The sequence below is a fragment of the Megalobrama amblycephala genome, unplaced genomic scaffold (assembly GCF_018812025.1).
Source record: "Megalobrama amblycephala isolate DHTTF-2021 unplaced genomic scaffold, ASM1881202v1 scaffold467, whole genome shotgun sequence".
NCBI lineage: Eukaryota > Metazoa > Chordata > Actinopteri > Cypriniformes > Xenocyprididae > Megalobrama > Megalobrama amblycephala.
The window spans coordinates 75,803-140,530 of record NW_025953395.1 but is presented as its reverse complement, the minus strand read 5'-3'; the positions used below and the strand labels follow the sequence as shown (position 1 = coordinate 140,530).

Sequence of the window (64,728 nt, the reverse complement as noted above, 5' to 3'; positions counted from 1 at the left end):
ATGTAACGGATGCCAGCTAGTGCAAGCCAGCTACTGTAGGTCGCTGTGCAAGTAATCCTCACTGCCTGACCTGACCTATGACTAGTTAGATGTGCTCTAGGTGCGCAACTGACCCTAGGGGTTGCAGCCTTTAGCCTCCTTGTTAGAACGTTTCCGACTCCCATGTGGACGGGCCCGGGTCGAGTCCCACTTGGAGCGGGCAGGTGCAAACTGGAGGGGCTAAATCGGTGCCGTGACCCTGATCGGAGTGAGGTTTAGGGGGGTGAGTGTAATGGAGGCCTACTAGTAGGCGCTGTGTGAGTAAACCTCACTCCTCTGATCTCAAGAGATGCTCTAGCGACTGACGTTAGGGTTAGCAGCCTTTAGCCTCATTAGGATGTTTGAGTCCCGCTTGGAGCAGGCAGGTGCGAACTAGAGAGGCTACGTTGGTGCCGTGACCTGGATGGAAGTGAGGTTTAGGGGGGTGACTGTAACGGAGGCCTACTAGTAGGCGCTGTGCGAGTAAACCTCACTCCACTGATCTCAAGAGATGCTCTAGCGACTGACGCTAGGGGTAGCAGCCTTTAGCCTCCTTGTTAGGATGTCGACTCCCATGCAGATGGACCTGGGTTCGAGTCCCACTTGGAGCGGGCAGGTGTGAACTGGAGGGGCTAAATTGGTGCCGTGACCCGGATGGGAGAGAGGTTTAGGGGGGTGAGTGTAACGGAGGCCAGCTAGTAGTTGCTGTGTGAGTAAACTTCACTCCTCTGATCTCAAGAGATGCTCTAGCGACTGACGCTAGAGGTTGCAGCCTTTAGCCTCCTTGTTAGAGCATCCAACTCCCATGCTGGAGACCCAGGTTTGAAGCCCGCACAGAGCGGGATGAGTAGGACCTGGGTAGGAGTTACACTCACGTCAATGCCGTTTATGTTCGGGTCCAATTTTATTCGGATTTTTCTTTTTAAAAAATTTATTTATGTCAGGTTTAGGAAAGAAGGGATCCGGGTCGATTCGGATCGGGTACAGATTATAGGAGCCAAGAGCCTCTAGTTCCAACCCTGCTTAAACGCAAATACCTGAAGTTTTCAAATAAGTCTGAAGGACTTGATTAGTTGGATCAGGTGTGTTTAATTAGGACTGAAGCTAAACTCTTCAAGGCTGTGGCCCTCCAGGAACTGAGTTTGACACCCCTGAAATAAAACATCTGAACAGGGCCTCAGACTGCTACAAAATGGTTGCATTTTGAAACCTTTTTTCCTGCCGGTGCAACTAAATTTTGTTCACCAGGTTGCACTGCTGCAACTACCACAATGCTCAACTGATCAGAAAGGACATTTCTGTTGCATTTGAGAAACATCAAACAAAACCGTGCTTTAGAGCAGTGCAGACTGTTTATTAGCTTGGACCATTAATAGACAGCAGAGCGCGAGCCCAGAACAGGTTTACTCAAAGGATGAACAAAATCAAACCGTACCGTTCTCCACTTACAGTTCATCATGCACTTGCACCGCGGTTCAACTTAAATCTGACGACACATTTATTTTTCAAGGGCTTTTAAGTGCTTTAGACTTTTTTCAGCTCTTCAAAACTCTAAAAAAAAATCCAATTTAAATGTTATTTTTATTATCAACAATAATAATAATGTATTAATGAACAAAATCATTATTTGTTCATCCTTCAAAGATTGTCCCCATTTGTAAAACTAAACAGGTTATTTAAAAAATAAAGATATGAAATTACTGCTATAACCAGTAGATGGCTTATTAAAATATCAAATCATCAAGAAATTATTTTTTGTCAAAGTTTGACGTCTTTGTGACTTCCTACTTAATATTTCAGTGCAAAAAGTCTCATGGAAAACAAAAACTTAAAATTGCGAAGAATTACAGAGAAAGCAAGTAAAGAGCGCTCCTTCAGTGCAGTATGATACTGTAGAAGAATAGTACATTTAATAAGAGAAGAATACATTTTTCCCCATAAAAATTAGATTGCTGTTAAATGTTTAATTTTTTGCATCTCAACTAAAGCATTTCCAAGAAATAAACATATTATTAGCAACTGCTTGCGATGGAGATTATGGTTAAATAACTAGTTCTTCCAATGTTTCATCATCAGACTCATGCTCAGATTTATATGGTAAAATCAATGCTATAGTTACTGTCTTTACTGTGTGTACAATCGCTGAGGATTGGAAATTTGGATATAATAATAGCCGTTTCATTTCTGACATGCATTGCAAGCAGTCAACTGATCACAACAGACTGAACCATCTGACCAATCAGAGCAATCTGTATTATTTTCTGTATGATTGTATTTCTCTATTTACTTTTTTTTTTTGTAGAGCTGGACATTTTATTAAAGATCAAATAAGCAAGTTCAGCTTTGATAATGAAACCAACCTGTTTTTTCCTCCGTATCTTCATATTTTACTCTGAATGTTTCTTCAATCTTAATGTCTTCAATCTCCTCTTTAATAAATGACATCTTCATATCTTCACTCTCCTCTTTAATAAACGCCATCTTTATGATAGTGACACATGGATATCTGTCGCTTCATCAAGATTTTTTCTTTGTGTTTGGTCCCTCTGTCCTGTTTAAGATGAAAATAATTAACAAAAAGAAAAGATAAATCCAAACAATCTTTGGGTGCATCTCAATCATCTTTAGTTCAGTAGTTTAGCACACTGGTGAGAGAGTCAGTCAGAGTTATAGTTATTAGCCTTAAATTATCCCAAAACACTCAAAACTAATGCTGCAAATTAATAAAACCTGTCCCATGGTTTAGCCGTCATTACCAACACGCTCTGCATAAAGGCACTTTCCTACTTTTTTTTCATCAAAAGTTTATTTGGTAGCCATGGTAACCTAATTTCACAGTGGAGCACATGGATTTCAAGCTGCAAGACTGATGCCTTGATGTCCAGAAAAGTAAGTAAATCTACTCTTTATTCTTTGTGTTGGGCATGTACACTTATTATGCGTCATTACCATATGTGTTGTATTTCTGTATTTTTAAACATTTTTGGATTATTTTTTATCATTTTAATAGTTTAAATGGTGTACATTACATGTAGAAAGCTAGCTACACTTGCCAAGTCATCATCTTTGCCAGTAAGGCTAGTTTTTTTACAAAAGCCTTGGCAGGCCATGGAGGGTCAGGAGATACATTAAACATACCTTTAAAGAATTTATGTTGAATACGTTATCTTAAATGAATTAATATACATTTACCAATTAAAAGTCCTATATTTTAAATTAAGTAATGTATTTGTTTTTAGATACTAAATTAATTCATTATAATTGTTGAGCCCACATTCTCCCCACCCACGGGTATTACCCTGAAAGATGATCCGTAAGTAAGAGTAAGAGCCTCAGAGACATGAATTAAATCCATACTTTGTGGAAATCCAGTTGCTTTAAGGGTCCGTTCTTCTGTTACGGGTGCTGTTGCAGGAGAGATGAGGCGAGTACGGATATCCACAAATGATGGGTTTTATTAGCAATCCAGGAATAGAACATAATAGAACATAGGTGATGAGTGCTGATGGGGAGATGACGAGGGAAGTGAGTGCAGGTGTGGAGACAAGAGGATGATGGGAAATGGAGTCCGAGAGACACGGGAACTGTGACAGTAATGTTTTGTGGAAGATTTGGTATCAATGACATGTTTGTGGTGTTTCATTTTTTAAGCAATTGTTGAACAAAAAGTTTAAGTAAGACACAATTCAATAGTAAATAACTAACTTCACAACGCTAGTAAAAACTGCAACACATTGAACGGTTTATGTCGATTTACACAGATTAAAATCTTAAAACAAACCTTTCTTCAACCTAATCTCAATAGATGCAGGAGTGTGGCGCGGCCTTATGACGTCATGTCGCAATATCAAAACAAAAGTGCCATTCACAGGCTGCTGTCTGTATCTCAGAAGTGCATTAAAAAAGCACAGAAAGGCATAGAAATGTACCAGATAATTCCGTATGAAAAATTAAAATAGTGAAAAATGTGATATAAAAACAAAAATGTTAAAAAGAGTGTATGAGTTCAGAAATACATATAAGAGTCGTTTTTTTTTTAGTTGCTGCTGTCGTGTTATTAAACAAAAGAGATCAGGGCCATTGACTCGCTTGCCATTCTTTTATTCACTCAACTCTCTCACTCATACAGGTCTCCCCTGTTATCTCCTGACTCTTCCCAAGCTCTCTCTCTTAAAGAGGCCCATAATAAATAATAATGTGTGAAACTCACATTAGCTCTCCTGTGACTTATAAGCCTAGTCTCTTTGGTTGGATCACTCATCCTGATCGTGTTTTATATAACATGGCAGTTTTGCCTGTTTGGGCTGTTGAAGGTTCTGGGGAGTGCTTTCCTTCCTCTGTTTGATCAACAGTTTTTGGAAGAATTTCGGCACATGGTTTGTTCGGCATAGGAACAAAATAACATCTGTTCATTTTGATGGTGGCTTAAGGGCTTTCCACCAAGTATGAATGAGGTGGTCTATAGTGAACTTACTGTACAGAGTTGTCTGAAACACTGGCAGCGGGACATTAAAGGTGAAGTCCAAACTCACGTTTCGCAAGAGAACGCAAAGTTTTGCGGGGAACGCAAAATTTTGAAAATATTTTTTCCTCCCATTCCATATTTTTTCTGCCACCGTGTCCCTTTAGAGGCTCTGTACTACAATACACTCCTGACTAAAATAACTTTTTAACCTTTTGAATTTGAAGATCAAGGAATATTGTACTTAATTTGTCTTCTGGAAAACATTTAAGTGTCAAATAAATAAACAAAATAAGAAAAATTTGGACATCTTTATCCTGTTCAAAAGTTTTCACCCCTGACTCTTAATGCATCGTGTTTCCTTCTGGAGCATCAGTGAATCTTTGAAACTTTTTTAATAGTTGTGTTTGAATCCCTCAGTTGTCCTCAGTTTAAAAAGATGGATCTCAAAATCCTACAGCTAGAAATGGTTTAAAAGATTGTAAAAGGTAGCAAAAGATGCTGGAAATCTGAAGAATTTTCAGGACCTGGAGGATTTTTCTGAAGAACAGAGCTCCGTTTAACTGCTCAGAACAAACAAGAGATTCATGAACAGCCATCACAAAACAAAACAAAAAACAGTTGTAGATCATCCAGGTAACCACACACAGTATTAAGAATCAAGGGTTCACAAACTTTTGAGCTGGTCGTTTTTATAAATGCAGCTATTCTTTTGTGTTATGGACTGTATGTAAACATTTCTTATGTAAAATATCTTACTCAGGACAGTACTAAATAAAAAATAACATGCATATTGTATGATCCCTCGTATTTTGTTAAAATTATTCACTTTTCACAGATTCCGTAAGGGGTTCACAAACTTTCAAGCAGCACTGTAGGGTGCCACTTGGTAATGTTATAAGAAAACATGGAATTGGTTTCCACTGCTATGCTGATGATACTCAATTATATATCTCATCACAACCAGATTAAATCTCCAAATTATCCAATTATCCAAGAGTGTGATAAAGATATAAAACATTGGATGACCAGTAATTTTCTTCTATTAAATTCAGATAAGACTTAAGTATTACTTATTGGACCAAAAACCTGTACACAGAATCTCTTAGAATACAATTTGTATCTAGAAGGATGTACTGTTACTTCATTCTGTACAGTTAAAGAACTGGGGGTTATATTAGACAGCAAATGTGAATTGAACTCCATCTCTCCCACTTCGCTTCCTGTCTGAATACTGTCCTATTGCAATAAAGGCAAAAACACAAAAAAATAAATCTGTTTTAAAAACGAAGAAAAATAAGGAAACATTCTGAATGTGTTGAAATGCTTCGATCTAAAGGTGGGTCAGTGTCAAAAGTGAACAGTTCCTGTCATTGGCGCCGATCCCTTGGGTACTCGAGCTCCCGGAACGGTCAAGCACAGATGAAAAAATTAGGTATTCTCCATAAATTTTTTAACCAATAAAAAAATTGATTGCAGCATTCAGACATGACTTTCTTCTCACTTTTATAGTTCATTTAAAGTAGTTTCTATGGGGTTATTTTAATGACAAATGTGTAGAGCATATCCATGTATTGTGTGAGCAAGTGTCTTCTTCACTCTTGCACAAAACTCTCAAATATACAAAACCCATGTGCTCTCAAATATACAGTGGTCTCCTCCATCAGACCGAGTGTTCGTGTCCAATGCCTGTATATACATAAACCCTAACATACTCCCCAAAAACATGCTTCTTCGGCAAGCATCCATTATAAATCAATCGCAGGGCATTCATTTCATGACAACTATGTAAACATACTTAAATGTGCAAAAATACAAAACTTTACTAATGTGACAGTGGTTTGCTTTATTCAACAAAGAGACCTAGATCACATACGAAATGAATAAAAAAAAAATCAACAAGTCAAATTACCCTGTTTATGTGAAACGGCTCATCACTGGTGGAGTCTGTGACAGTTAGATGTGCTAACACTAAGGCATAACCTGATATTGCTGAGTTCAACATGTTCCTGGAACAACATTCAAATCAACCAATCAGATTTGAGGGACAAGTTTACAGATTATGTCAAGTTTAGGCTTAAAATCATGAATTGGTGCTTCTACATCAGTGTTATTCAGCTATCATTTCCCTCTGATTTTTGGGATAACTTATGGGTAGGGGTAGGTTTAGGGGTAGGAATAGGGTTAAGACTAAATTTTCAGACTAGAATGTTGTTCCAGGATCAAGAAAATATGTTGACCCAGGAACGCATCTAACTCAGCAATATCAGGACGTGCAACACTAAGCGGGCGTTTGATGAATAGTAATGGGGCTATTAGAGAACTGCAGAAGCTTGGGGCGTCAATTCGCCAGAGATTTTAACTATGCTAATCCCAGATCAGTGCTCCTTAAAATCATTCAGCATCTGGGCACAGGCCTACACAGTTTTATGTATTTTATTTGATACAGATTTATACTTTTGTTGACATGTAAAATTGTAAGTAGTTCATTCTTCATTTTAATAATCCATATATTGAATCTAATCATCTCATACTGAATACTCATGTGGTACTTAAAGCTATTTTTCCCCAATACTTTTTTCACACTGAGGGCATGGAGGGTTGCTCTCCAGAGTGAACTCTCATGTGGTTTTCATGTTGATAAAAACTCTTTCCACGCTGTTGCTCTAGTGTGAATTCTCATGTGGCAATTAAGGTTTCCTTTTCGGTTGAAACTTCTTCCACACTGTTGGCAGGTAAAAGGCATCTCTCCAGTGTGAACACTCATGTGGACTTTAAGGTTTCCAATTTGAGTGAAACTCTTTCCACACTGAGGGCATGTGTAAGGCTTCTCTCCAGTGTGAATTCTCGTGTGTCTGTTAAGGCTTACTTTTTCAGCAAAAGTCTTTCCACACTGAGGACATGTGTAAGGTTTCTCTCCTGTGTGAATTCTCAAGTGTCTGTTAAGGCTTTCTTTTAGAGTGAAACTTATTTCACACTGAGGACAGGTGTAAGGCTTCTCTCCAGTGTGAGTTCTCATGTGTTTTTTAAGGCTTCCTTTTATATTGAATGTGTTTCCACACTGTTGGCAGGTATAAGGGTTCTCTCCAGTATGAATTCTCATGTGGACTTTAAGGCTTCCTTTACTACTGAAACTCTTTCCACACTGAGGGCATGTGTAAGGCTTCTGTCCAGTGTGAATTCTCATGTGTCTTTTAAGGCTTACTTTTTCAGCAAAACACTTTCCACACTGTTGGCAGGTGTAAGGCTTCTCTCCTGTGTGAATTCTCATGTGTCTTTTAAGGCTTACTTTTTCAGCAAAAGTGTTCCCACACTGTTGGCAAGTGTAAGGCTTTTCTCCAGTGTGACCTCTCATGTGTCTTTTAAGGCTTACTTTTTCAGAAAAAGTCTTTTTACACTGAGGACATGTGTAAGGTTTCTCTCCTGTGTGAATTCTCATGTGGACTTTAAGATTTTCATGTTGGTTGAAACACTTTCCACACTGTTGGCAGGTGAAATTCCTTCTAGTTCCTGTCTTTTTAGCCCTTTTTCGTGAGGAAGTCTTTTCAGTTTGTGAGCAACTAAAAGTTTTTTCTCCAGTTGTGAAATCATGATGATTCTTGTATTGATCATGCTCTTCTACTTCACTCTCCTCTTTTAGCACCATCAGGCCTAAGGTGAAAAGAGACAAATGCAAATTAACACTATTTTATTGGCACAAAGCAACAGACAACAAAACAAAACAACAAAAAAGATCTTGATCTTGGAAAGCTGGACTGGATCACCCTGATCGAGATCAGATTACCAAATCCAGATTACCAGTGCTCTAAATGGAATCACATTCACAGTGTGAATTTTTATTTTTATTTTTTATTTGAAGAGACAGAAAACAGCACAATAAAACAATGCAAACACCCCCTTTTTATTTTCATTTTAACAGTCAGACTCATACAGAAACCCTAAAGCAGGGGTGTTAAACACACCTGATACAGCTAAACAAGTCCTTCAAGCTCATTTGAAAGGAACAGATATGTATGTTAACTGAAAATCTTTGCAATCAAATGCAAAGTTTCATGAAGGAAAGCAAAACATTTGCAAGAAAATGCAGAAGCATTAAGATAATTTTTCTTCCCATCTCAAATTCCCATCACCATGTCCCTTTAAGGGCCTTGTAGCTACACCTCTGACTCACAACAAAAAAAAAAAGATGCAGTTGTTAGAAACTACTCTTGACTGGTTCATCTCTGATAATTGCGTCACTTTAATTAAGATACAATAATAAAAAACAAACAAACAAAACAACAGTTAAAATGAAATATATAATTTTAGTTTAGGCCTCTAGACCATTTTTCCTGCCGGTGTGACCACAACATTGCACAACATTCAGATCGATAATAGAGAGAGCAGTGCCACAAGCTACTCACGAGTCGCAGGCCGATCTTGATCATGCGACACTCTGTTACTACACAATGATGGGAGATCCAGTGAAGAAATCCATTGAATTCCCCACAGAATTAACAACTAGTTAATAACTAATTAAGATCTAGTGAGAAGCATTCAGATTCAGCTCAGAGATCTCTGATATATACGACAGATATCAGAGAAAACAGCATTGACTTGGAAACCAACAAGACTACACAGTCTGCAAAAAAGGGAGATCAAAGTTAGGAGAATGTAAGAGTGGCCCGCCGCCACACAGGGCAGCCTTTAATTTGGTTAGAGCCTGTTGGCACAGCTCTGTCCACTGGACCGGATCTTGTGCTTCCTTTTTAGTGAGATCAGTCAACAGGCTGGTAAGACTCCCAAAATCCCCAATAATAGTGAAAAAGCTGGCCAATCTGTACCCAAAATTAGTGGATGCCTTAAATGGGAATTAACTGCCACTTTAACTCATATGATTTTTTTCCCTAAATTGAATACTGACTCGTACAAAATGATAATCCATCACATCCTCTTGCACACACCTCATCTTAACCTTGCGGCTCATATTCAATGCCCTTTGTTGCATAATGCTTTGATGAATTGAGGTTTGGTTACAGCCTGAATCCACCAAAGTGTAATATATACCCCCCTTAATACTCCCAGGTATTTGGTACTGCCCAACTTGATCAGGGGCAGCCCACAGGGAGTCAGGGGCAGCCCACAGGTAGTCAGGGACCGGATCAATGCTCCCACCTCCATCACTGGACACTGGTCCTGGAAATGACCTGGCTAACCGCATCTGCAGCCGAGGTCTTCCCGCCGCCCCAGCATCAGAAGGATGGCCAAGAGACTGGCGGAGAGAGGGAAGAGATGTGGAGCAGAGGGTCTGAAGCTTTCTGACATGCCTCCTCGTATCCCAGATCTAGCTCCCTGGGAAAACTCTGAGGCCAGACTGCTTCTTTTTCTCTGCTGTTGGGTTCAAGGGGGCACGTTGCTCCATGACCTGGGAAAAGGGAAAGGACGAGAGAAAGAGAGGGAGAGGAGCTGGAGAGAGAGAGATTAGGGAGGGTCTCACCGACCCCGGGGCACACCACCAGATGGTCTTCAGCCAGCTGGATGGCCTGATTTAGAGACGCCGGGCGGTGGCACTGGACGCGTTCAGCTGTTCTTCAAGGAAGCAGAATGATGAACTGCTCCAGTACCACCAAATCAATCACTTCCTTGACGTTGCATGTCTGGGCCATCAGCCACTTGCGGCAAGCGTCACAAAGCTGCCATCACAAAATGTTGACCGCCATCTCCCAGCTCCACTGGGGCCCGTTGAAGGATGCTTCAAACACTCCACTATCATTCCAGTCACCAAAAACCCCAAAACATTGGACTTAATAACTTCAGACCTATAGGTCTCATGTCTGTGATCTTGAAGTCATTTGAGAGACTGGTGTTAGCCTACCTGAAAACATCACTGGATCCTTGCTGGACCCTCTGCATTTTGCCTACAGAGCAAACAGGTCTGTGGATGATGGAGTCAACATGGGACTGCATTATATCCTGCAACATCTCAATAGACCTGGGACTTGCGCAACAATCTTATTTGTAGACTTCGCTTTGGCTTTCAATACCATTAGGCCAGAACTTGATCATACAAACTGATCAGGCTTTTTGTGCCCATCCCAATCTGTCGATGGATTACCAGCTTTCTGACATATAGGCAGCAGCTAGTGAGGCTGGGAAAATTCACATCCAGGACTCTGACTATCAGCACTGGCACTCCACATGGTTTCATCCTCTCCCCACTGCTCTTCTTACTGTACACAAATGACTGCACCTTCTAAAGATTCCTCTGTCAAGCTTTTGAAGTTTGCAGATGACACCACAGTCACTGGCCTCATCCAGGATGGTGACGAGTCTGCAAACCGACAAGAGGTTGAACAACTGGCTATCTGGTGCAGTCATAACGACCTGCAGCTGAAAACAGTGGAGATGATAGTGGACTTCAGGAGGAACATACCAGCACTCCCCCAACTCACCATCATGGACAGCACTGTAAAAGCAGTGGAGTCATTCAGGTTCCTGGGGACCACCATCTCGGACCTGAAGTTGGACTCCATTGTCATAAAGGCCCAGCTGAGGTTGTACTTTTTTCGCCAGCTAAGGAAGTTGAACCTGCCACAGGAGCTGCTGACACACAGCTGCTCAGCTGTCATTGAGTCTGTCCTGTGTTCATCTACAGCTGTCTGGTTTGATTCAGCCACCAAATCAGTCATCAGGAGACTACAACGGACAGTCCGGAATGCTTAGAGAATTATTGGTGCCCCCTGCCCACCCTACAGGACCTGTACTCTTCTAGAGTGAGGAAAAGGGCAGGTAAAATCATCACAGGCTCCACTCACCCCACAAACTAATTTAACTGTTGCCGTCCAGACAGGACCTCACTAGGCACTAGAACATCTATGCACAGAAACTGTTTTTTCCCACAGGCTACTTCTCTCTTGAACAGTTAAATGCCTTCCGAGAGCAATACTAATTTAATTTATTATTATTTATTCATACTATTCACAATACTGTAAATGTTCTTTATCTGTAAATGGTTATTCTGACTAAACTTTTCTGTCTTTACACTTTTTATATTTTTTTTCCTAAATGTTGTGTGTCTTGTTATATTTATGTGTGTGTACCGGAAGATTCAATACCAAGGTAAATTCCTCATGTGTGCACACTTGGCAATAAAGCTCTTTCTGATTGTAAGATATGTTCTTTGTGACCATAGAACCTAGCTGAGAAATGGCACAAGACAAAAACCCAGCTGAACTAAGCAAGGACCATTCTCCCCTGTTCTTTCACCTCAAGAGTTTTTGTTACCAAGGTCTCTTATTAACAAAACTAAACCAGCAACACCTCAGGCAGCTGTAAACATGCACAATGTTCACTTTAAGCCTAAAGAATATTTTGGCCATCCGCATCCCCACACCCTGCCTTTGGTGCAGCTAAATTTTTGTGACCGTGCAGATGGTGCACATACAACAACGCATGTGCAAGTGACTTTAGTGCTTGAAAACAAAGTCCACTAAATAGCGCATACATGGCAAAAGGAGTATACTCTAAGGGTGCGTTCACAATTGTAGTTCGGTGTGTTTGGTTCATTTGGTCCAGACCAAGGAAGAAAAAAAAAAAAACATTTAGTCCTGGTCCGATTAGCATTCAGATTGGCAATTTTATCACCGAACCAAAAGATACCGAACCTTCAGGCATAGGGATACATTCACAACGTGATTGGTCGGATTTTATGACGTATTGCCGATTTTGAGACAGAATTTACATAACATCCAAAACAATGCTGTTTGCTGAGGTAAATACGCTCGTTGTGTGTGCGTAGCGGTGCATAGCCTGCATGTAATGGTATTTTGGCCAGCTGGGAACTCGTGAAGAGCTTATAAAATGTGTAAAGTAGTCAAAACAGCGGAGGGAATCCATCCGTCACACACACAAACAAACAAACAAACAAACAATCTGCTGCGTGGAGATGCCCGTCTGATGCCTGTGATGGGCAAACTCGCGACTATGACAAGAAAAACCGACATGCGTGAGGATTCTGTCCTTTTTAGGGTCTCGTCTTCCTGTTTTTGGTTTGTTTACATGTCTTTGGTCTGTGTTGCGTTCATATATCATTCGAACCACACCAGAGTTCGTTTGGAAGTGGACCAAGACCCATCTTCAGCGGTTCGGTCCGCTTGTTTGGTGCGCACCAGGGTTCGGATGGCAGCGTTTACATATGTTCAAATGAACCGCACTAACCAAGCAATCACACCAGGGTTCGTTTTAATCGAACCAAACATGACAAGTGTGAACGCACCCAAAAAACTCCCTAAGAACACGCTCACTCTGTGAAAATCAAGGGGACGAGAGTCTGTCCATATAAACTTCCCTCGTCCACTTCATTAAGTGGAATGCAATTAAAGACGGTGGCAGTGATTCCCCCAAGGGGAAGTTTGCGAGTACGTGTCTAAAATTGGAGTGGAATGCAGCCCAGGAACTGAGTTTGACACTCCCGAAATAAAATATAAAACATGACTTTTTCATTGTTCTCTATTCAGAAGTAGATATTGGGATTCATGTTAAATAATTGTCTTGTTAAGGGTAATTCTGTATTATTCTCTATTTCTGTAGAGCTGGACATTTTAATGAGGATCAAATGACTGAGTTCAGCTTTGAGAATGAAACCAACCTGCTTGTTCCTCACTTTCTTCTTGTTTCACTCTGAATGTTTCTTCAATCTTTATGTCTTCACTCTCCTCTTTAATAAACACCATCTTTAAGTCTTCACGCTCCTCTTTAATAAACGGCATCTTTATAATAATGCGTCACGTGGATCTCAGTCGCTTCATCAAGAGTTTTTCTGTGTTTGGTCCCTCTGTCCTGTTTAAGATGAGAATCAATAACAGAGAAGAATGAATCCATACTAAATTTTTGGGTGCGTCTCAATCAGCTCTAGTTCAGCGCACAGGTAAGAGAGTCAGTCAGAGTGAGATTTAATGGATTTAAATTACCTGATTAGACAAAAAAAAAAAAAAAACAACTCAAAACTAACATTGCAAATTTATAAAAGAACACAAACATTTCATAATTAACCATTTGTGATTTATATTTAGTATATAGTTTATAAAACTGAAAACATTTTAGGTTTGAAAAAGTTTCCACTACACACGTTTGTGTTTGTTGTTCTCCTTAATAGTTTGACCAGCACGTCTCGTGATGCAAGCGATTCGAATCACTGAATCATTTTGCAAAGTATTTGATTCAATTGACTCGAAATTTAGAAAAGCTCAGTTTTTCCATCACTACTCGCCAGTGACCGAATTCGTGATAATTTATGATATTATCACGAATTTATGATAAACTGATTCACGATAAAGGGAGCGAAATGAGACGCAGGTTTACTGTTTCTTATGTGTGGATGTGCTTTACTCACACAAAACATCCTATTTTAAAGTTAGATAAAGCATTACAATGTTATATTCAATAGTAAATAAACCAATTTTACCTCGTTTGTAAAAACTATAAAACAATGAACGATGTCTATCAATTTAAACAGCTTCAATTCTTTAAACAAATCTTTCTTCAGCCGAATCACAACAGATGCAGGAGCGCGGCGCAGCATTATGACGTCATGTCGCCACGCTAAAATAAAAGTCCTGTTCACACTCTGCTGCCTAAAATCACAGAAGTGCAACCAGATAATCCCTTATTAAAGTATAAATAGTGACTAATGTGATAAAATGCTAAAAAAGAAGTTGAGTTTGTATGTGTTAATTGAAATACATATAAAAGGCAGTGTGTTTTTACCAATATTAAAAATGTGGACTTTCAAGTCTAAAAATAGGTATATATTTCACAATATTTTTAATGAAATTAATAGCAAGTCAAACAATGTCATTGAGACAATTTTTTTTTAAGTTTGTTTGAATTTGAAAATTTGTTTGAGTTGCTGCCCATGTAGTGATTCAAATCGCCCACTAATGAGTGAACACAGACTCAATTCACTCCTGCTCCACAGAAAACACTGCATTTTTAAAATCAGCCAGTTTAATAAATGTTCTGCTTAAAAATGATACACAAATAAAGAATTATTTCTTCATATTGTATTGTATTAATGTGTTTTCCTTAAAGTATTTTTAAGATTCACTTATAAAGTGGAAAACACACAAGAACAATTATTTGGAGAAACAGTGTTTGAGTTCATTTGACTCAGATAATCTACTGTGAGTGAATGTGTTTTATTCATGTTTTATTAGTCATTCTGTTTACTTTCATGGCTTTTTTTAACACATAGACTTGAGAATGGAAATGGTTGTAATTCCTGAATGTTTGAGTACACAGGTCTAGGTTTGGTCTCTGTTGAAGAAAACACTTAGCAGATTATTTATAATGTAATTATTGAAGTTTATTGTAATGAAAACATACTTAAAATATTAGAACACTACACTCAGAAATGCTGTGTAACAACATACAAGACTTCGCAATGAAGGAGTGAAATCACCGGGCTTATATAGGCAGAGCTAATCAGATGATGACACAGCTGAATGTAATCACATATAATGGGAACAGGCAGTGGATACTGGGAAATGGATGTCATGAGGAGATAGTGCAGGAGACGGAAGGAGGGCGATCATGAGCACTCCAGCTAGCGGATGTGACAGTAGCTCCAGACTCCAGTACAATTATAAGGTAATCATTCCCTCACCAATAAATGTCTCAGTGAGAAAAACTGGCTATAGAAATACTATGTCTATGCAACATTATAATATTATTTTCAAATAAATTTTTAAATTAGGCAATAATTATCTTAAGTTATTATTGTCCCTGGTTCAATAGGGTGCAAATTATAATTTCCTTTGTTTGAGGAATACCATAAATCTTACATGATAAATTGTTGGTAATGCATATACAGCTGTCCGTCATGTATTTATTTGCCAAACCACATTAATTTTCTTCAAATCTGCCAGTGACGGAGGGTTGCTGTAAGCGGATCCAGAACAGCTTTGCCATCTACTGTCTGTTGTTATGGATCATCATTCTCATTGGTAAGCTAGTAAGCTGGTTACTGCTAACTGTACCTCACCTCAAACTTGTGAATCTTATTTTCCATGGATGCCTGAACTCTACCTTTGATTATACCAGCTGGGTTCCTGCTTTCCTTATTTTTTTGTTGTTAGGCATGCAAAAAAAAAGATGATTCATTATGGGCTTCGATGCTTTATGAATCATTTGTTTTGAATCTGTTTCGAATCAGCAGTTTGGAGCGCCAAAGTCACGTGATTTCAGTAAACGAGGCATCATTATGTCATAAGTCTTTTGAAATTTTAGTGGTTCAGATGACTTTTGCAGTTTGATACACGCTCCGAACCGTTGATTCATCAAAGCATCAAAACTTTAAGAATCAGTGTTCTGAAATCGCCCATCACTAGATATTGCTGAAAAATTTTGTTTTGTTCTTGCACACAAATAGTATTCTCGTCGCTTTATTTTATTAAGGTGCCGAAGAACATGTTTTCAAAAAATGTAATATAAGTCTAAGGTGTCCCCTGAATGTGTCTGTTAAGTTTCAGCACAAAATACACCATAGTTTTTTTTTTTATAAATTTTTTTAACTGCCTATTTCGGGGCATCATTATAAACGCGCCGATTCAGGCTGCGGTCCCTTTAATTCCTCGCGCTCCCCGGCCCCGGAGCTCGCGCTTGCCTTGAACAGCATAAACAAAGTTCACACAGCTAATATAACCCTCAAAATGGATCTTTACAAAGTGTTTGTCATGCAAAATGTCTAATCGCGTAAGTATAGTATTTATTTGGATGTTTACATTTGATTCTGAATGAGTTTGATAGTGCTCCGTGGCTAAAGCTAACATTACACACTGTTGGAGAGATTTATAAAGAATGAAGTTGTGTTTATGAATTATACAGACTGCAAGTGTTTAATAATGAAAATAACGACAGTCTTGTCTCCGTGAATACAGTAAGAAACGATGGTAACTTTAACCACATTTAACAGTACATTAGCAACATGCTAACGAAACATTTAGAAAGACAATTTACAAATATCACTAAAAATATCATGTTATCATGGATCATGTCAGTTATTATTGCTCCATCTGCCATTTTTCGCTATTGTCCTTGCTTGCTTACCTAGTCTGATGATTCAGCTGTGCAGATCCAGACGTTAATACTGGCTGCCCTTGTGTAATGCCTCGATCATGGGCTGGCATATGCAAATATTGGGGCGTGCACCCCACTGTTACGTAACAGTCGGTGTTATGTTGAGATTCGCCTGTTCTTCGGAGATCTTTTAAACAAATGAGATTTATATAAGAAGGAGGAAACAATAGAGTTTGAGACTCACTGTATGTCATTTCCATGTACTGAACTCTTGTTCAACTATGCCGAGGTAAATTCAATTTTTGAATCTAGGGCACCTTTAAGTGTAACATGTTTGAAGAGATGAGGCAGAGAGAGAGAGAAATGCACACACAGTTTAATAACAAAAGGCAAAAAACAAAGACACTCCGAACCCGGAAACTGGCAAGTAGTCCACACTGTAGCAAATTAGCTCAAAATAAATATTAATAATTAATCATAACTAGTTATAATTAATTATTAATATTTGAATCAGTTAACCCTTTAAGACCTGAAGGCTTTTTAGAGTTTTTTTTTCTGAGCGACACACACAAAATTAAAGACTCATAACTCCAAAACTGTAGCAAGGAAAGTCAAAAGGTAGGTATCATTTGATAGAAAACATTTAAAAATTTTAAGAAAATATAAATTACATTACATTTGGACATTTTCTTGCTGAGAAACAGCTGATAAAAGACAAAAAATACATATAATTTTTTTTAAATAATTTTTCTTTTTTTTATTTGACATGGAATAACTCAGGAACGCAATAAGATCGCTAAAAAATTCTTTTTTGGTGATGCTCTCCTATATGTGATTTGCATTTATTTTAAATTTCGTGATGATAGCATAAAGAATAGTTTGAAAAAATGTTGTTCATTTTTTCCGCAGCCAGGTGGCGCCAACGGGCGGTAAACTCCGGTTTAGAGGTGCTTCTCAGCACTTGTTAGGAGTTTTTCAAAATGGTTAGATGCATTAAAAAGATGAGATTCTAAGCTTTAAAATGATATCTATTTTGTGTTATTCAACGTTGGAAAACGAACATGGATGGGTCCGGGAACATTGGATACACACTGCATCCCGGAGAGATGAGAGACATGTTTTTAGCCAAGTATGTTAAATCATTCCGTGAGTAATATCTTGTGATCAACGCAATATATTATATTGATTTTGGATTCATTTTAATCTTGAGAATCTGCTTTAAATATTGATGTGCCATTTTGTATGATCTGTGCATTTTTCATGAAGTTATGAGCACGTGAAATATACATACTTGTATTCAGTTAGCGGCTGGGCTGTTTTTGTTGTAAACACATATTTCTCAGACTCATTAGAGGGCGAAAACAACGCAACAGAAGCATGTTGGAGGCTTGATATGAAAGTTTAAAGTCTATGGATTTGTATGCAAAAAGAATTTTTGTGCTACCTATAGGGCTGGGTATCGTTCAAAAAATTTCGATACCGAGACGATACCGATACCTTGACTTCGATACCGATACCTGAACGATACCTTTTTCGATACCAATTTTATAAAATCTGTTTTAACAATATTACATTACCTCAAAAAAATCTTTGGTTTTATATTTTAACTTTGTTGACTTTTTTCAGACTCAAAGACTCATCTCCTGAGCCACTGCAGGGAATAAAAAAGCACAAATGAACAAAATTTACCCAACACAATAAATCAGTGCAAATAGTTTTAACAAAGTTTAGTTTTCAGTATGCGAGGCTCTTTTTAAATCACTCAGCAATTGTTGTTCTTCTTCAAAAAATGTATTATTATTAACAAGATCAAAGCGGAAGACGAGTGACGCACGTTCGTTGCGTCTTACCGTGAAATAAGAGTTCTGTGTCTTTATTAAAATAAACACATTAATGATTCATCTCTCATCCACCCGCCATTAATTGGAATGTTATTTTTTTATTACTTGGCCCGACCCACGGATTATCCGCAGTATGGCAGTATCAGGAGGATGCTGATACCCTTTTCCAGCAGAATTGTTCGCGTTCTGGAGCCAGAGCATGTGCTCGTGCAGGCGAACTAGAGGCCGTCGCGAACCGGTCGCGTGTTTCCATAGACTTAAGGAACGAACGCTGTAAAGCTGCTGTGTGTTGTACCTGTCCAGAACTAGTCTAAAAACATTGCGCGTTCCGCTGTTTCTGCAGGCAGCGCGACACTTCTGTTTTCTGTTCACAGTATCTGTAGTGAACCGGCTGCTCGCATAAACAGCCGTTTCTCACCCTTCCATTCGGAGATAAACTGAAAACGAAACCGTTGATTCACTCGCCCTCTCGCACATAGGGTCTCTCTCGGGCGCATAGTTATAGATATAAATATAAATAACAATGTAGCGCAACTTGCTCATCAACGAGACAGCGAAAGCATTTCTCCGCCCCCTCTCCCCGGCTCCATTCTGAGGTACCGAAATTTGGTACCGAATGACAAGACACTTTTCGATACTCGGTTGTATCGACGCAATTCGATCGGTACCTAAAAAGTATCGAGTTCGGTACCCAGCCCTAGCTACCTATATGGATTCAGTTTTTATTGGCTTTTAAAGAGAGACACGCAAATGGGAGCGCTGACGCTCCATCCGGTTTTAACGGGTTAATAAAATTAACTTAATGTAATAAAATTAATATTACGATCAATTAACCTGTTGTCCAGTGAACACACAGTGTTAATTGTTTATTAATTCTAAGAAATGTTCATTTCCAGGTTATGGGAAATAACAATCTTATTCTACTAAAAGTCTATAGTCAGGATCGACATGAATAGGGACTCCAGTATATGAGCATGTTTGTGTTCGTTTTGTGAGGAACACAGAAAATGGTGCAAGTGAAAAAAATCACATAGAACTAATTTATTAGCATATTAAACAATCTTTTTAGTAGGTGAAAACATACAAAGTTTGATGCGAGTAAAAATGAAGGACAGAAAGTCTTTATTGTCATTGTATTATGCAAAATACAATGAAATTTCGCTGCACACACGCCACCATATTTCTAATATGGTTATTGAATATAACTTCTGAAGAATGAAGGTCTGTTTGGGACAACATGAGGGTGAGTAATTAATGACTGAAATTTAGACTTTTTTTTCCAGGAGACTTGATTTAATGAATGAATTGAAATTATTAAAATCTTCCAATTAATACCAAGGTATAAAACCACCATCTTACGTTTTCCTGTTGTTATTTCTTTCGACATCCCTCCTCCTCCCCCTCTCCTCCTTTTTGTACAATTTTGCCTGTTATAGGGGGCCAATCTGCGCTTCGAGCTTCTCTCCGAGCCCCTCTATAGCAGACAACAAGCCAAATCTGTTTGGCTTGATTATATGGGCACATGAACTCTTGAAATGAGTGTTATTGGTAGAATCTCTCTACAGTCTGTTCTGATTCATCAACACAGTTTCACTGATGATCCATTTAAAACACTAAACCCAGGATAGAGCGGTTGAGTGAATGTGGTCTGGACTGTGTGGATGAGGCTCATTGTGTCTCCAGAGACGCTGTAGAAGGACAGAGTTCCTGCACTGTGATCCACATACACTCCTATTCTACTGCTGATGGACTTTACTGGGAGTTTAGTCACTTTGTTTTTGTGACTGAATAAGTAACTGGAGGAAGAGCAAGAAAAAGCTCCAGGACTGATCATTACCTCCAAACAAACACCCTACCCCTTCCTCTACCTTCCTGCTGATGCTCTTATATGACACTGATATATACACATATTCTCCACTCCACTCAATCTCCCAGTAACAGCGTCCACACACACTCTCTCTACACAACACCTGATACCAAAAATCAAATCTGTCTGGATGATCAGGATACAGCTGCTCTGTGTCAGTGAATGTAATCACTCTGTTCTTTTCAGACAGATGGAGATATTTATTCACTGTGTTCAGATCCAGATTGAGCTGATGGGAATCTGATGGAGAGAAAACACATCAGAATCAGGAATTATGAATCCGATGTTTTAATATATCTGAACACTGAACACATGTTCAATATATCATCAGTGTCTCAGTACAGTTTACTAGATATCCTGTGAAAATCATCATTAACATGATAAACTCATAAAACTCTTCTGTCATGTTTTCTTTCTCCTTCTACAGGAAGAACATGAACACACTCAGTGAGTTTTTCTGCTTGTTTTCTCAGTGACTTACATTGTAGGAAGTTGTTCCTGGTTCTGGGAACAATGTTGGTGACTGTGGAAATCAACAGACATGAAGAGTGTGATTATCATGTCAAGAGAAAATGATCCCTGCATCCGTTCCTAAGACATTTCTAATATGATCTTCTACATGATATGAGATGATGGAGGATCATTTCTGAGAGCAGATGAATCTCCAGGACTTTACCTCTGTCAGAGATCTTCTTCAGCTCCTCTTTGCAGAAATCCTCCAGTTTGTCTCTCAGCTGACGGACAGATTCTCTCACAACATCAAAAGAGGAGAGAGAACTGAAGGGATCGTCATTTACGTCTGTAGATTCAGGAGGAGCTGAGAGAGACTGGAAACTCTACAGAAAACAGAAATCAAAGCTCATCACCTCCACACTTCAGACAATAACCTGCTCTACTGTCAGATTTGAGCAGCTCTTGTTGATCTTTAGTAACTCTCCTCAATCCAACACTTTCACAGCATCAGCTTCATTCTTCTCATGTTCATTATATCATGTTAGAGCTGTAAGATCTAGAGTTTGACACTTACACTATATGAGAACTTTCTAGGAAAACACTTGGATGATCAAACATCTGCCAATAACATAAATGTAACAGATCAATTCAGGGCCTTTTCTAGACACAGGTAAACTAGCCATTGGTCTAGTGTCCCACCAGCTGGAGGGGGCGCCAGTGAGCACCTCAATGCTCAATGGTAACAAAATCACACAGCACTTTAGTAAACATAAGAAAAATATGATTATTTTAAATGTATTAAATTATTTAAATGATATATTTAAAAAAATGACAGCAGCAGTGAAATAATGCAATTTTTTAATAAAAAAACAAAAAACAAAAAAAAAACATTTGTCCAGAAAACATGAAAGTGATTCATTCACATATGGAAAAAAATCTAAAGGTCAGTAATATACCAACATCTCTTTCACATAATCATAAATAATCAATATCCTAATCAAATGCATCAATGGCCATCTTAACTGTATTATATTGTGTAAATTGGACTCTAAAAAGTTTAAAAACATACAGGGAATGTCATTAAAGCCTTTGTTTTAATCACAGAATTATAGAGCAAAGTTTGCTAAATTCAAATTTGTGGGATAAAAAGGCATTAATATGTGATAAATTTGTTTTCATTAATTTAATTTACTTAGAATGTGAAGTAGTATTACTAAATTTAATATATGCTTGGATTTTGGATAATTAAATTTTTAATAAAGTTTGATTGAAAAAAGAATAGGCTACTGTTGCATTATTGAAAAGGAAGAAACAATACTGTTGTATTATTAAAGGAAATAATATAACATTTTTATTCTAAGCTTTGTCCATTTATTTTTCATTTAATACATTGTGTGTCTAGAGATTGGAAAGATTAAAAGCACCCTGGAATAATTTTGACAAGGAGTGAATGCAGAGCGGGGGTTTTGTTATTGATCGAGCAGCGAGTGGTTGTGAGACGCTTGACCCCGGTCACATTGTAGGCTTGAGTAGATTTGCTCGGGAAAAGCAGTTCAAAAGTTACGAGCAGATGGACCATTTATAACTTTTTAGCAATTATAAGAGTTTTCTTAAGAGATTTCCAGAGCTGAACTGCATTTGTAAGTGCGTCTCCATCAAAAGAAGAAGATCAGATGAGAGTCTGACTGATGATTATATCAGGGGTGCAAACACATGTATGGTCAAAAAAGAGAGAGGTAATCGAAGCCCCCGCCCAGCGGAAAATATCCAGATACTTACATTGCCACCAACCCCTGCCATCCCCAGCCCACCCCATAGGCACAGACTAAAATGAAATTCTGAAAATCAAAATACACAGACGCTAATTTGTAATATTCAATTTCATTTTTTATTCCGAAACATAAACTCTCATTGAACTATCTTCTTGCTTTACTCCAACTTCCTCTTCTTCCTGGCCACCTCCTGCAACGTATCCAGGGCCTTGCGTCTGGCTGCATTAATTTTCTTATCAACATGTTTGAGACGTGTCTGCCTCTCTTCGGCCAGAGCAGTGGTCTTGGCCTTCTCTGCACTTTCACATGTAGCACTGCAGCCATACTCCACCTGCCTCTTCTGCTTTGCCTCCATCCTCTTCTCTCTGTCGGTCTTGTCCCTTCTCCCTGCAACCCTAATGTTCTGGCAGAGAGTTTTAACAACTGGCCCCAGTTTGATGTCATCTCTTTTGAACATGCCAATGCCAGTCTTGCCCCTTGACCTCAGCACATATTTGACAGTCTGCACTGCATCAAAGGTGGAGATCTTCATGCTAGATCTTTTAGCATCAATCACATCTCCCATGAGACTAAAGGAGGACTCTACCAGTGGTCCATGGAAGATGGAGAGGGCCCCTCTGATAACCTGGCTGAGAGCTGGATACTTCCCCAAACTCATGACATGGGCCCACCACTTCACAATGTCATCTCCATCTTCATACTTGGCCAGGTTGGGGTCCACATTGTACCTAATGATCTCCTGGGTGATGTCACTCTCTAGGGGCACTAAATGTTTCATGATCCTAGCCAACTCCTTCAGCTGAGTAACAGCCTGGGAATGGCCCCTCACCACAGGATCAATAGAGGACAAGGCCTGTAGGGTCTTACTTTTGAGAGGTAGTTTGTTCTGCATGTACTTGCCACAAGCTGTGTATGCCTTGGTCACCTTCCCAATAAAATCCATGATTATCTGCAACACACATACCATACAAAAAACATGTTTAAACTGAGTTCATACTCAGGTTTCATGGCTGCAGCACAATGGCAAGTCATATCAGCATATCAGATCATGTTCGATCATATTACTTAACTGTTTATGTAACATTTATGGTGACATCATGCAGGACTGTAAAATCAGAATAGGAAAATTTCCAAATCTTTACTTTTCTAAACAATTAATAAAAATACATTTTAAATTTACAAGATGTTAAACACTCTTACTGGTCTACATATAAATGTACAAATCAGTCAATCAAATGGAAAGAGTAATTACAATACATGTTCCATTTGTCCCATATACTGTACTTTCGTGATTATGCGGTTGCATTTTTTTAACCAGTAGGTGGCAGTATGACCTAAGGGATACTGCTTTTCTGAACCGCTAATGATAAAATGGAAAGAAAATTTAAAAAGTAGTTAACTTTATTTAAAATACTAACCGGATGCTTTGGATGGGCTGCAATCAGGTCTTCTGCGACTTTCCCAACGTAAATCTGGGAGTGAAGTGTGTTATTGGCCAAGTCCAATTCTAGCAATTTCTTTGGCGACATCTTCAGATGCTCAGGCTTGATGAAGCAGGCAAGAAAGTTGATGAACACTTCAAGTTGCTTGTCATGAAGCTTGTGAACCAAGGTTTTACTTCCCTTCAAAGAACATAAAAAATGCATTTTTAGAACTGACTGAACTTGCTGTTGTTTTTCAATAGACATCAGAATCATCTTACGTCTATGCTGAGTTGCATACACTGTATAGAAAAATACTCACTTGAAAGACCATCACGTATTCCTTCAAAATTGGGAGGACACCAAGGTACACACTAAGAATAAGGTTCACTTTTTGGTTTTCCACCCAAATCTTCTTTACAATTCGGGCCTTCCTTTTCTTCCCCAAATCAGTCATTCCTTCAAAAAAAAAGAAAGAAAAAAAGAAAGATAAAAAAAGATACAATATACATACCAGTGCATACAGATTTAAAGTTTGTGCAATACCAATGGTATACATAAAATGTTGCACAGATTGTAACAGTATGAGTACTCCTTAGGCTAATAAAATATAATAATAACAATTTACTTGGGACAAAAGTGTCTGCTAAATCATAACCATAACCATAAAACAGTAGGTATAGGTGTACAACACACATTTTATTCATCTCTCTCTCATATAGACAGACACATACAGCATGTTTACTACTGAATACTAAGATTCAATAGTAGGATTTTAGTTCCTTCTTGACCATAGAACAATCTGTTACAATATATACATACACATACATACCCTTCTTGCAGAGATCCTGGTGAATAAATTCAACCCTTCGTTGAGCCTTTTCACTCACACCAAGGTCTCTGTACAGGTCCTGTAATATTTCTTTATACAGTTCTTGGTCCTGCTTTCCCATAAATCCAAAGTAGAGCACTCTGAACACAGGTAACATTCTTTTAGTATTGATCCCTACGTCATAAGCTGACAACCAACGATGGGAGACAAATCGCTGGGGATTTGTGGCAGGTATGTCCAGGAACTCTGCTATTTCTTTCAGGTACCCCAACTGCAAGTGAAGATAACATATCTTACACTACTAGCAACACTCAAAACAGTTAATAAACAAGTTAGAAATAGATTTTTCATTAAAAATGAAATGCATGTTCAGATACCTGATCTGGTGCCCATTGATGGTCTGTGTGGATGTAGTAGTTTTCAAAAGGTTCAGCAAATCTCTTTGCAGAGTTGTGGATGTGATGGCAAGAGTCACCATCCACATTGAGCAGAGTGGAACAATGCCTCTCTCGTATCCTTGTCTCCAGCCCTGATTTGCTCCCGCGCATCACGTTGCATGAGTCTAGCATTATGCTAATTAGGTTCGACCAAGGAATGTTCTTTTTCTGAAAAAAGTCACACATCACCCTCTCCAAACTAGCTGAACTGACTTTCGCAACTTCAAGGGAGCCCAGGTGTTCAACCACAACATCATTGAGCTCTTTGTTGAAGTAGCTGACCAACATAGAAAGGACCTTCTTATTACTGCTGGAGGTACTCTCATCCACATTCAGAGAGAAGGTGTATTGTCGTAAGTTGGAGAAAGTTCTCTCCGCAAATGTATGGCCCATACCATACACCATTTTATAAGAAGCTGCAGTGCGGGAGAGTTTAATTTGGCTAAGGGCTGCCTTGTCTGCAGCTAGACACTGGCTTAACTCCACCAACACAGGTGCTATTGTCAGAGGTAGAGAGTGCTCAGCAATAACTGCCAGGACCATTGCCTAGTGAATAGAGAAAGAAAATACATAAATTACTCATTTAATGATTCATTTTAAACTAATTTAGTTCATCTCCATTTGCTTTGTCTTCATTATGTACTCATTTCCATAAAAAATATTTTGGTTTACTAGTCTTCAACACAACACACACACACACACACACACACACACACACACACACACACACGTAGTGTTTTCATGTTTTATGGGGACTTTCCATAGACATAATGATTTTTATACTGTACAAACTGTATATTCTATTCCCTTACACTAACCCTATCCCTAAACCTGCCCATCACAGAAAACTTTCTGCAATTTTACATTTTCAAAAAAACATCACTTTTTTGATTTATAAGCCGTTTTTTCCTCATGGGGACCAAAAAATGTCCCCACACGAACAAGGATTTCGGATATTGCCATCCTTATGGGGCCCCCATAACGTAGGGTTTACCAGGCCACACACACACACACACACACACACACACATACCTCTCCATTAGCAATGCGATTACACATAGGCACTGGAAGCTTAACACTTTCCCTGATCTTTTCTGCTGCTGAGGCCTGGTTCTGAGTAGCTGGTAAAGGATCTTCCTTACGGAAGGAGTTGTGCCACACTTTGAGTTGTTACGATTGAGGTCACTCTGTTTGTGTGTATGGATGTCTGACAGTGTGCATACAGGGCATGCACCCCTCTGCTACTGTAGTTAATTTCCTTCATGCAGAGAGTGCATTTAGCACAACCCTTTTTTTCAATTTTCTGAAAAAAGTCAGACAGTATGAATGTGTGTTTGACTGCATGGACCTTGATTGTAGTTTCAAGTTTCAGCCAAGACCAATTCCAACTGCATTTACAGCCTCTATCCATCTGTTGCACAAGAAGTGCCTCACTTTCCTCAATTTCCCTCATTCTGCAAATGAATACAGAGTTATTTTTGCAAAACTGTATCATAACGGAGTTCAAATAGTTCACTCTGCTCCTTTCCACAATGTCTTGTTTATATGCTGCAATATTTCTCGCCCACTCTGGGGTTGCCATAAAATGTAGAATGTTATGGGTCCATCTTCAGCAGTCTATTTGTGTCAATATTACCTGATAAAAAAGGACCTCCTTAAAAATAGCAAACCAGCTGGTGATCACCTAAGCCCACTCAACAGTTCCTTGAAATTGGAACTAGAATTAAATTGTATATAAACACTGATGCCTACAGAAGCAATCAAAATAGAGAAAAGCACCTTTTGAAAGTAACATGGAGCATGAAAGAACAATTATATCGATTGCATTGTTACACCGCTAGGTGGCGACAAGTGACTTAAATGTATTTGTTATTGAATCATTCAAGAGATTCGTTCAAAAAACAGTGATTCATCCATTAATGAAACAAGCAAAGTACCGGTATTTATTATATTAATATATTGCTATATAATACTAAATAAGATATACATATTTTCGGCTTTTCAATAGCAGCCGCAACAGGAAATCATTAAAACGAGGCAAAAAAAGTGCTGCGTTAAATGCGTTTTTTTTAACGCGTTAAACATTTCAAATTAATCGCAAAGATTAACGCGTTAATTCCCCCAGCCCTAATTAATATTAATAAAACATCCTAACTATCAGCATTGGCGTGTTCTACCTCTTTTACTGACGGCTTACAAAATGAAACAGGTAACGTTAGCACCACAACCATTATTTGCACTCGCACAAATTAGCAGTAACTTACTCCTGAATATATTTTTAGGATTACCGTATATATCGACGGATTACATTTTTCACGAGCACATGCGAGCAAAATGGTTGTAATTTCGAGCCTAACAACTTTTTCTATGTAGCTACAGTCATCCATAATTTGATCTGCTAGCTAGCACTAACGTTAGGTCTTTACATGTGAACTTGATGTAGCTAAATCGTACTGATAGCAGGTTACACACAGACACACAACATATTACCTCGGCCTAGTTAAAATGTTTAATAAATTACATGACTAGTAGATTACATAACATTATAAACCAAAAATATCCTTACCTCCAGTCATTGATGATCTCACCAGTTTCCAGTAAAACGGGAAGGCGCGGCGCCGAACTTCGGGTCTCAGGGAGAAATAATGCTGCAGTGGCAGATATACCGCAGCGAGAAGAAACATAGTGGTTCACACCAGCGCGCATACCGGTGCTGTTTTGGCGCGCAGTGTTCTGATTTGCTCATTTACTTTTTTGACTTAGGTAAAGTTGGTTTTATATTCGCACATTCGGACTTCTGATAAATTCAGACTTTCCAATAAATGTGCAATAAATTAATGTTTGCGAATTTTAAGCAGCGCATGATATTGACAACCAACAATTGCACTTACAACATTTTCCGTCGATCAAAATAGGCAAGTATTGTTTAATGGCATATTTACTTGTGAATGTCCACTGAATGTCCAATGTAGTGTGTTAACAAGGCTATTGAATACGGATGTGCGAATTGCGAATATAAAACCACTTTACCCAAGTACTTTTTTGGTGGAGGCAATCCTGAATTACTGATGGTGAAATTATAATCCGACACTCTCAGACTCTCAGACACCCCCCCCCCCCCTCCCCCCTTCGGATCAAAAAAACTCTTCGGATCTGCACGATTCACACAAGTCACCCAGACGGCCGTGAAAAAAGCGAGAGCCGCCGAAAAGCGCGCTGTTTGCACCCCTGTTATATAATAACCGAACACACAGATCAACACTTCAGTCACCGGCTCATTCTGCTCTCATGAAATGTTTCTCTGTGAGTCTCTTGCTCAAGTCCACTATGATCCTGTTCTTCTAGATCTCTGTTACCTGCAGGAAATGGATGTGATCCTGTGTGTGTGAAAGCTGCTCCAGCTCAGCGTCTCTCCTCCTCAGATCATTGATCTCCTGCTCCAGTCGCTCCAGTCGTCCTTCAGCTCGACTCACTGCAGTCTTTTCCTGATCTCTGATCCGCTGTGTGGCCTCAGAGCGGCTTCTCTCAATGGAGCGGATGAGCTCAGTGAAGATCCTCTCACTGTCCTCCACTGCTGTCTGTGCAGAGTGCTGTTAGGACACACATCACAATCACACAGTGGCTTCAGTTAGTCCTGACTGAGACTTCTCAAACTTCTCTTCTTCTCCAGACTCACCTTATGAGACTCCACAGCCTCTCTCAGCTGCTGAAGATCTTTCTCTCTCTGCTGGATCCTCTGCTGGAACCACCTCTGCGTCTCCTTCAGCTGCTTCTGAAGCACAAACAAAACCACTGGAAGGCAAGCCTGCAACCTCTGGCAGTACGCAGGGAATGAGACCAGAGGCCATTTTTTGAATGGATGTCAATGGATGAGAGGCTTCACTATGCTGATTAAACAGCTTTTGTGGGGAAATAGCTAATCATTTAATTAATTGACAGCCTGTTTGCTAATCTTCAGCATGTTTTACACTATACAATACTTTTGTTAGGAACTATATGTACATTTTAGTTTGATAAAAATGTAATTTTTTAAGAGAAGGCAGACTAGGGAATGTTGCAACAGGTAGGACTCGTTTACAGCATTACCAACAGCAAATGTGCCACATTAAGGCCCTGGTATATTTCGAATGAAATTGAAGAACGAACTGATGTGACATAATTTCGAACAAAATCAGGCCAAAACAAAGTTCGTTTTGTGTTCTTTTTGGAAGTTCGAAACGGCTTGCCAAAGCGAACTTTCAGGAAAAGTTTGCTTCAGCTGCAAAACACCTTCGTACTACCATTGGTCAGTGACGATAACGTAACAGGAGGTGTGTGCTGAGGCTCCGACTTCACTCGCATGGGACACGTCTTTGACTCATTTCATCTGTTGAGTCTGTCGAGGTAAGATCTCTGCGGGTGAAAACACACTGGACAGCCGCTTTATAGTACAAAATGAAGTTGTGCTTGTAAAAAAAATGAGGCACTAACACTGTTTTCATGTTTGATACTGTAAAGCTGCTTGATTTTAAGCAATCTATTGAATAAAGTGCTATATGAAGATGTGACGTGACTGGAGTGCTAATTTGCAGAGCTCTTGCTAACATTCCCAATTATGATCAGATGCTTTTCTTATGCTTTCTAAAATAAATGCTTGCTGTTTTCTCATTTTTGTTGTGTTTATTTTGTTACTGAGAAGAAAGTGCACGGCACATATTTACATATTCATCTAAATGCCACTCTCAGCAGTGTGGGCGGCGTCAGATGTTCGTTTACAGTATATCGCTGGTCACGCATTTCGAACTTCGTTTTACCCCTAAATGAAGAACGAAAAAGAACTTTGTTTGAAGTATACCAGGGCCTTTACTGTTTAACAAATAGAACAATAGATGTTGTGTTAAAGCCACTGGAAGGCAAGCCTGCAACCTTTAGCCAAAAATGTGCTAACGCTAAGGCTCCGGCTGTGGCGGTACGCAGGGAAGGATTTTTGAACGGCGGGCACTGACGTCACTGCCATTACACAATAGGCTGAGAGGTGCTGCACATGATTAAGTTAGCCGTTACACTTTCTCCAATGGTAAGAGATACAGACCCTCTCATCTCCCTATAATATACAATCTCTGGCACAAACCAATAACTAAGATTTCACATTATACTGCTGTCACTAAATTATTTTTGTGAAGGGTTGAATCCAATAACCTTAGAGTTAATAACCAATGGCTGTAGTTTCAAACTCTTAAAAGGATCATTGACCAGTTTCCACCATTGCACATGATTTTACATGAAGCATAAGACCTTTTTCACAATGCAAGTGTCAGTATCATTATAGCAGAAATGATCCACAAACTGACACAGATATAGAGTTTCGCACAGTCTTTCTAAAAACGAATAAAAAAAAACCGAATTATTATTTCTGTTAATAACTTTCAATTATAAAATGTTAATCGAGTTAAGTTCAACGTGGAGCACAGACAGGCACAGCAGTAAAAGTCCACTTGCAGCTCCTGTTCTTCTGCCACTTCTGATGTCACCTGATCAAATGGGTGCCAATATAGTGTCAGTAGTATTTCATCAGTGTCTAGATTAAAGTTCATACCTGTTTCTCTGTCCTCTGTGCTGCAGCTGATACAGTGTCGTGGTTTTTATGTTCATCCATCGTACACAGCACACATATACACTTCTGATCAGTGCGGCAGAAAACCTCAAGGAGTTTATCATGTGTTTGGCAGATCATCTCCTGCAGTCGTCCAGTGGCTTCAGTCAGATTGTGTCTCTTTCCTTTAAACAAACTCTCATGTTGTTCAAGGTGATTCTGACAGTAAGAGTTCAGACACACCAGACAGGACTTGACGGCTTTGTGTTTTCTTCCAGTACAGACGTCACACTGCACGTCTCCAGCTCCAGCGTAACAGTCAGCAGGAAGTTTAATCTTCTTCAGTTTCTCCACCATTTCAGCCAGAATGGTGTTTTTAGCTAAAGCAGGTCTTGGACTGAAGGTCTGTCTGCACTGAGGACAGCTGTAGACTCTCATCTGATCCTCCTGATCCCAGCAGTCTGTAATACAGCTCTTACAGTAACTGTGTCCACAGGGAATGGTCACTGGATCCTTCAGGAGATCCAGACACACTGAACACATGAACTCATCCTGAGATATTCTGGCTTCTGCCATTTTACAGCATGAACACAGAGACACAAACACACAACAGCTCAACTACACTTCAGTTTCTCTTTCCGTGAACTCATGTGATCCTGTGTCCTGGTTCTGTGTTTGAGTGACATGTACAAATGTCTGCAAGTCCATAAAGTCACAGATCGTAAAACATCCACTAGATGTCAGTCTCAGACAGACACTCAAAGAATATAAGTTATGGAGAATCAGAACACCACCATTGATCACATCTATGCAGTGTTGTATGTGGTTTAAATTATATAATGAGAGCCATTTGCTTTTTTTAAACAGCTCTTTACTAAATTTATCTACAGTATGTCATTGTAAGACTGTGTCTTCAGCTGAATATTACCTCGTGAACTGAATAATATCTATACAGAAGACAGTCATAGCTTCATCCTTAATTCATTGGATCTAGGCAAATTATGTGGCATAGACATTGTTTTAATTTTAACATTTTAGACTTCCCTTACATTTACTACTATTGACAGATAAAATTAATGGACTGAAATAGCCTACAGCTACACTAATTATACATGTATATATGCCAAGTTCTGTCACGAAACTCTAGATGGCACAGGCTGATGGGTCCTTACCTCAAACTGAAGATATTCACATTCTCACCTTATTGATGAATGTGAATTGTAGTCGGTTAGTAAATCTGCAAATTCCTTCCTGAACTTCAGCTGCCACCTTACAAACCTTCTGATATGTGCAGCATGATTAAGTGAAAATGCTTGTAAGAGGGCCGTGTGTCACCGCACCTCAAACAACTCAAAATATTTTTAAAAAAATGTGTTGCACTCGGCTTGTGTACTGCAAATACAGAAGAGTATAGTCCATTCTGTCACTTTGATGTCACATGCTTTGATTTATGATGGACAGCATACTCTGTAATCTTACAGTTTACTTTTAATCTTTTAAACACGCCTTTGAAGTTTGGACAAAAACACCTGGCAGCAATGTGTTTTCTTGTTTTTTTAATTCACAGCGCAGCATGTCATATGGTGATTGTGAAGCACAAAACACTTCACATGATTTTATGGTAAAATTTTTCCATGTTCAATTTTGTGTGGGGTGTGAATGCTCTAATCTGTTAACATGGGCGCTTGAAAAAATATGATCTGCTTACTCTCCATTTACATGTGCGATGTGAAACTGGCATTTTAGCTTCACCTGCCTGCTCTGCAAACTACTACAACCGGAAAGGTTTGGCTGTCCTACAAGGTGTGGTTGACCATCGACTTCAGTTCTGGGACATCAGTGTGAGTTAACCAGACAAGGTCCATGATGCCAGAGTCTGGAGTCAGAGACTGGCGAGTTTCTCAGCAAGAATGTGTACTGCAGAGTATTGAATGCCAAAGAAAAAAAAAAAAGAAAAAAAGTCTGGCTGTGGTATTAGGAGACTCGATGTGCTCATGAACAAACGTTTCTTCCCCACCGCAGAAACCACCACGAGACAGAAGATGGCAGTTCAGGTAGTTTATTGGACACAAGCAGAGGTAACAGTGACAACAGGTGAGTTTGCAAAGGTTGTAGAAGTGAATGATGAATGAATGAATGAATGGTAATACTGTCCTTTGTGGTTTGCAGGTTGGATGCTGGAGAATAGCGGTAGCAGAATAGAGGCAGGGATGGCAGAACACACTCACACTCACACACACACACACACACACACACACAGACTTGGAACACAGGAGGGAGCTCGGAGACACAGGAGACAGGTAAATAGCACCGGGAGTCCTTGAGGTAAGCATAGAGGTAAGTTCCTTGATGCAAACGAGACCAGACAATGTGATGGAGTGTGTGAGTGTCTTTTATGTGAGAGCTGATTGCCGTGGTGATGAGGTGCAGGTGTTGGTGATCAGTACTCCGGGGAAGGCGTGCGCTGTGATTGGTGGGTGCTGGAGCCTGGCGTGTTTGTGACAGTACAAAGCATAAGGAAAACTAGGATGCCGGGTATTTCAGAGCGTTGGTGCGTGGATTGGTGTGCTGTGATTGCTTGAGCGGATATATCACATTCTGCAGAGTCGTTTGTCGCGGTTTGGAAAAATAGGGAAAAAACTTGACAGAATAATACGGCGGATATTGCATTTTGAGTAAAATTAAAAATGGACTTTTCAGTACCAACCAGATACAATACTAATTTTGGCAATAACTCAATTTTTTTTTTAAATGTCGTTTATCGTGTTTTGGAACCAAACTCTTCATTTCTTCAAACACCTTAAACAGCTTGTTATTGCAGACCTTTCTTCTGTCCAGTCTTTCCACAATTTTTTTTCTCTTTTAGTATGTTCAGTAAGTAGTTTGTTTCCACCGTCAACCAGTTCTTTCCACCCGACGCCATCTTTACAACTAAAGACATGAGCGTGAACTTGCCCACTGCATAATGCATGTCAACACTGCACTGCGCATGTGCCCCAGAGATTTCTGATTACGACTGAGAAAGTAGTCGGATTCAAGCATTTACATGGTCATTTTTTGCTGTTGGATCGGATTAGAAAAGGAATAATCCACCCCTTCCAATCCAATCAGAATTTCATTTGGATCCATTAAGGTGTTTACATGATCGTTTTTCAATCCGATTGAGCCATCAATCCGATTACAAATGGATTATTTGGACGTGTAAACGTAGCCATTGATTGAATGGAGTTGTACCCATAATCTTAGGTTGAATGTCCTTAAAACAAAGGAAATGGTGTTTGATTTCTGATGGAGGAAAAATGCTGTTATGTCATTATCTGTTAATAGTGTAGACATTGAAAATGTACAGAGTTATAAGTTTCTTGGAACCACAATCTTTGCATTGTTGAAGTGGATGATAACGGGATGAAGCGGTGTGCCTCAAAAATTATGAGCTTCCCATCATTGATGACATTTATGTCTCATGTTTTCAGAAAAGTACTAATAATTCTGAAAGATCGCACACATCCAGCCGGACCCCTCTTGAACCCTCTACCTTCAGGCAGACAACTCAGAGCAATCAAAACTATATTCTAACATTTTAAAGTGAAGTTTAGGGAGGAGCGAGCCCATCTAATCTTCCAATCAACAGCCAGAGTATATAAGCAGCTGCTCACCTCTCTTCAGTCTCAGCTGTTTCAGCATCCCTCCACCTCCCTGAAGATGGTTCATCGAGCCCCTCCTCAGTGGACAGCAAGCCAAATTAGATAACCTAATACCCTAAAGATTATATGGGCAAACAAACTCGTTAAACAGCACTTATTATAGGATGATTCATTCTCTTAATTCCTTTGGGATTTATGCATCTGTATTTCATTCTATGTAACTGATGGAATAATGTATGTGTTGTTTTGTCACAGTGTATGTAATTATTGTTGATAAACTCACCAGAAAAAAAGAAGAATCATAAAACAAGGTTGTGATGGCCATAAATAAATTAATAAAAAACATAATTCACTTTTTCTTTAATTGAATATTTCCTTTTCTGACTGCTTACAATAAAATATAATTTTTCAATTCCCAGTACATTTAATGTCATTAGAAAAAAATGTCAGATTGTGGCTAATGGCTATTGCTGGTTATTGGTGTTGGTCACTGTTAAAAAAAATGTCAATAAGACCTTTTATTTCTTCATCCTAAGGAAATCTTTTAGCACATCATTGTCATATAAAAATACTGTTAGAATAATTTTTATTTATTAAAATCTTATTTATATACCTTTAATCACGAGAAAGCATTGTATCATCATCATCAGGCATATACAGCAGACATAAATCATTACAATTCAAGTCTAATTTATTTGTTGAAACTTGGAAGCCATAGAAATAACATATTTTATTATTATTTTAAAGATATTTTTGCTTTTTTTAAGGAGAATGCACTTCATTTAGAATAATATTCCCCAAGAGACTTGATGTAATGAAAGAATGAAAGTATTATGGGTAGATTCATCAACACAGTTTCATTGATGATCCAATATAAACACCAAACCCAGGATAGAGCGGTTGAGTTTCTTTAGGCTTCTCTATCACCTTCTAAAAGAGAAAGATTCTGAGAGATATTCTAGTTTCAGGTGTATACATTACTTTACACACAACTCAAGGGACTGCTAGATTAAAGTTCAATGTGGCACCAAAGCAGCAGTGTACGTGTGCTTCTTTCAGCGAAATGTTTAATCACTAGAGTATCACTTTTCACTGTTATCAGTCACAGGGAGCCATAAACATGAGTTATGTTATGCAGCTGAAATTCTTCACTGCATTCTTAATAAACATGACTTCAGTTTTTTGGTCAAAATTCAGTCTCCAATTGTTTCAGCCTCTTCAATTTTAAAACTGCAATTAGCAATTCTACTTTAAGAAATCTGCAGTTATGCTTTCTTTTTACTGGGATCATCCACATTTATACTGCATATCCTGTATGTCTATGAAAACAGTCTGTGTAACTTTAATGACTGAATTAACAAAGGAACAACCTTGTTTTATACAAGCTAGCCATATTATCTAGTTGAGCTACTGTTCATTGTAATCAGATGTACTAATATGGTCACAACTTAGTTTTTCTAACTTTAACAACAAATCTAATAACTAAAGATAAACATTGAATGGCAATTAAAATATGACAACTAGGGCCTGGTTATGGTATAACGCGGCTCTCCAAGTACGCGCTTTGGATGAGTAACACCAAATCCCTTTAAGACAAGGCATTTCATTCAGCGGCCATCTTTGAAACGCCTCTTGGGCATCCAGCTCCAATCTCTTTGAATGGGGAAACATCAAATTCTCCAAAGCTGTTTACCAAGCTTTCGATTAAATTTCATATTTGAAATCACCAATGAAATCTGACAACAACTATGTCATAAATTTTGTTTCCAAATGCTTGAATCATGACAAAAACGACATTGGATCAAGCTAATGTGCAGTCCTAAATGCGCGTCTCTTGTGTCTCATTTCAGAGGCGCATGTCTGACTGTTTCTATAGGAACCGGAGCTTCTAACGGCCACTGCAGTGACGCGATGACTGTACCAGTCAGTGATTGGCTCTCATTTAGAAGGCGGGACTTATTTAGCCATATTGCCCGTTGCATTTTCTCCCATTCACAACAGTATGAGTAACAGTACGTTCACTCTGTGAGCCTTCAGTTTTGCTCAGATCTGATTTTTTTGTATAGCTGTTCATGTTGTTTTAAATGTGGCCAATATCAGATTATGGATGTGAGCTGACCTGCATGCACAAAAAAATGATACAAACAGGGTTGCCAGGTTTTAACCACAAAATCCACTCAATTTCTTCTCATAACTACTCCAAAACTAGCCCAATCTGATTAAACACAATGTGTGTGGGAACAAACATGAAAACTAAAAACTTAGCAGCTCTTCAGGACCAGGAATGAGGAAGCTGCTTTACAGACACACCTGTTTTAAACACGTCACTAAAACACAGAACCAGGAAACAAGAATCACCTGAGTTCAGAGTGCACTCACCTGAGTGTAGTTGAGCTGTTGTGTGTTTGTGTCTCTGTGTTTATGCTGTAAAATGGCAGAAGCCAGAATTTCTCAGGATGAGTTCATGTGTTCAGTGTGTCTGGATCTCCTGAAGGATCCAGTGACCACTTCCTGTGGACACAGTTACTGTAAGATCTGTATTACAGGCTTCTGGGATCAGGAGGATCAGATGAGAGTCTACAGCTGCCCTCAGTGCAGACAGACCTTCAGTCCAAGACCTGCTTTAGCTAAAAACACCATTCTGGCTGAAATGGTGGAGAAACTGAAGAAGATTAAACTTCCTGCTGACTGTTACACTGGAGCTGGAAATGTGCAGTGTGACGTCTGTACTGGAAGAAAACACAATCTGACTGAAGCCACTGGACGACTGCAGGAGATGATCTGCGCGAAACACGACAAGATCCTTGAGGTTTTCTGCTGCACTGATCAGGAGTGTATATGTCTGCTGTGTACGATGGATGAACATAAAAACCACGACACTGTATCAGTTGCAGCACAGAGGACCGAGAAACAGGTATGAACTTAAGGAGGTCCTGTTATGTTCATTTACAGGTTCATAATTTTGTTCATGGGGTCTACTAGAATACATTTACATATTTAATGTCTGTTTTCACCCTCTCTGTCTGGTTTACTTTAAAACGCTTGTAATGATGATTGACAGGACTGAATGATTAGGCTCCTCCCAAACCTACATTTTTAACTTCATTTATAACATCTAAACTGGGGTGCGTTTCCCGAAAGCGTCGTTGGGGAACCATAGTCGTAAGTCCCATTGAACTCTATTGGTAACAACGGAACTTGCGACCGTAGTTCGCTTCGGGAAACGTACCCCTGCATGGTTCAGAAAGCAGTCTTTATAAAAATGATGAGAACACAATAAAAGATTGATGTTGTGAACTGTTGAGGAAAAGTGTTAAAAGTTCATTTTAACTATCAAGTTAATCTGCGTTAGGAAGGCCAGAAAGGGGAAGGAATATGTTCTAATTCACAGTAATCATAAAAAAGTAGGCAAAAAGTACCTGGATGACCAACTACTTCTGAGATTCTGAAGGGTGCAGTCGATGGACTTTATCCCATGAGGCCACTGGAGAGGATTTATGGCAGTGAAGCAATGCACCTGATGCTGGTAGATCATGTGATAATGACAACATGGTGAATGTGATTTGTCCAGATTACATTCATACTATATAGATCGTACTTTTTAGCAGTCGTAAAGTAATTACTTATTCAAATATAAGTACTTATTCAAAATAAGTGTTATGCAAGATAAAATCATGCAAGTTTGGAAAGACATGAGGATGAGTAAACAATGAAAGAATTTTAACCCTGAATCTCCGCACTTCACTGATACTGGATTCATATCTGTTTACTTGATGATTTATGTGATGTTTCTCCTGTCATTGGTTTGTCCTTTAGCACCAGCTGAAGGAGACGCAGAGGTGGTTCCAGCAAAGGATCCAGCAGAGAGAGAAAGATCTTCAGCAGCTGAGAGAGGCTGTGGAGTCTCATAAGGTGAGTCTGGAGAAGTAGAGAAGTTTGAGAAGTCTCAGTCAGGACTCACTGAAGCCACTGTGTGATTGTGATGTGTGTCCTAACAGCGCTCTGCACAGACAGCAGTGGAGGACAGTGAGAGGATCTTCACTGAGCTCATCCGCTCCATTGAGAGAAGCCGCTCTGAGGCCACACAGCGGATCAGAGATCAGGAAAAGACTGCAGTGAGTCGAGCTGAAGGACGACTGGAGCGACTGGAGCAGGAGATCAATGATCTGAGGAGGAGAGACGCTGAGCTGGAGCAGCTTTCACACACACAGGATCACATCCATTTCCTGCAGGTAACAGAGATCTAGAAGAACAGGATCATAGTGGACTTGAGCAAGAGACTCACAGAGAAACATTTCATGAGAGCAGAATGAGCCGTTGACTGAAGTGTTGATCTGTGTGTTCGTTTATTATATAATCATCAGTCAGACTCTCATCTGATCTTCTTCTTTTGAAAGAGACGCACTTACAAATGCAGTTCAGCTCTGGAAATCTCTTAGGAAACATTTTCCTGAAAGATATATTGAGATTCCAGACATCAACAGCTCAAAGCTTCACTAATATTTAAACAATTTTAGTTTAAGTTTCCACCCGCTAGATTTTTCCATCATCTCTTTACAATCTTTGACTTATATTACACATTTTGATTAATGTTTACCAAAGTCAGATAATCTTCAAACCTGCTGAAACCTTTTATAATAATTTTCATGAACACATTAATGAATTTGACAGTGAAGTCCTCAAACAGGAAGTGAGGCTGTATATTAGCAATGCTTCAGTGTATTTAAACCACAAAATCTGACCTTGGGATCGTGTCCTAAGAGTCCTTGTGAATTTCAGAGCCACATGTTCAAGCTACTCGTTGTCTTTGAACTGCTTTTCCTGATCAAATCTACTCAACCCTGTCATGTGACTCCATTGATGCTCTTGATCTGTTACATTTATGTTACTGCCAGATGTTTGATCATCAAGTGTTTTCCTAGAAAGTTCACATATAGTGTAAGTGTCAAACGCTATAACTTACAGCTCTAACATGTTATAATGAACATGAGAAGAATGAAGCTGATGCTGTGAAAGTGCTGGATTGAGGAGAGTTACTAAAGATCAACAAGAGCTGCTCAAATCTGACAGCAGTGCAGGTTATTGGCTGAAGTGTGGAGGTGATGAGCTTTGATTTCTGTTTTCTGTAGAGTTTCCAGTCTCTCTCAGCTCCTCCTGAATCTACAGATGTAAATGACGATCCCTTCAGTTCTCTCTCCTCTTTTGATGGCGTGAGAGAATCTGTCCGTCAGCTGAGAGACAAACTGGAGGATTTCTGCAAAGAGGAGCTGAAGAAGATCTCTGACAGAGGTAAAGTCCTGGAGATTCATCTGCTCTCAGAAATGATCCTCCATCATCTCATATCATGTAGAAGATCATATTAGAAATGTCTTAGGAACGGATGTAGGGATCATTTTCTCTTGACATGATAATCACACTCTTCATGTCTGTTGATTTCCACAGTCACTTTCACCAACATTGTTCCCAGAACCAGGAACGACTTCCTACAATGTAAGTCGCTAAGAAACAAGCAGAAAAACTCAAAGTGTGGTCATGTTCTTCGTGCAGAGAGGGTGGGGGGGTCGATGGAAGCAATATCTTCAATAGGGGGGTGTTGAGGTGTTCTTGGGTGGCATTTGTATATGCCAAATATTTACAAGATGAAACTTGTAATTACTTGCAAAAGAAAATGATCTGCAACATTATAACAACATTCTACTCAATGTGAACATTTCAAATGCATTTGTCCTGTTGTCAGTAGCACAAGTGCACGGATCGAGTCCATCAGAAATTGAACGAGAAACGCGAATCTGTGAAAACGGTGATGTCATGCACATGCGTACTGTGTGTTTAGTCTATCCACCTTAATTTTCAAAGCAGAAATAAGGTTTTTCTGTAAATTTGCGAGACTACTGATTTATTAGCTGCTATAGGGAAATAACGAGAGTAATATCAAAGTGCAGTAAACTGTAAAAAAATAAGGTGGATAGGCATGCATGTTTGGAGTGAGAGACTGTATAAAAATGTGTATACGCAGACAAGTAGGCTAATCTTTCTTTAAATAATTACATCAGCAACTACTTGTCTGGTATGCGTAATACAACATTTTTGGTCATTTTCGTGGATCCGTGTGAACAGCGTCATCTGTACAAAGAAAAAACGTTTCCGTATTTAGTACATCGTGAAAACGTACCATAAATGTCTTTACCATTTTTTTTGATTGTTTTAATTTATTTTTAATTGCACATTTTCCACATTTACAAAGTAGGACAGAGAGCATAACTATAGCTCTCGTGTTACTTCCAAGATGGCGCCAGTGCACTCGGCATGCCGTCTCTCTTGTGTGTTTCAGTCTGTAGTAACGTTACCTGTACTGTTTGTTCTTTGTGTGGTATTGCACTGGTATCATGTAGACTCAGTGCTGACCTATGATTGCCAAGCCCTATTTAACATCAAATGTTGTATGGAAGCTGGTTACCTGGAAAACTGCCCAGTTCTCTACTCTCGCTCTCAATCCTCTTCCAATCCACCTGCGCCAGAGTGCGTTTACCAGCTACCTTGCTGTGTTCATCCTCTGCGGAAACGCCGCAGAAAGAGAGGTTGTCGTGGCGGTGTTCAAGTGAGAATTAGACAGGCGATTGCTTCCACCTTAAAATTCTCAACGAGCTTTCCCTGGATACAACATATTTGGAGGGGCATAGTCTGGCGCGACGCTCTTGGGATTATTTATATGCTTTTCATCTTCCAGTTTTCGGTGATTCTTCTACCTCCGCTTTGCCGCGTTTACGACTTAGCCGGAGAGGAGTGGAACGTTTACATCTTCGCCAACTGGATTTTGTTCGACTGGATCGGAACCCGGAACCACAGTCTCATCTCAACATGGCCTTAGTCAATGCTAGGTTCGTGTGCAACAAGACTTATATTTTAAATGACTTTTATACTGGACGCAACTTGGATATCCTTTTCCTGACGGAGACATGGGCCTCTGCCGTGGAGTCGTCAGTTTTTGAAGAACTGTGTCTGCCGGGCTGTTGTTTTATTAGTACACCACGATGTACTGGCAAGGGCGGTGGGGTTGCCATGGTTTTTAAACAAACCCTTAACGTACGTCCTGTTTCTGTCAGGAGTTATGCATCATTTGAGTTACAATGTATTGTGCTTGAGTTTGATTCCACTGCAGTGTTCTGTGCGTTTATTTATAGGCCACCTAATGTTGACAGTGCTTTTATACGAGAGTTTTGTGAATTTGTAACTCATATCATGCCATCATATGATCAGCTGTTATTACTGGGTGATTTTAATATACATGTGTGCTGCCCAGGTCGACCCTTGGTCAGTGAATTTGGTAATATTTTGGAATCTTTTGGTTTTATGCAACATATAAATGGAGCAACTCATATCCATGGTCACACACTGGACCTTATTTTGTCAAATGGTGTTGGTGTAGAAGATGTAACCATAGAGATGTCTCCTTCTCTGATCATTGCCCTATTGTTTTTAATGTCCATGCTGAGAATTCTGCAGTTATGGAAAAACATCTGGGCCATTACTCTCGTTGTATAAATTCATCTATTCCTCCTCAGTTTAGTGAAATCTATCATGCTAACGCTGTTGAAGGATCTATTCTGAATGCTGTTGAGTCTTCCATTGGGCCTGATGAACTGACTTCTCTTCTCTATACATCTTGTTCTAATATTTTAGATGCTATTGCACCTTTTAAGTTAAAGTCACCCAGACAGAAATCGTATTACTGGCTCGACGATAATGCACGCTCTCTCAGGCGGGCATGTCGTCAAGCGGAGAGGAAATGGAAACAGGATTCGTTAACTGTGTCTCTTGAGTTTTTCAAAGAATGTTTGCTTAACTTTCAGAAAGCTGCAAAATCAGCTAGGTCTAAGTATTTTTCAGGTTTGATTTCTACACACTCTCATAGACCTAGAATTCTGTTTTCCACGATTAATTCAATAATTAATCCAGGTTGTCAGTTTCATGTGGAACCCTCAACTGAACTTTGTGAAAAATTTTTACATTTTTTTTTCAGATAAAGTGTTAGCTATTCGCTCCTCTTTTACCTTGCAGTCATCAGATCTGTCATTGTTCTCGCTGGCAAGTCCGGCTTCCTTTTCTTGTTTTCAAATTGTTTCTTTGAGGGAACTCTGTGATCTGGTCAATAAGATGAAGAAAACTGCCTCTTCACTTGATGTCATTCCATCTGAGATTATTAAGGCCTCTTTTTCTGAAATTGGTACTTCCATTCAGTCATTGATTAACTTGTCTCTTAGTGCTGGGGTTGTCCTGAAATGTTTCAAGCATGCTGTAGTTCAACCTTTGCTTAAGAAACAGGGTTTGGACGAAAATTGCCTTGATAATTATCGGCCTGTCTCTAAGCTTTCATTTTTATCAAAACTTTTAGAAAAAGTTGTATATTCACAATTGATTTCCTTTTTGAATACAGCTAAATTAACAGAACCTCTCCAATCTGGTTTCTCTGCTCATCATAGCACTGAGTCTGCTTTGCTTAAAGTATTCAATGACATTTTGCTTGCAGTGGATAGTGGTAAAAATTCAGTTCTGCTGCTTCTTGATCTTACAGCTGCTTTTGATACAGTTGATCATGATATTCTTCTCTGCCGATTAGAAAATCTGTTTGGTATTGGGGGTATTGCTTTGCAGTGGTTCAACTCATATCTTAGAGACAGGTCTTTTTCTGTTGAGTTAGGTAGGTTTTCTACATCTGTTGCTCCTATTACCTGTGGAGTGCCCCAAGGATCCATTTTGGGGCCACTTCTTTTTAATTTATATATGCGACCTTTGGGAGACATTATTAAGAGACACAATGTTTCATTTCATTTATATGCTGATGATACCCAGTTGTACATACCATTGAAAGCTGGCGATACTATTCAACCCTTATTGGCCTGCCTTGGGGACATCAAGAAATGGCTGTCCAATAGCTTTCTTCGACTAAATGAAAATAAAACGGAAGTAATCGTCTTTGGTCCCCCTAAGTTAAAAAATGGTCTTATAAATGAGCTTGGCAAGCATTTCCCCTCAGTCTCCTCCCAGGTTAGGAATCTTGGTGTCATTCTAGACTCTGAACTTTGCTTAACTAAGCAAATTAATACAGTTGTTAGGAACAGTTTTTATCAGTTACGGATCATCTCGAGACTGAAATCATTTTTAACTTTCAATGACCTGGAGAAAGTCATTCATGCTTTTATCACCTCCCGCCTTGACTATTGTAATTCATTATATCTGGGTCTTCCTCAGTCATCCATTGCACGCTTACAGATGGTACACAATGCAGCTGCGAGACTGTCGACCGGGGCAAAGAAAACAGAGCACATTACACCAATTTTAGCCTCTCTTCATTGGCTTCCTGTCTATTTTAGAATTCAATTTAAAATTTTGTTGTTTGTTTTTAAAGCTCTTAATGGTCAAGCCCCATCTTATCTCTCAGTTCATCTTATTCCTTCTTCATCCTCCAGATCTCTAAAAACGAAGGGTGATAGGGCTTTTTCTATTGCGGCCCCCCGTCTCTGGAACCAACTTCCACTGGACATTCGCCTTGCACCTTCCATTACAACTTTTAAAATGAAGTTGAAAACATATCTTTATTCCCAGGCATTTTAAATGGATTTTGTCTATGTTTTATTGTTTTATCTGTTTTGTTTATGTTTATGTTTGTTTATCTTTGACTTTGTTCAGCACTTTGGTCAGCTCTGCTGTGATAAATGTGTTATATAAATAAACTTTACTTACTTACTTACTCTCCTTGGATGGTAATTGTTTCTCAGGGGGACACAAGGTATGTTCACCATTTACAGGGGCTAGCCTGTGATTTAATTGCCATCCAAATCCAGAATGTCTGTGTTTTTCTCCGACCACCCCCGGCCTGTTACAGTTCACGTCTCCCCTGGTCTCCATTTCCCATCACCCTCCTGACCCGCCATGGCCGCCCAAGGCTCCTGACCCGCCATGGCTGCCCGAGGTCCTAGATCCGCCCTGGAGACCTCCGTACCTGCCTGCATCTCCCTCACCTACGTGTAGGTCTCCAGGGTGCCCACCCCCCTCCCCAGTTGTTCCATCCATGGCGCGAGGACGCACCTACCGGGAGGGGGAGGTAATGTTACAGTTCACGTCTCCCCTGGACTCCATTTCCCATCATCCTCCCTGTCTCACACCTGCACGCACTTCCGAATCAACTCCCTATCATCACGGATTCCCCGGACCTAGATCACATCGTTATCACTCTCTTTAAATGGACTCACTTCCCTGCACTCCTTGTCTGTTCTTATGTTTGCCTATGTGTACTTTGGTTTAGATGTTCTGTGTTCCTTTGCTAAATAAACCCACTTTTATTGATGTCCGATTCTGAAGTGTTCCTGCTGCAACTAGACCATATAACAGAAGAACAGACCACAATCGTGAGGACATGAGTAACAAGATAGGGATATTCCTCGTACCGATTCCTCCAGCAGTCAGCAGATCCACCAGCTCAGCTGTTGACCGACTATGGACCCTCAGACAGGACGGTTGCCCGCTGGAGAGGTACGTGGAGGAATTTCTGAGCTTTCTTGCCTGGTGAACTGGCCAGATGCTCCACTTAATGCCTGTTTTCTGAAGGGCCTAGGCGAGGATACGATCCGTTATATTGAACCTGCCTTTTCCTTCTCCCTAGTCGAGTCTATTAATCTGATTCTCTTTCTAAATGGTTATGATTTCGAAATTGAAGAGGTTCAAGAAAAATTGTATCTTCCTCGTCCAGTCCTCTCAGAGAAACACACGGCCTGGTCAGTTCACCAACCGCCAGTCTCCTCCATGTATCCCTCCAGTGGGTCTTCCCATGTTGTCCTGCCTGTCCCAAAGTCCAAACCGCCAAAGAAAAGGGCTGCCGCTGCATCGAAGGCCTACCATAAAATGGCCACCGCGAGGTCCAAGCCACCTAAGACAATGGCTTCCGCCGCATTGAAGGCCTGCCATGAAATGGCCGCCACGAGACCCAAGCCGCCAAATAAAATGGCCGCCGCCGCAGCAAAGGCCCGCCATGAAGTGGTCGCCACGAAGCATAAGTTGCCAAGAGAAATGGCCGCCGCGAAGCATATCCCGCCAAGAAAGATGGCCCCTGCCGCACCAGAGCCGCAGAACAAAATGGTCGCCGCCACACTTGAGCCCTTGCTCACAATGGCGCCCACACTAGTACCCCTGGGGCTATTAGTGGAATATGTCCTGGAGTCCTACTCCAGAACCCACTCCAATCTCCACGAGTCAGCTCCAGTTCTCCATGAGCCAGCTCCAGTTCTCCACAAGCCCGCTCCAGTCCTCCACGAGCCCTCTCCAGTCCAGTGGGTGGGGAACTTGTGGGTGGGGCTCCTGAACTGCCATGGCTGCCCGACGCTCCAGACCCGCCTTGGCGTCCCAAGGCTCCTGACCCGCCATGGCTGCCCGAGGTCCTAGATCCGCCCTGGAGACCTCCGTACCTGCCTGCACCTCCCTCACATATGTGTAGGTCTCCAGGGCGCCCACCCCCGTCCCTCGGGAGGGGGAGGTAATGTTACAGCTCACGTCTCCCCAGGACTCCATTTCCCATCATCCTCCCTGTCTCACACCTGCACGCACTTCCGAATCAACTCCCTATCATCATGGATTCCCCGCACCTAGATCACACCGTTATCACTCCCTTTAAATGGACTCACTTCCCTGCACTCCTTGTCTGTTCTTATGTTTGCCTATGTGTACTTTGGTTTAGTTGTTCTGTGTTCCTTTGCTAAATAAACCCGCTTGTATTGATGTCCGATTCTTAAGTGTTCAGGCTGCAATTAGACCACATTACACGGTTAAAATAACTACTATTTTTTGACAAACACCAAAATCATATGGTAATTTAATTGCCGTCCCAATCCACATCTCTGAGTTATTCTGGCAGCAACAGGTGTGCATTAGCCTAACATTTAAAATATGCAGATTATTATATTACATTAAAAATATAAACCAATCAGCTTCATGCTCACCTGTAAATGAGGCAGAATTAACTTATTCCCCATTTTTAAAATGACAATTTGAGATAAAATGCAAGACAAAATCAATTTAACTATATAACACGTCTTAGTGCTTTTAAACTTGAGATTTAAATAATCAAATAATAAATAGGATATTGCTACATTAAATATTAATATTCTCATTATTCCAAGCATGTTCCATTTTATTCACAGCAGACATTCATGTAGCCGAATGTGTGAGCACCGTGCGTGCTCCCGCAAAACTTGCTCCTCCACCGTGAATAAATCTCCATCTGAATGCATGAGTTTGATACAAATTTATTACTCGTGAATTTAACAAAGATGTAAATCAGGACAGCATTGAACTGGGGATTTAATATATTCTTTAAAAACAGGATATCTTTTAACTAATAAATAAATATGATTATTTTTCACTGAAAGCCAATTAAAAACATTCACCCAAGATTTAGAGGTAAAATCACAGTAGAAAAAAAAAATCTTTTCAAGAGTTTCAGGAAAGTAAGAAACTGAAAACTCTTCTGAAAAAAATTCAACTATGATGTTATTCTAAACAGGATTTTGTAACAAGTTAACTCTTTAACCTTTGGAGCGACAGATAGAAATTTAAAGAAAGCTCAAGATCACGAAAGTCTACAGCACTGAAAATCACCAACAATACAATAGATATACAATGCTTAAAAACTTGTAAATCAAATGATTACATTTATTGTTGAATTAATTTAATGGACCCTTGCTGAATTAAAGTATCATTTTCTTTTAATAGAAAATCATACTGACCTCAAACATTTGAATGGTGTAAATATAATAACAGGCCTTTAAATTATAATGAACACAGAATAATAACCAACATTAATATTCAGGGAAGACTGTGTAAGGAACCCTGCATCGGCCCAAAAACGGAATCCGACACTCCTGGGCGAAGTTTTGGTGAATGTCTTCAGACATTCACCCATCTCTGTATGGGGGTTCTGGTTACAGAAGGTCCCACGTGACTGCTTTGCTCTTTACCTTTTTATACCAGGACCAGAACAAAAGGATCGTAAATGTTTATTACACCAACAACTGTTTTGGGGGAGAGGAGAAGAGACACCACCCAAAAAGAGGACAGAATTTTCCTTAATTTTCCATCTTTTTCATAATTCTAGTGACTGCTGTGAAATTGAGACCATTTTACCAATCGCACTGAGACTTTTAAAATGATACCAAACATGAAAAGGGAAAAACAATAAATACACAAGTTACATTATACGTGTTGAATAACTTTCAGTCAGGGGGAAGGAGAGTTTGTGTGTGTGGGGGGGGGTTGCATACTGTAGATGTGTGGGGGCAAGGCGTTGTCCTATGCTATTCTTTTAAGATCTGCTCTCCAGATACGCTTTATTGCAGGATACTTGATCTCAGTTTTCGTTTAGCAGGAAAATCAAGCCTTACAACTGATTAGACCAGCCCAAAAAAGGTTGAGAGCCACTGATTTAAATTATGATTTTCACAGGATATCTGGTAAACTGTACTGAGACACTGATGATATATTGAACATGAAGAGTTCAGAAACATTAAAAGATGAGATTCATAATTCCTGATTCTTATGTGTTTTATCTCCATCAGATTCCCATCAGCTCAATCTGGATCTGAACACAGTGAATAAACGCCTCTGTCTGTCTGAGAAGAACAGAGTGATTACTGGCACTAACACAGTCCAGCCGTATCCTGATCATCCAGACAGATTTGATCATGTGTTTCAGGTGTTGTGTAGAGAGAGTGTGTGTGGACGCTGTTACTGGGAGATTGAGTGGAGTGAACGTATGTTTGGTGTGTGTATATCAGTGTCATATAAGAGCATCAGCAGGAAGGGACGGGGTAAAGTGTGTGTGTTTGGACGTAATGATCAGTCCTGGAGTTTGTTCTGCTCTTCCTCCAGTTACTCATTCAGACACAATAACATACAGACTAAACTCCCAGTAAAGTCCATCATCAGGAGAATAGGAGTGTATGTGGATCACAGTGCAGGAACTCTGTCCTTCTACAGCGTCTCTGGAGACACAATGAGCCTCATCCACACAGTCCAGACCACATTCACTCAACCGCTCTATCCTGGGTTTTGGGTTGGTATTGGATCATCAGTGAAACTGTGTTGATGAACCAGAATAGACTGTAGAGAGATTCTACCCATAATGCTTTGAGCTCATGATGAATCAGTAACAGTGAGATGTTATAGAGTCTCTTATTTTCTCTTCATTACATTAATACTACAGCTGAACTTCTGTCAGTGAAATAACATGTCAGAATAAATGTGTGTAATGAATCCTCAGATAGACAGTAAGATCAGTGTGTGTGTGTTTTTTTTTTTTTTTTTTTTTTTTTTTTTGTGTGTGTGTGAGAGCTTGTATTTATTACTTTAGGGTCCAGAAGACCCACAAAGTACAAAATATACGGAATGTTTGACTTTGAGGGTCCTTTAATTGGACCCCACAAGGACATAATCTTTTATATGAGACTAAATGTTGACTCAATTTACTATCGTCCTTCCCTTCACTATACCTAAACCTTTATATATATATATATATATATATATATATATATATAAAGAATGTTTTAACATTATTATATGTATAATATAAGAAACTTAAGACACATTTTTAAAATGTTTTAACATTATATCCAGTACATCAGAGAGTTCCTTCAGGAGTGTCTTTACTAAGTGCCTCTTATGTAAGAAGTAGACTGGATCAGATTTTTTCCAAAAGCACACCTTCAATGTCTAAATACACTTCTTCTATTCATCTGCTAATTGTATTGTTTGACAGGGGAACCTCTGATATTTTTTTCGCTGCTTATTGTCTTAATGACGGCTTTGCATGCTGGTAAGATTACCGTCTTTGTGATTGTGTGGCGTTTTTTTTTTTTTTTTTGACATGGCTATTTCAGCCACAAGATACAGTAGCTAGCCTTCAATGCTTTCTCACACACTTTTCATTATAACTTCCTCTTGTTTTTTGTTTTGCCTTTTTAGTCAGATAAAATATTCTGCATCCTTGCTTACTAGTGATGGGTGATTTTTTTGTCAGATGCAGAAACAATTAATTGTCAATTTCCCAGTTAACAAAGTTATGTTGTGGGAACAGTGATTTGAAATGTTCTAAAAACGTGGAAATGTCCAGTTTGCTTAATGTTTCTGAAGCGTTATCTTAAGGTTAGAATAACATTCCTTTTAACATTCCAAACATTGTTTTCACCTAAATTTTATTATCGATACAAAGTTCAAAGGATGTTCATTTGTAACGTTCCATGAATGTTAAAATGTCCACTTTCTTTAATGTTAAAATGTTAATTAAGATTAAAATAATGACCTCATTAATAACTTTATTATTAACTTGAACACAAGGTACAAAAACTCCAAGAACATAAAAACGTGAATTACAAAAGGCTCCCCGCCCCGAGCTCGCAACTCTATAATACATTGCATAAACAAAGTTCACACAGCTAATATAACCCTCAAAATGGATCTTTACAAAGTGTTCGTCATGCAGCATATCAGATCATGTAAGCATTGTCACGGATTACACTGAGACAAGATGGTAAGATCCAATTGCAGTTTAATAAGGGTAATCCAAAATCATAGTCATCCAGACAAAGGTCAAAACCATAAAGTCAGTCCAAACAAGAAACCAGAAACACGAAAATAAAAAACCAAACAGAGAAACAGGAAACCCAAGAGCAAGTAACACAGGTTAAGACTCGACAAACAATGACTAAAACCACAGGGTATATATAGACAGACACTAATAACATGAGTGAAGACAGCTGGGTGCAATGAAGAGATAATGAGTCCAGGAAGCGGGTTATGGGAAATGAAGTCTGCAGTGGTGAGGCTATAGTCCGGGTTGGAGTGCCCTCTGGTGGCTAACTAGGGCACTACAACTGGTGATCATGACAAGTATAGTATTTATTTGGATGTTTACATTTGATTCTGAATGAGTTTGATAGTACCCTATGCTGTGGCTAACGGGGCTAAAGCTAACATTACACACTGAGATTTATAAAGAATGAAGTTGTGTTTATGCATTATACAGACTGCAAGTGTTTAAAAATGAAAATAGCGATGGCTCTTGTCTCCGTGAATACAGTAAGAAACGATGGTAACTTTAACCACATTTAACAGTACATTAGCAACATGCTAACGAAACATTTAGAAAGACAATTTACAAATATCACTAAAAATATCATGATATCATGGATCATGTCAGTTATTATTGCTCCATCTGTCATTTTTCGCTATTGTCCTTGCTTGCTTACCTAGTCTGTTGATTCAGCTGTGCTGCTCCAGATGTTAATACTGGCTTGTCTAATGCCTTGAACATGGGCTGGCATGTGCAAAAATTTGTGGGCGTACATATTAATGATCCCGACTGTTGCATAACAGTTGGTGTTATGTTGAGATTCGCCTGTTCTTCAGAGGTCTTTTGCACAAATCAAATTTACATAAGAAGGAGGAAACAATGGAGTTTGAGACTCACTGTATGTCATTTCCATGTACTGAACTCTTGTTATTCAACTATGCCGAGGTAAATTCAATTTTCAATTCTAGGGCACCTTTAAAAAAATAATTAATCCAGATCCAACTCCTCCCACTCATATATTTCGCTTCACCAGATGAACCAGCATATGAGAAGCGTCTCACCTGCGGTGGACATCCAACCGGCCCACATCCAAGTGTGATGTCAGAAGATTCTCAAGATTTCATTGGTCATGTCATTCACAGTACTGATTGCCTACACCAACACTGATCCCTAAACCTACCTTTCTCCACCTCCTAGATCAGGATCCAACCTCGCTCATGTACTGCAGTGAAGAGCTACTGAATCTAACAGGTCCAGTCTCTTCATGCTCCGTCTGTAAAGTGAACAGATTGAATGATGTTAGTAATGGTGATTTATTATTTCATAAGCATTTGATAATAACAGTGTGGCTACTCCATAAAAGTTAACCCTTAAGTTATTTAGGGTACTTTGTACTATAAATATAAAAAAGGTAGCTTATAAATGTTATAAAATCTTCCATCAGTGAGGGGAAAATATGGTAATATGCATCAAAATTCTGTACCTGCTAAACTCATTTGACTCAAGTGCAGAATGAATTAAGGGTTTATTAACAAACAACACACAAGACACAATGTGACAAGAGAAGAGGTGATGTCTGATTCAAATGTCATTGATAAGTACATCACCATGTGAAATTCAAATTATATTTTGTCCCACCATTAGACCTACTAGCAACAACTTTAAAGATGAAAACAAATATAATAATTATAATCCAGCAATATAATCTGAATATAATCTCTTGAATCAAAAATTAGATCATGGCTCATCACTTTGTGCCAAATATGAGAATTGTCAAACAATTCAAAAATCACATTTCTCAATGCAAGATTGCAAAGAATTATGTCCTTCAGCATCTACCATACATAATATTGAATAAAGGTTCAGGGAATCCAGAGAAATCTCAGTCTGTATAGGGCAAGGTAGGACACTTCAGTTGAATGTGCGTGACCTTTGACCCCACAGATGGCATTGCATTTGCATTAGAAACCATCATGCTACTGTGTTAAATAAAGCCACATGGACTCAACAGCGCAAGCAAGGACTAGGGTGACCACCTGTCCCGCTTTGCGTTGTACCGCACAGCAATTTGACTCCTTGTCCCGCACGTTGCATATTGAGAAAATGTCCCGCATTTTCATCATACTATTGGTTTTTAATTATAATATTAAGAAAATGTGCATGCGTTCTTTTGCCTTTTTAAGAAAGCATTTTATTTAGGCTATTCTTTTTGCTGCATAGTTTTTCATCTAACAGCGCTTTGACAGAAGTAATCCCGCCTTACACAAATACAACAGCCGTTTTTTAAATCCTATCCAATGGTTGAAAAGAAAGGAGTAAACACGGTCATTAGTTGGCTGTGATGGCTGTCAATCCAAATGTGGAGCGGAGTTGGACTTGGTCAGAACTGTTTCAAAAATAGGGTGACCATGGACATGGTGACCGGTTTTTGGTGTTCTGTCCCCGACTGGAGCTGTCCCCGTTTTACAGCTTGTTCAAAACAACCCGCATATACATGATTGCAAAAAGACCGACGAACATACAGCAGCCTGCTGGAGAAATTAGTGATCATGTTCTCCAACAGAGGGGGCTGACAGCTACACTTGGTCGCGCGCGCGCCGCTACTTCATGGGGAACGTAATCTGGACCAAAGCGCCATTATCGTCAAATATCAAAATAAACATAGTTATCGGTTTCAAGATGGTAACATGCTAACTATATATATATATATATATATAACTATAACTATTTAAATGTCCGCGAAAGTTCCGCAGTCCGCAGTAATTTTCACACAACACGCCTTAACTACACTCAGATATGAATAAATAAAAAATAAAATAAAATAAAAAAATACACGTACTTTGTGCTTAAAATGAATATAAATTGCAAAATAGTTAAAAATAGTTAAAAGTAAAAAAGGTTGTAATTTCTGTATACAGTAAAAAACAGCTAAAATATTAGATTCAATAATGTTAAAAAATATTTGTTAAATGCTGTTAAATATCTATCTTCTTATAGGCCTATTTATGTTGTTTTACTTTTGTAATGTAATGTGCTTTTGTAAAGTCACACTAATGATATAACAGGCATATTGTTTTGAACTGCTTTTACAGGGGTAGGCTATTAATTGTGTAAAAGTTTTTTGGGTGAATTGTAAAACCAGAGCAAAAATCCTAATAACAAAACTAAATCAATTATTAATGTAATAATAGCCTATAAGGAACCCACAACAAATAAAAACAAAAACATTCAAAAATGTATTGTCCCTGTTTTTTTTTTTTTTTTTTTTTTTTTTTACCATTCAAATAGGAAATGTCCCCAGTTTTCATTTCAGAAATCTGGTCACCTAATTCAAAAATAGTTATCTGCATGATGCCTGCTGCCTTTAGAGTCAGTGATGTTTAATTTAAATTACATGTAAAATAAAGAAATGTTATGTTATATTGTGATGTAATGGTGTTTTCTGGAAGGGACTAAAGAACAAAGTATTTTTATCAGCTGAAAGGCAGAATACAAATGTTTTTATTAAGTTAGACATTATATAACAGCTTCCGGTTGTGTTTTATTGTTGGAAACAACTTGTCCCACATTGTCCCACACAAACTTAGTAATCGTCCCACATTTGGTTTGTTTGATGGTGGTCACCCTAGCAAGGACAACAGCGAAAAATGGCAGATTGAGCAATAATAACTGACATGATCCATGATATCATGATATGTTTAGTGATATTTGTAAATTGTCTTTCTAAATGTTTCGTTAGCATGTTGCTAATGTACTGTTAAATGTGGTTAAAGTTACCATCGTTTCTTACTGTATTCACAGAGACAAGAGCCGTCGTTATTTTCATTATTAAACACTTGCAGTCTGTATAATGCATAAACACAACTTCATTCTTTATAAATCTCTCCAACAGTGTGTAATGTTAGCTTTAGCCACGGAGCACCATCAAACTCATTCAGAATCAAATGTAAACATTCAAATAAACACTGTATTTACGTAATTAGACATGCTGCATGAAAGATCCATTTTGAGGGTTATATTAGCTGTTTGAACTTTGTTTATTCTGGTTAAGCCAAGCGCGAGCTCTTGGGGCGGGGAAGCGAGAGATTTAAAGGGGCCGCGCGCTGAATCGGTGCATAGTTAATGATGCCCCAAAATAGGCAGTTAAAAAAATTTATTAAAAAAAAAAAAAAAAAAAAAAAAAAATCGATGGGGTATTTCGAGCTGAAACTTCATAGACACATAAAGGGGACACCTTAGACTTATATTACATCTTTTGAAAACTGGTTCTACGGCACCTTTAAGAACGATTACACAAACACATTTTTTGCTGTAGATATTTTAAATAGGTAACAAAAAGCTTACTCCAAGTCTCCACTTTATAATTCAATTTTAATTTACATTGTTTGTAGTTATATCATATCTAGGCCTATATCTAATGTTAAATGACCGACAGTCATATCCTGCCTTGTTCCCGCTAATCCTGGCCCTGGAGAACTACTTCAATCATTTTGTTTGTGTTTTATTATGGAGAGAGCATTTTATTGATGCTGGTGATTTTATAATAAACGTATAAAAAATGTTTATAAAAAATATGTTTTGTATTGATATGCACATCTCCCATTATCTCTTTGTCTTCAATTGGTAAAATTTACCTGTGTGTCTTTATTAGGAGTTATTTCCCTGGTGCCCCACCAGTGTGGCGTAGCCGGATCAGTTTAATTGTGATTAACATTTCCATTCGTGTTTATCAATCATTTTTACTTTAATAAAGACATGTTTTTGTATTGGTTTTTAGAAATCGCATAAGACAAATCGCATAAATCCAGAGTTTGGGAATTAATATACACAAAAACATAGTCGATTTTTAGAATCAAACATTTTAAAAGAGAACAATACATCACAGTTGTTTAAACCGATGAGCATTAAGCCATTTCGTCAGCAAGTTGTTTCCCATCGTGCTTTTGATCAGCGCAGTTGGTGGAGAGCAACTGCGCCCGACTGCAGAATCCGCCTCGCTGTTTTTCTTGACACACGTCAGCATGACATCAGAACAAGGCGGCCTACACTTGGACACATTTCTAACCGGCATGGATCTTGCAGTGATCAGCTGTGATCAGTTCTGCAGAGATTTTGCTCATCTCAAACAAGCCTAAAGCTTCAGCCGTCTGCTCTCATATCGCTCTTGCGGTACTTTGATGTAAAATAATGAGACCAGAAAACCAAGTCACAGGCGGAACAAGATACAAAGGCTCAAAAATGCCATAAACACAGACATGCAAGGCCTAGTGAAGAGTGACGGAATGAACCAGGCTTATATAGACAGAAACTAACAAGTAAATGAGCAACAGCTGAATGTAATCATGGCTGATTAGTCAAGGCAGTGGGTTATGGGAAATGGAGTCCATGATAGTGAGGCAATGGGAGTGCCATCAAGGGCACTCCAGATCAGTGGCGGCTCCTGCCAAATCTCTCAGGGGGGGCAAATGTTTGGATGATTGATAAGGATAAGGTCACCCATTCAATGGATAAATTAACAGCTAGTTAAGGATATAGAGGCAACTGAACTACTTTAGTATTAATGAAAAATAAACGTTCTATATGTGACTGTGTGTGTGTTGGATGGAATAAATTCACTCGGAGAACAGGTGGATGGTCACTCAGGGTTGCTTTACTGTATCTGTGACACGAGAAAACTGGGAAAACAGCACCAAAAGGCTTATCAGCAAACAGCATATAGCACATCGATGTCGCATTTAACGTCAGCAGGACGAGCTATGAGACTCTGATTATATACACATTTTAACTCACAGTGATCGTGAACATATAGTGGAAGAAATTCTAAATAAAGCGTACATCCATAAAAATAAAATATAAATCACGAATACAGACAATTCACATTAATACAGTGAAAATATAAACTCAAGTAACCATCATTTTACATATTTTATATAAATGAAATGAGGAGAGAAGAACGCAGCCCTTAGATGGCGCAGTTACACAGCAAAGAGCACGTGCGAGACGATACAGCACATGTGCTAAAAGCTAACATTCAGCTGAGGCTACTATTTTAACACAGAACATGGTAAAACTCAAATAAAACACATACCTGGGAAAACAGCACCAAAAGGCTTATCAGCAAACAGCATATAGCACATCGATGTCGCATTTAACGTCTTAAATGAAATAAACAGAAGTTTGGAGATTACAATCAGGCCAGTTAACACACTCTTCATCATATAGTCATAAAATAATACATATTTGACTCGATTACACAACCAGGAGTTGACAGACAAAACAAGTAAACTTTTGTGAGGTTTATAATTCAAACTTGGGCCTGAAAATGATCCAAATGCAATTATTAAGACAAACATTTATGCGACTTACCAGCAGGACGAGCTATGAGACTCTGATTATAGAGCTCCGCCCCGCAATATCATGTGCACTAACGTGAGTGACGTCACAGCCAATGGCGAGTTTCCCAATTTAAGCTGAATTTAACATACATTATTTTTAAACACCGTTACATATATGTATTAATTTAGCAGCAAGCGAAAATCCATTCAAAGACCAGCCAGGATGTGGATTTCCAAAAACTTTATACTCCAATTTCAGTTTAATAAGAAATTATTAAAACACATAACTCACTATTTACACTACTCGCCTATATTACATTGCTTACATCACATTACTCTTAGATTACACTGCTTACTTCACATTACTCTTAGATTACACTGCTTAAATCACATTACTCTTAGATTACACTGCTTAAATCACATTACTCTTAGATTACACTGCTTACTTCACATTACTCTTAGATTACACTGCTTACTTCACATTACTCACCTACATTACACTGCTTACTTCACATTACTCTTACATTACACTGCTTACATCACATTACTCTTAGATTACACTGCTTACTTCACATTACTCTTACATTACACTGCTTACTTCACATTACTCTTACATTACACTGCTTACTTCACATTACTCTTACATTACACTGCTTACTTCACATTACTCTTACATTACACTGCTTACTTCATATTACTCTTAGATTACACTGCTTACATCACATTACCCTTAGATTACACTGCTTACTTCACATTACTCTTACATTACACTGCTTACTTCACATTACTCTTACATTACACTGCTTACTTCACATTACTCTTACATTACACTGCTTACATCACATTACTCTTAGATTACACTGCTTACTTCACATTACTCTTACATTACACTGCTTACATCACATTACCCTTACATTACACTGCTTACTTCACATTACTCTTACATTACACTGCTTACTTCACATTACTCTTACATTACACTGCTTACATCACATTACTCTTACATTACACTGCTTACTTCACATTACTCTTACATTACACTGCTTACTTCACATTACTCTTACATTACACTGCTTACTTCACATTACTCTTACATTACACTGCTTACATCACATTACTCTTACATTACACTGCTTACTTCACATTACTCTTACATTACACTGCTTACTTCACATTACTCACCTACATTACACTGCTTACTTCACATTACTCTTACATTACACTGTTTACATCACATTACTCTTAGATTACACTGTTTACATCACATTACTCTTAGATTACACTGTTTACATCACATTACTCTTCGATTACACTGCTTACATCACATTACTCACCTACATTACACTGCTTACTTCACATTACTCTTACATTACACTGCTTACTTCACATTACTCTTACATTACACTGCTTACTTCACATTACTCTTACATTACACTGCTTACTTCACATTACTCTTACATTACACTGCTTACTTCACATTACTCTTAGATTACACTGCTTACTTCACATTACTCTTACATTACACTGCTTACTTCACATTACTCTTACATTACACTGCTTACTTCACATTACTCTTACATTACACTGCTTACTTCACATTACTCACCTACATTACACTGCTTACATCACATTACTCTTAGATTACACTGCTTACTTCACATTACTCTTACATTACACTGCTTACATCACATTACCCTTACATTACACTGCTTACTTCACATTACTCTTACATTACACTGCTTACTTCACATTACTCTTACATTACACTGCTTACTTCACATTACTCACCTACATTACACTGCTTACTTCACATTACTCTTACATTACACTGCTTACTTCACATTACTCTTACATTACACTGCTTACATCACATTACTCTTAGATTACACTGCTTACTTCACATTACTCTTACATTACACTGCTTACTTCACATTACTCACCTACATTACACTGCTTACTTCACATTACTCTTACATTACACTGTTTACATCACATTACTCTTAGATTACACTGTTTACATCACATTACTCTTAGATTACACTGTTTACATCACATTACTCTTAGATTACACTGTTTACATCACATTACTCTTCGATTACACTGCTTACATCACACTACTCACCTATATTACACTGCTTACATCACACTACTCACCTATATTACACTGCTCACTTATATTGAAATTTTGCTCACCTCTCTTTCAAAGCAGCAAATTGATCAATTACTTTCTCATTGAAACCAAGCATGTTCCTGACTAGTTCCCTCTCCATGGAAAGCATGGCCAGTGCATTCAGACGTTCCTGTCCCATTACATTTCGCAGGAATGTCTTGATTCTCTTTAAGGTTGAGAAACACCTCTCAGCTTCAGCAGTTGTCATGGGAGTGGTTATGAGGATGTTCAACAGAGCCACAGTCTCAGAAAAAGTATCCTGGAGGTTGTACTTCAGCAAAACCTGGTACAGTGCCAGTGCACCACAGCAGCCCTTGAATTCTGGACTCTCATAAATAAGAGACAGTTCGGTCTTCAGCTTCGCTTATGCAACATGGGGTATGCCCGGACAGTGATGTTTAGAGCCTCAACAGGGAATGTATGGCAATGCTGTTGAAACATCTCTCCTTGTAGTAGCGTGGCACTCACAAGGTGGTCGGTGAAGGAAAACCTTTCTTTGGCGTGGACCAGGATTGTATCGCAGATCTGACAAAAATATTTTTATTTTAGTTATAAAATATTATATTATAATATAAATATGGAGATATGAGGTTTCAGTGACAGTGTATCAGGCAGAAAATTCCATATTTTGTCTTTTTTTTTTTTTTTTCATAAATCAATGCTATTGTTCACCCTTAATACCTGTCAGTGGGTTTGAAAAGCATTAAAAGAGCTTCTATTAAATCTCTTAACTCCATTGGAAATTATTATTATTATTAAACTGTTTTTTTCCCCCCGTTTCCTGAAAAGTAACAGTTTTGGACATACAAAGCTTTCCCTCTGACAGTGACGATGTGTGTGTATGTTATTAGGTTAATTAACGTTTTACCAAATTCAAGTTCGAGTTTGACCAGTGTTTTTGACCAGCAAATGTCTTTTCAATCCACTCAGATAGTTGTCTATTATTAAAGATTCCACTAGGTGGCGACAAATAATATAATTAGCTGAATCGTTGGTGTAGTATTAAGATTGTGTTGGTGTTCAAATTAAATGATTTAGTGTCTCACACTTTCAAAATACAATACTAGGAGTAAAAAAGACTGCTACCATCCATTCCAGAACTGAATGTAAAAAAGTTTGAGATTTTCCAACACTTGAGTAGACCTATTTAAATGGTCAGTAATAAGTGCCTATACCTCTTTAGACAGCCTCTGCTTCTCTTCTTCTCCCAAGGCCCTCCTAGATCTTGTTCCTGTTGTTTCTTGCTGCTGCTCCTGAAATGATCTCTGATCCCTGAATGCAGACAGATCAACAGTGTTTGTATGAATAAAACAGTATGTCATTGACAAAACCAATTCATGTCAAACTGAAGCAACAGAAATAGTCTGTTTTAGATATATTTTCTGAGAGTAGCTGGAAAGATAACAATTGCAGGCTTAACTTTGTTACACACAAGGTAATATAGCATACATTTTGAAATGACATGGTCCTATATTGAGAAGGTATAAACAATATTACATGATCTTACCTTATGGACTGCACTTTCATTGTGAAGTTCTGGAGGGCTTGTTTGATGAAGACTGCATCAATGTCCTTTTTCTGTAGCTGCTGGTACATCATGTCCACGTGGGGCATGATTTGATGAAACAGCTGCAGAAAAAACTGGAAGTCTTCATCCTTCAGCATCCTCAAGAAGCCGGATGCCTCCCTCAAGGTTCTCGTATACGGTGTTCACGATTCTGCTATTAAAGTTCCATCTTGTGGATGAAGCTCTTGGCAGCCTTCGTGCAACAATCTGGTCGAGAATAGTGGTGCGTTTTGGTGACCGAGTAAAAAAACTGGTAATGCCACTCAGATCAGAAAAGAAAACTCTCACTGCTGGAATTTGAGAAGTGGCTTGCTGCATGATCAAATTCAGCTGGTGTGCATAGCAATGAACATAATGGGCATTTTCATAATGTTCACGCACCTTTTGCTGCACACCAGCCCGCTCTCCCCTCATCACACTGGCCCCATCGTATGCTTGTGCGATGAGTTTACCTTTGTCATCATCAGTGACAAGACTGTTCAGCCTCTCCAAAATCACACTGGCAATCGAGTCAGCTGTTGCATTCAAGATAGGAATGAACTCAAAGAAACGTTCTTGCACAGCATGGTTCCTGTCAATGTATCGGAGCACAAGCACCAACTGAGTCTGTGTGGAAACGTCAGTAGTCTCATCTGCTTGGATTGCTACGAATCTAGCGGACTTCACCTCTTCCATTATATGCTCCCTGATGACTGATAGCATGCAATCCAAAAGTTCATTTTGCACAGTCTTTGATGTACCCTTGAAGACTGTGGCAGTTTTCAAGTGCTCCTCAAACACCTCGTCTAGCGACGCTACTAAGTCGACCAGTCCACGAAAAATGCCAGCATGGCTTGAGCCTTCACTCTCATCTTTGCCTCTCAATGCTAATTCGAACAGGCCACAGAACTTCACACAGTCGATTAGACGGCCTAGAATGTGGCGGTTCTTGCTAACCTCATCGTTGTGACGACATACAGCTATCCGGTAGCTGTCGTCCAATTGTGTGGCAATGTTGACCGTACCGAAAGCCGCCAATTTTAGGCAACTGTCCATATGCATCTTCGCGGTTTCATGCTTTTTGACCTTCTCCGAGAGATGATGCATGTCGGTGACTCCTGTAGTTGTCCATGCGATGTCCGTACAGCTCTCGGGATGGAACAAAATGCAGGGGTAGCAAAATAAACCATTAGCTACTTCACAACCTGCTAGCCATTTTTTTCGCTCGTACCAGCTCCTCGAAAATCCTCTATTACATGTTTTCCCGCTCTTTGTAGATAATGTTACTTGTTTTATGTTTAAATTTGGTCTTGGTGGTCCTAATTCTTTAATTGTCAGTTTATCCTGACTGCTACGACGGCTGAAAGGTATTTGTTTTAACGAGAAGATAGAATTCATTGCGTTCGCCATGACGTTGTTCAAGTTCAACTGCACTCAACAACTCGCGAGATGTCCCAACGGTCTCGGGGTCTCTCTCTCTTTTTTTTTTTTTTTTTAAATCACATTTAATTTAAGATATTAATGTAGTCTTTTCTTGTTGTTAAAATGCAAAATTGTTTTCAAATATTATTGAATGTCACTTCATCTTAAAGATTATTAATAGAGGTATGTTTGTTTCCACCAATCGCTGCACAAGTGATGGTTACGTATGATGACGAAGGCACGTTAGTGCTAGCCCTCCCGGAACCCATAGAGAATGCATTGCAGGCCCTGCAGTTCGAAAAAAAAAATCTTTGAATGGAAGTCTATGGGAGCACTCTGGGCAATTCTCGGCCAGACTGAAATCGCCCAAAAAGAGGCGGTACTCCACAGAGCGTGACTCGACGCTGATTGGACTATATCCAGATTCCGAACAAACAGTGACAGCTAGCGTAACGCTGTGGTTGAATATTGAAGAAAAAAATCCCTCCCTTTCGCACTTTGGTGGTGCGTTGCCCAATTGCCCTAATGAAGAAACCGCCCATGCTCCAGATGGTGATCATGACAGCCGGAATATAATTAGCAGTAAATATTGAATCAATCCATAAATTATTATTTCTTTTGACGGTTTGACAGAACGTTTTGCACCGTTGCGTAAGACTGCTGTTACATTTGTACTTTTAAATGAAGATAAAATAACAAAATAAATTACCGGTAATAATAATAATAATCATATAATATTTAATCTTGGCTAATTATTTATCATATAAGTGCTTAATGTTCCAGCTATTTGAATAGCCTACTGTTACAGTGAAATATTACAGTGATGGCAGACAAAACGCTTGAAACATAATAATTCACTGATGTATTTCAACAGGTCATGCACAGTTTATGTTTTATGGTTTTCCCCATAAAACATAAACTGTGTTATTCGCAAAAAAATCTGCTGTTTTTTACAAAATGCAGCACGATGATCAAGATTTGAACGGCCCTTTTGCACTTTAATAAAAAATAAATAAATAAAAATACACCACAAGATCATCATATCTCACAGTCAGTGCCAGAAATTTCCTCAACAAATTATGTGCAACGAGCTGATTATTTTTACTATTCTGAAGTGAGAGGAATGAAGAGCACTCCTCTTTCACGTGCACGGGTGCACTGTTACTGCTGGAAAAGAGAGATTCCCTTCTGGACATTTCGTGGGAAGTTAACTCTAAAATGAGTGTTTGTTCTCCTGAACTCATGCAGCAGCAACACGTGTGGATCTCCTTCACATTAAGAGCCTCAACATACATGTGTGAGTGAATTTTCCATCCTGCAGTACCAGTGTAGTATTTAGATACAGATTTACTGAACTTTTAGGGTTTTGTCTTGCTTTTCTCTGACCTATATTCTTTGAGTTTGTGTTTGAGACTGATTAAACACAATGTGTGTGGGAACACATGAAAACTATAAACTTAGCAGGAATGAGGCTCTTCAGGACCAGGAATGAGGAAGCTGCTTTACAGACACACCTGTTTTACACACGTCACTTAAACACAACCAGGAAACAGGAAACACAGAGAAAAAGTTCAGAGAAAGAGAAACTGAGGTGTAGTCGAGCTGTTGTTTGTTTGTGTCTCTGTATTCATGCAGTAAAATGGCAGAAGCCAGAATTTCTCAGGATGAGTTCATGTGTTCAGTGTGTTTGGATCTCCTGAAGGATCCTGTGGCCATTCCCTGTGGACACAGTTACTGTAAGATCTGTATTACAGGCTGCTGGGATCAGGAGGATCAGAAGAGAGTCTACAGCTGTCCTCAGTGCAGACAGACCTTCAGTTCAAGACCTGCTTTAGCTAAAAACACCATTCTGGCTGAAATGGTGGAGAAACTGAAGAAGATTAAACTTCCTGCTGACTGTTACACTGGAGCTGGAGATGTGCAGTGTGACGTCTGTACTGGAAGAAAACACAAAGCCGTCAAGTCCTGTCTGGTGTGTCTGAACTCTTACTGTCAGAATCACCTTGAACAACATGAGAGTTTGTTTAAAGGAAAGAGACACAATCTGACTGAAGCCACTGGACGACTGCAGGAGATGATCTGCCCGAAACACGACAAGATCCTTGAGGTTTTCTGCCGCACTGATCAGGAAGTGTATATGTGTGCTGTGTACGATGTATGAACATAAAAACCACGACACTGTATCAACTGCAGCACAGAGGACAGAGAAACAGGTATGAACTTTAAACTAGAAACTGATGAAATAATGCTATATTGGTATCCATATGATCAGGTGACATCCTTTACGCTGCAAACGTCAGAAGTGAACAGAATCTGCAAGTGGACTTTCACTGCTGTGCGTGTTTGTGCTCCGCATTGAACTTACCTCAATTAACATTTAATAACTGAAGGCAGTTATTAACAGAAATACTCAACGTAATCATCCAATAATTTTTTTTTATCATATAGTCTTGCAGCAGAAACACTTTCTGTGTGAAGCTTCTATATCTATGTCAGTTTTGCTTTAATGATACTAACACTTCCATTGTGAAAAAGGCCTTATGCTTCATGTAAATTCATGTGCAGTGGTGGAAACTGGTCAATAATCCCTTTCAGGAGTTTGAACCCTACAGCCATTGGTTTTTAACTCTACGATTACTGGATTCAACTCTTTACATGATGATATAGTGACAGCAGTATAATGTGATGTTTCCTGTCATTGGTTTGTCCTTTAGCACCAGCTGAAGGAGACGCAGAGGTTGTTCCAGCAGAGGATCCAGCAGAGAGAGAAAGATCTTCAGCAGCTGAGAGAGGCTGTGGAGTCTCATAAGGTGAGTCTGGAGAAGAAGAGAAGTTTGAGAAGTCTCAGTCAGGACTCACTGAAGCCACTGTGTGATTGTGATGTGTGTCCTAACAGCGCTCTGCACAGACAGCAGTGGAGGACAGTGAGAGGATCTTCACTGAGCTCATCCGCTCCATTGAGAGAAGCCGCTCTGAGGCCACACAGCGGATCAGAGATCAGGAAAAGACTGCAGTGAGTCGAGCTGAAGGACGACTGGAGCGACTGGAGAAGGAGATCAATGATCTGAGGAGGAGAGACGCTGAGCTGGAGCAGCTTTCACACACACAGGATCACATCCATTTCCTGCAGGTAACAGAGATCTAGAAGAACAGGATCATAGTGGAACTTGAGCAAGAGACTCACAGAGAAACATTTCATGAGAGCAGAATGAGCCGTTGACTGAAGTGTTGATCTGTGTGTTCGGTTATTATATAATCATCAGTCA

At 39.1% G+C, this 64,728-nt stretch overlaps 3 protein-coding genes and 1 long non-coding RNA gene across 5 annotated transcripts; 2 read left to right on the top strand and 2 right to left on the bottom strand.

Moving 5' to 3' along the window:
• Positions 1–6,634: 6,634 nt before the first annotated feature.
• LOC125261705 (gastrula zinc finger protein XlCGF8.2DB-like) lies at positions 6,635–14,049 on the bottom strand. 2 transcript variants are annotated; one of them, XM_048180271.1, is made up of 3 exons: positions 13,923–14,049; positions 13,107–13,297; positions 6,635–8,131 (listed from the first exon to the last, which is right to left on the bottom strand). In XM_048180271.1, the coding sequence occupies exons 2-3, from the start codon at positions 13,225–13,227 to the stop codon at positions 7,113–7,115; spliced, it is 1,140 nt and encodes a 379-aa protein (XP_048036228.1). In that variant the 5' UTR covers positions 13,228–13,297; positions 13,923–14,049; the 3' UTR covers positions 6,635–7,112. The 2 variants fall into 2 exon arrangements, with proteins under 2 accessions (XP_048036228.1, XP_048036229.1); XM_048180272.1 differs by lacking the exons at positions 13,107–13,297; positions 13,923–14,049 and adding an exon at positions 8,884–12,370.
• Positions 14,050–22,624: 8,575 nt separating this feature from the next.
• Positions 22,625–31,664, bottom strand: LOC125261703. The gene is made up of 9 exons (XM_048180267.1): positions 30,733–31,664; positions 28,834–28,929; positions 28,699–28,747; positions 28,514–28,566; positions 25,098–25,703; positions 24,721–24,991; positions 24,211–24,347; positions 23,886–24,089; positions 22,625–23,416 (listed from the first exon to the last, which is right to left on the bottom strand). Exons 1-9 carry the CDS (start codon positions 31,303–31,305, stop codon positions 22,625–22,627), a joined length of 2,781 nt encoding a protein of 926 aa, XP_048036224.1. The 5' UTR covers positions 31,306–31,664.
• Positions 31,665–39,791: 8,127 nt separating this feature from the next.
• LOC125261707 (tripartite motif-containing protein 16-like) lies at positions 39,792–48,682 on the top strand. The gene is made up of 2 exons (XM_048180274.1): positions 39,792–39,863; positions 47,978–48,682. Exon 2 carries the CDS (start codon positions 48,175–48,177, stop codon positions 48,505–48,507), a length of 333 nt encoding a protein of 110 aa, XP_048036231.1. The 5' UTR covers positions 39,792–39,863; positions 47,978–48,174; the 3' UTR covers positions 48,508–48,682.
• Positions 48,683–63,419: 14,737 nt separating this feature from the next.
• LOC125261706 lies at positions 63,420–64,418 on the top strand. Its single transcript, XR_007183414.1, has 3 exons — positions 63,420–63,675; positions 64,177–64,272; positions 64,359–64,418. It is a non-coding gene; the product is annotated as an uncharacterized LOC125261706 (long non-coding RNA).
• Positions 64,419–64,728: the final 310 nt, after the last annotated feature.

Excerpts from the sequence above, each read along its gene's own strand:
- LOC125261705 (XM_048180271.1), bottom strand. The coding sequence starts at position 13,227 with ATGCCGTTTATTAAAGAGGAGCGTGAAGACTTAAAGATGGTGTTTATT. Across the intron at positions 8,132-13,106 it reads AGAAAGTGAGGAACAAGCAG|GCCTGATGGTGCTAAAAGAG; the intron begins GTTGGTTTCATT and ends TTTTCACCTTAG.
- LOC125261703 (XM_048180267.1), bottom strand. The coding sequence starts at position 31,305 with ATGGCAGAAGCCAGAATATCTCAGGATGAGTTCATGTGTTCAGTGTGT. Across the intron at positions 28,748-28,833 it reads AGGCTGTGGAGTCTCATAAG|CACTCTGCACAGACAGCAGT; the intron begins GTGAGTCTGGAG and ends GTGTCCTAACAG. Across the intron at positions 28,567-28,698 it reads TGAGAGGATCTTCACTGAGC|ACGCTGAGCTGGAGCAGCTT; the intron begins TCATCCGCTCCA and ends TGAGGAGGAGAG.
- LOC125261707 (XM_048180274.1), top strand. The coding sequence starts at position 48,175 with ATGTTTGGTGTGTGTATATCAGTGTCATATAAGAGCATCAGCAGGAAG.